Source organism: Bos javanicus, chromosome 16, assembly GCF_032452875.1.
Source record: "Bos javanicus breed banteng chromosome 16, ARS-OSU_banteng_1.0, whole genome shotgun sequence".
Classification (NCBI taxonomy): Eukaryota; Metazoa; Chordata; class Mammalia; order Artiodactyla; family Bovidae; genus Bos; species Bos javanicus.
The window spans coordinates 7,509,020-7,578,322 of record NC_083883.1 but is presented as its reverse complement, the minus strand read 5'-3'; the positions used below and the strand labels follow the sequence as shown (position 1 = coordinate 7,578,322).

At 40.5% G+C, this 69,303-nt stretch overlaps 1 protein-coding gene across 1 annotated transcript; it reads right to left on the bottom strand.

The window, feature by feature from the left end:
* Nucleotides 1-30,155: 30,155 nt before the first annotated feature.
* Nucleotides 30,156-64,088, bottom strand: LOC133227546 (uncharacterized). The gene is made up of 15 exons (XM_061382146.1): nt 63,990-64,088; nt 60,921-61,037; nt 58,984-59,054; nt 58,479-58,503; nt 56,971-57,041; nt 56,494-56,518; nt 54,769-54,842; nt 54,290-54,314; nt 52,651-52,724; nt 52,172-52,196; nt 49,285-49,838; nt 37,654-37,701; nt 32,806-32,891; nt 32,288-32,399; nt 30,156-30,636 (listed from the first exon to the last, which is right to left on the bottom strand). Exons 1-11 carry the CDS (start codon nt 64,015-64,017, stop codon nt 49,699-49,701), a joined length of 675 nt encoding a protein of 224 aa, XP_061238130.1. The 5' UTR covers nt 64,018-64,088; the 3' UTR covers nt 30,156-30,636; nt 32,288-32,399; nt 32,806-32,891; nt 37,654-37,701; nt 49,285-49,698.
* Nucleotides 64,089-69,303: the final 5,215 nt, after the last annotated feature.

The window sequence follows — 69,303 nt, the reverse complement described above, 5'->3', positions numbered from 1 at the left end:
GGACCAGATGCCATGATCTTCGTTTTCTGAATGTTGAGCTTTAAACCAACTTTTTCACTCTTCTTTTTCAATTTCATCAGGAGGCTTTTTAGTTCCTCTTTGCTTTCTGCCATAGGGGTGGTGTCACCTGCATATCTAAGGTTATTGATATTTCTCCTGGCAATTTTGATTCTAGCTTGTGCTTCCAGTGCAGCGTTTCTCATGATGTACTCTGCATATAAGTTAAATAAGCAGGGTGACAATATACAGCCTTGACTCCTTTTCCTATTTGGAACCAGTCTGTTGTTCCATGTCCAGTTCTAACTATTGCTTCCTGGCCTGCACATAGGTTTCTCAAGAGGTAGGTAAGGTGGTCTGGTATTCCCATCTCTTTCAGAATTTCCCACAGTTTATTGTGATCCACACAGTCAAAGGCTTTGGCATAGTCAATAAAGCAGAAATAGATGTTTTTCTGGAACTCTGTTGGTTTTTCCATGATCCAGCAGATGTTGGCAATTTGATCTCTGGTTCCTCTGCCTTTTCTAAAATCAGCTTGAACAACTGGAAGTTCATGGTTCACATATTGCTGAAGCCTGGCTTGGAGAATTTTGAGCATTCCTTTGCTTAAAAAAAAAAATATATATATATATATATACACACACACACACACACACACACACACATATAGTGTTGCTTATAACAATGATTATCATTTTCCTTTTATTTGCATACAGGCTAGGTATTAGAAGGCTTCCGTGAGACTGTCTCAATGATATAAGTAAGCAATATTAGGAAATCTAGACATACTGTATAAAGATGCATGAAATTGGTATGTGCAGTCCCAAGACGGTGGAGGAATAGGATGGTGAGACCACTTTGTCCCCCACAAATTCATCAAAAGTTCATTTGAATGCTGAACAACTTCCACAAAACAACTTCTCGACATTGGCAGAAAACACTAGGCACCCAAAAAGGCAGCCCAATCTCTTCAAAAGGAGGTAGGACAAAATATAAAAGACAAAAACAGTGACAAAAGATTTGGGGACTGAGACCCCTCCTGGGAAGGGAGTCATGAAGGAGAAGTTTCCACACAGTAGGAAACACACAGGTGTGTCTGTGGGGATTTTTGGATTCACAGAGGGCAACATAACCTGGAATGGAAAAACAAACAAAGAAACAACAACAGAATTTCCACATAACCAAATACAAGCAGAGATGGAGAAGTAGCCCAGAGGCTCGCTTTTGCCACCAGCGAGTGGGGTCTGGGCAGGGAGGCCCAGGCTGCATCATTGGTCTTTAGGGTAAGGATCAGGCCTGAATGCCCTGTAGACAATATGAGGGAGCTAACCTGAGACAGTTACCCAAACTATGAGATTGCCAGAGAGACAAAAAATATCCTTTCCCGTGAAAGGCTCTAAGGCTGCATGGTGACTCCTGGTGCGCTCACAGAATGAAAGATTGAGCAAATACCAAAGGAGGGCAAGCTGGCTGCTGTATAGGGCCCTACTTTCTCGGAGGCAGAAAGGCAGGCAAGTGACAACCAGACCCAGAAAGCAAGGGGCTGCTGCAATCTTGGCCCCAGAGAAGCCATCTTCCACCAAACTGAGCAGGCTCCCAGTTGCTAACCATGTCTTCCTGGGTTCCTGAATGGTTGACATCTGCTAGGAGTGTCACAGCCTGAGATCAGCTCCCGAGAGGAGACACATGGCACACCTGAGACAGTGCTCTCATGGCGAACCTGGGAAACCGAGTGCCCAAACCCAGGAGGCGATTAAGATGCATGGCACACCTGGGACAGTGCAGTCGCCAAGCACCTAGTCGCTTGAGCTGATCAGACCTGGCAAGAGCACAAAATGCATGCCCATCCGGGTCTTGCCCTTGTGGAGCACCCAAGAAGCTGGGTGGCTTAGACCCAGGAACTGCGTGAAACGCAGGGCCCACTTGGAACAGTGCCCTTGCAGAGCAGCTTGGACCCTGAGCAGTGTAGACCCAGGAAGCTCACACTGCCTTGGGTTGTGGCAAATCCAGTGAGGTCTATCCACTACAAGAACTCCCCACACACACCAGCGGTATTTGTTTGCAGAGTCCCTCCCTCCTCAAAACACAACTGAACAAGTGAGCCTAAATATGTTGCCACCTTTGCCCCCTTGTGTCAGGGTGGAAATTAGACATTGAAGAGACTTGCAAACAGAGGAATCCACAATAAAGAAAGGGGAACCACTCTGGAAGTTACAGGTGCAACAGATTAAAACCCTGCATTTAATACTGGAGACTGTGTATTTGAGGGGCACCTGTAGACCTTAGTAAAGTAAGTGTAGACCTTGAGGGGCTTCCCTGATAGTTCAGTTGCTAGAGAATCCACCTGTAATGGAGGAGACCCCAGTTCGATTCCTGGGGCAGAAAGGTCTGCTAGAGAAGGGATCCACTACTCACTCCAGAATTCTTGGGCTTCCATTGTGACTCAGCTTGTAAAGAATCTGCCTGCAATGCAAGAGACCTGGGTTTGAGCCCTGGTTTGGGAAGATCCCCTGGAGAAGAGAACAGCTACCCACTCCAGCCTTTTGGCATGGAGAATTTCATGGACTGTATAGTCCATGGAATTGCAAAGAGTCAGACACAACTGAGTGACTTTCAGTTCACACAGAACTTGAGAACAAGCACAAGCTGGAACAAGGGACTATCTGACACTGAACTGACCCCATACTGCCCACAACAGTTCCAGAGAAATCCCTAGATAGGCTTTTGCTATTATCACTTTTAATTTTTTTTAACTTAGTTCTTTATTATTCCTTTAACTTTTACCTTTAAAACCTTTCCAAAAAACTTATTTAAAAAATTACATATATTAAAAAAAAATTTTTGTGATTCATTGTTTTGTATTTTTATATTGTATTTTTGAGAATCTAACCTCTATTCTAGGTTTTTAATTCTTGCTTTTGATATTTATTATCAATTGTGTACCTCTAAGAATCTAATCATCAGTATCCATTTTCACTTAGGGATTTGATTACTGGCTTGATTGCTCTCTCCCCTTTTGACTCTCCCTTTTCTCCTCCAGGTGACCTCTATCTCCTTCCTCCCTCTTTTCTCTACATAACTGTGAATCTCTCTGGGTGTTCCAGTCTATGGAGAGCACTACGGGACTTAATTACTGTCTAGATTGCCCTCTCCCCTTCTGACTCTCCATTTTCTCCTCCAGGCCACCTCTATCTCTCTCCTACCTCTTCCCTCATCTATATAACTCTGTGAATATTTCTGGGTGTTCCTGGACGTGGATAATTATTTCACCTGTAACCTAGGGGTTTTATCTTCTGTGCTGTATGGATGAAGAAGTCTTGAGGCTACTGTAAGAGAACGACCTAAAGCCAGAGGTAAGAGGCTTAACTCCCAAACTTTAGAACATCAGAGAACTCCTGACTCCAGGGAACATTAATAGACAAGAGCTCACCCAAAAGTCTCCATGCTGCTAAGTCGTGTCAGTCATGTCCGACTCTGTGCGACCCCATAGACGGCAGCCCACCAGACCCCCGTCCCTGGGATTCTCCAGGCAAGAATACTGGAGTGGGTTGCCATTTCCTTCTCCAATGCATGAAAGTGCAAAGTGAAAGTGAAGTCGTTCAGTTGTGTCCGACTCTTAGCGACCCCATGGACTGCAGCCTACCAGGCTCCTCTGCCCATGGGATTTTCCAGGCAAGAGTACTGGAGTGGAGTGCCATTGCCTTCTCTGAAAAGTCTCCATACCTACACTGAAACCAAGCTCCACCCAAGAACCAACAAAATCCAGTGCAAGATACCCATGCTAATTATCCAGAGAAACAGGAATACAACCCTAAGCATTAAAAGATGGGCTGCCCAAAGCCATGCCAAACCCAAAGACACCCTCAAACTCATTACAGGACATTTCACTGCACCCCCAGAGAGGAGATCCATCTCCACCCACCAGAAAACAGACACAAGCTCCCCTAACCAGGAAACCTTGGCAAGCCATTCATCCAATCTCACCCCCACAGGAAGCAGACTCCACAATTAAAAGGAAACACGAACTTCCAGCCTGCAGAAAGGGCACCCTAAACACAGCAATCTAAACAAAATGAAAAGGCAGATAATAATCAGCAGGTGAAGGAACATGATAAAAACCCACCAAACCAAACAAAAGAGAAGGAGATAGGGAGTCTACCTGAAAAAAAATTCAGAATAATGATAGTAAATATGATCAAAACCTTGAAAACAAAATGAAGTTACAGATAAATAGACTAGAAACAAGGACTGAGAAGATGCAAGAAATGTTTTACAAGGACCTAGAAGAAATAAGAAAGAGTCAGTCAATAATGCATAATGCAATAACTGAGGTCAAAAGGACTCTGGAGGAAACAAACAGTAGAATAACTGAGGCAGAAGAGAGGATAAGTGAGGTGAATGAGAGATGGTGGAAATGAATGAAGCAGAGAGGGGAAAAAAAGAAGAATTAAAAGAAAGAAGGACAACCTCAGAGATCTCTGGGACGTTGTTAAATGCCCCAGCATTCAAATTTTAGATATCCCAGAAGGAGAAGACACAAATAAAGGGCAAGAGAAAACACTTGAGGAGAGAATAGTCAAAAACTTCCCTAATAATGGGAAGGAAATAATCACTCAAATCCAAGAAATACAGAGAGTCCCAAACAGGATACACCCAAAGCAAACCATCCCAATATACATATCAATCAAACTAACGAAGATCAAACAAATAGAGCAAATATTGAAAGCAGCAAGGGAAAAGCAACAGATAACACACAAGGGGATACTCATAAGGACTACAGCCGATCTTTCAGTAGAAACTCTTCAGGCCAGAAGGGAATGGTAGGACATACTTAAAGTGATGAAAGAGTAAAACCTACAACCAAGATGACTTTACCCAGCAAGGATCCCATTCAGCTACAAAGGAGAAATTGAAAGCTTTAAAGGTTTATAAAAACGACCCCCAAAAAACAAAGTAAATGGTAATAGGATCATACTTATCAATAATTGCCTTAAATGTAAATGGGTTAAATGCTCCAACTAAAAGACAAAGACTGGCCAAATGGATACAAAAAAAGATCTACTATATATGCTGTCTACAAGAGACCCACCTCAAACCTAGGGACACATGCAGACTGAAAGTGAAAGGCTGGGAAAAGATGTTACATGCAAATGGGGACCAAAAGAAAAAAGGAATAGCAATACTCATATCAGATAAAATTAGACTTTGTAATAAAAACCATGATAAGAGCCAAAGGACACTACATAATGATCAAACAAGCAACCCAAGAAGATATAGCAATTATAAATATATATGCACCTAACATAAGAGCACCTCAATATGTAAGGCAAATGCTAACAAGTATGAAAGGGAAAATTAACAGTAACACAATAATAATGGGGGACTTTAATATGCCTATGGATAGATCAACCAGACAAAAAATTAGTGAGGAAACACAAGCTCTAAATGATACACTGGACCAAATATACCTAATTGATATCCATGGGTCATTTCACCTCAGAACAATGGAATTCAACATTTTCTCAAGTGCACATGGAACATTCTGCAAGATAGACCACATCCTGGGCCATAATAGCCTTGGTAAATTTGAAATAATTGAAATCATTTCAAGCATCTTTTCCAAACACAGTGTGGTAAGATTAGATGTCAACTACAGAAAAAAAAAAAATCCATTAAAAATGCAAACATATGGAGGTTAAACAACACAATTCTGAATAACCAATGGATCACAAAAGAAATAAAAAAGGAAATCAAAATCTGCCTAGAAACAAATGAAAATGAAAATACTACAACCCCAAAACTATGGGATTCAGTAAAAGCAGTGCTAAGAGGGAGAGCTATAGCAATACAAGCCTACATGAAGAAACGAGAAACATAAAATAAACAACCTAATTTTGCACATAAAGCAACTAGAAAAAGAACCCCAAAGTTAGTAGAAGGAAAGAAATTAAAAAATCAGAGTAGAAATAAATGAAAAAGAAATGAAAGAGACTATAGCAAAACCCAGCAAAATAAAAACCGGTTCTTTGAGAAGATAAACAAAATAGACCAACTATTCACCAGATTCATCAAAAAAAAGGAGGGGGGAGAAGAATAAAATCAATAAGAAATGAAAATGGAAAAATCACAACAGACAACACAGAAATACAAAGGATCATAAGATACTACTATGAGCAATTATATGTCAATAAAATGAACAACTTAGAAGAAATGGACAAATCCTTAGAAAAGTATAACCATTCAAAACTGAACCAGGAAGAAATAGAAAATTTTAACAGACTCATCACGGGAAGAAAAATCGAAGGTGTAATAAAAAATCTTCCACCAAAAAAAAGCCAGGGATCAGATGGCTTCATAGGTGAATTCTACACAAATTTTAGAGACTTAACACCTATCCTACTAAAACTCTTCCAGAAAATTTCAGAGGAAGGTAAACCCCCAAACTCATTCTATGATGCCACAATTACCCTAATACCAAAACCAAACAAAAGATGCCACAAAAATAGAAAACTACAGGTCAATACCACTGATGGACATAGATACAAAAATCCTCAACAAAACTCAAGCAAACAGATTCCAACAACATATTAAAAGATCATACACAATGACCAAGTGGGCTTTATCCCAGGGATGCAAGGATTCCACATTATTTGCAAATCAATCAATGTGATACACTATATTAACAAATTGAAAGATAAAAACCATATGATTATCTTAATAGATGCAGAGAAAGTCTTTGACAAAATTCAATATCCATTAATGACAAAAACTATGCTGAAAGCAGACATAGGAGGAACATCAGTTCAGTTCAATTGCTCAGTCGTGTCTGACTCTTTGTCAGACCCTATGGACTGCACAGGCCTTCCTGTCCATGATCACCATCTCCTGGATTTTACTCAAACTCATGTCCATTGAGTCGGTGATGCCATCCAACCATCTCATCCTCTGTTGTCCACTTCTCCTGCTCTCAATCTTTCCCAGCATCACGGTCTTTTCAAAAGAGTGAGTTTTTCACATCAGGTGGCCAAAGTATTGGAGCTTCAGCATCAATCTTTCCAATGAATATTCTGTACTGATTTCCTTTAGGATGGACTGGCTAGATGTCCTTGCAGTCCAAAGGACTCTCAAGAGTCTTCTCCAACACCACAATTCAAAAGCATCAATCGTTCTGTGCTCAGCTTTCTTTATAGTCCAACTCTCACATCCATACATGACTACTGGAAAAAACATAGCCTTGATTAGACGGACCTTTGTTGGTAAAGTAACGTCTCTTCTTTTTAATATGCTGTCGGTTGGTTATACATTTTCTTCCAAGAAGCAAGGGCCTTTAATTTCATGGCTGCAGTCACCATCTGCAGAGATTTTGGAGCCCAAGAAATAAAGTCAGTCACTGTTTCCATTGTATCCCCATATATTTGCCATGAAGTGACAGGACTGGATGCCATGGTCTTAGTTTTCTGAATGTTGAATTTTAAGACAACTTTTTCACTCTCCTCTTTCATTTTCATCAAGAGGTTTTTTAGTTCTTTTTCACTTTCGGCCATAAGGGTGGTGTCATCTGCATATCTGAGGTTATTGATATTTCTCCTGGCAATCTTGATTCCAGCCTGTGCTCCCTCGAGCCTAGCATTTCTCATGATGTACTCTGCATATAACTTAAATAAGCAGGGTGACAATATACAGCCTTGATGTACTCTTCTCCCTATTTGGAACCAGTCTGTTGTTCCATGTCCAGTTCTATCTGTTGCTTCCTGACCTACATACAGGTTTCTCAAGAGGCAGGTCAGGTGGTCTGGAATTCCCATCTCTTTAAGAATTTTTCACAGTTTGTTGTGGTCCACCCAGTCAAAGGCTTTGGCATAGTCAATAAAGCAGAAGTAGGTGTTCTTTTTTGAACTCTCTTGCTTTTTCGATAATCCAAAACATGTTGGCAATTTGATCTCTGGTTCCTCTGCCTTTTCTAAAACCAGCTTGAACATCTGGAAGTTCATAGTTCATGTATTGCTGAAGCCTGGCTTGGAGCATTTTGAGCATTATTTTACTAGTGTGTGAGATGAGTGCAATTGTGCGGCAATTTGTGCACTCTTTGGCACTGACTTTTTTGTGGATTGGAATGAAAACTGATCTTTTCCAGTCCTGTGGCCACTGGTGAGTTTTCCAAATTTGCTGGCATATTGAGTGGAGCACTTTCACAGCATCATCTTTCAGGATTTGAAATAGCTCAACTGGAATTCCATCACCTCCACTAGCTTTGTTTGTAGTGATCCTTCCTAAGGCCCACTTGATTTCCCATTCCAGGATGTCTGGCTGTAGGCTGGTGATCATACTATAGTGATTATCTGGTTCATGAAGACCTTTTTTTTGTACAGTTCTTCTGTGTATGCTTGCCACCTCTTCTTAATATCTTCTGCTTCTGTTAGGTCCATACTATTTCTGTCCTTTATTGTGCCCATCTTTGCATGAAATTTTCACTTGATATCTCTAATTTTCTTGAAGAGATCTCTAGTCTTTGGCATTCTACTGTTTTCCTCTATTGCTTTGCATTGATTGCTGAAGCAGGCTTTCTTATCTCTCCTGGCTATTCTTTGAAACTGTGTATTCAAACGGGTGTATCTTTCCTTTTTCCCTTTTCCTTTCACTTCTCTTCTATTCACAGATAATTGTAATGTCTCCTCAGACAACCATTTTGCCTTTTTACATTTCTTTTCCTTGGGGATGGTCTTGATCCCTGCATTCTGTGCAATGTCCTGAACCTCCAACCATAGTTCTCCAGACACTCTGTCTACCAGATCTAATTCCTTGAATCTATTTGTCACTTCCACTGTATAATCATAAGGGGTTTGATTTAGGTGATACCTGAATGGTCTAGTGGTTTTCCCTGCTTTCTTCAATTTAAGTCTGAATTTGGCAATAAGGATTTCATTGTCTCTGCCACAGTCAGCTCCTGGTTTTGTTTTTGCTGACTGTATAGAACTTCTCCATCCTATGCCCACCAGAAACCCTCAGAGAGCTCAAGCAAACCTTGTGTGCAGCAGGACCCAGAGACCCCACAGAAACTGAGCCAGATCTGTGTTGAAGCCTCTCCTGTGAAGGTACAGGCCAGCAGTGGACTGCTGCAGGAGCAAGGGCTCTGGGTTCAGCCAACCTGGGTATGGAATAAACCTTCATGGTGGAGGTCACCATTAATTACACCACAGAGCCACCAGAACTTACACAGGACTAGGAAACAGTCTCTTTATAGGCACAAGCAGAACCGTCTGCACACCAGGATCCAGGAGAAAGGAGCAGTGACTGCACAAGAGACTGACCCAGACTTGCCCATACATGTCCAGAAGTCTCCAATGGAGGTGTGTGTCAGTGGTGGCCAGATGCAGAGATGGGGCATTGAGTGTAGCAGTGCATTCATGGGACTTTTTGAAGGAGGTCACCATTATCTTCGTTACCTCCACTATAGTTGGGTCTCAGACCAAACAACAGGGAGGAAACACAGCCCCACCCATCAACAGAAAATTGGATTAAAGATTTACTGATCATGGCCCTGCCTATAAGAACAAGATCCAGTTTCCCCCACAGTCAGTCTCTCCCATCAGGAAGCTTCCATAAGCCTCTTACCCTTCTCCATAAGAGGGCAGACAGACTGAAAACCAGAATCACAGGAAACTAACCAATCTGATCACATGGACCACAGCCTTGTATAATTCAATGAAACTATGAGCCATGCCTTGTAGGGCCACCCAAAATGGACGAGTCATGGAGGATAGTTCTGACAAAACGTGGTCCGCTGGAGAAGGGAATGGCAAAACAGTTCAGTATTCTTCCCTTGAGAACTCCGTGAACATTATGAAAAAGCAAAAAGATAGCAGACCGAAAGATGAACTCCCCAGGTCAGTAGGTGCCCCATATGCTACTGAAGAGCAGTGGGGAAATAAATCCAGGAAGAATGAAGAGACAGAGACAAAGCACAAACACTACCCAGTTGTGAATGTGACCGGTAGTGGAAGTTAAGTTCGATGTTATAAAGAGCAATATTGCATAGGAACCTGGAATGTTAGGTCCATGAATCAAGGCAAATTGGAACTGGTCAAACAGGACATGGCAAGAGTGAACATCAACATTTTAGGAATCAGCAAACTAAAATGAACTGGCATGGGTGAATTTAACTCAGATGACCATTATGTCTACTACTGTGGGCAAGAATCCCTTATAAGAAATGGAGTAGTCATCGTAGTCAACAAAAGAGTCTGAAATGCAGTACTTGGATGCAATCTCAAAACAACAGAATGATCTCTGTTCATTTCCAAGGCAAACCATTCAATATCATGGTAATCCAAGTCTATGCCCCAAGCAGTAATGCTGCAGAAGCTGATGCTGAATGGTTTTATGATGAGCTACAAGACCTTCTAGAACTAAAACCCCCAAAAGATGTCCATTTTATCATAGAGGACTGGAATGCAAAAGTAGGAAGTCAAGAGACATCTGGAGTAACAGGCAAATTTGGTCTTGTAGTACAGAATGAAGCAGGGCAAAGTCTAATAGAGTTCTGCCAAGAGAACACAGGGGTCATAGCAAACACACTCTTCCAACAACACAAGAGAAGACTCTACACATGGACATCACAGATGGTCAACACCAAAATCAGATTGATTATATTCTTTGCAGCCAAAGATGGTGAAGTTCTATACAGTCAGAAGGAACCTACCTCAACATAATAAAAGCCATATACCACAAACTCACAGCAAATATTATCCTCAGTGGAAAAAAGTTGAAAGCATTTCCTCAAATCAGGAATAAGACAAGGGTGATCACTCTCTCCACTACTATTCAACATAGTTTTTGGAGTCCTAGTCACAGCAATGAGAGAATAAAAAAAAAAAGAAAAGCAATGCAAAAGAAGAAAAACTCTCATTGTTTGCACATAACATAATCCTCTACTTAGAAAACCCCGAAAACACCACCAGAAAATTACTAGAGCTAATCAATGAATATAGTGAAGTTGCAGGATATAAATTTAATACACAGAAATCCCTTTCATTCCTTTACATTAACAATAAGAAAACAGAATGATAAATTAAGGAAACAATCCCATTCACCATTGAAATGAAAAGAATAAAACACTTAGGAACAAGTTTACCTAAAGAAGCAAAAGACCTATATATAGAAAATTATAAAACACTGATGAAAGAAATCAAAGATGAAACAAAAAGATTTAGACATATACATTGTTCATGGATTGAAAGAATCAATATAATGAAAATGATTATGCTACCCAAAGCAATCTATAGATTAAATTCAATCCCTATAAAGCTATCAATGGTATTTTTTATAGAATTAGAACAAATAATTTCACAATTTGTATGGAAACACAAAACAACTCCAATAGCCAAAACAATCTTGAGAGAAAAGAATGGAACTGGAGGAATCAACCAGCATGACTTCAGACTATATTAAAAAGCTACACTCATCAAGACAGTATGGTACTGGCACAAAGCCAGAATATAGATCAGTGGAACAAAATAGAAATCTCAGAGACTAATCCATGCACCTATGGACACCTTGTCTTTGACAAAGAAGGCAAAAATATACAATAGAGAAAAGAAAATCTCTCTAGCAAGAGGTGATGGTAAAACTGGTCAACCACCTATAAAAAAATGAAACTGGAACACTTTCTAACACCATACACAAAAATAAACTCTAAATGGATTAAAATCCAAATGTAAGACCAGAATTGATAAAACTCTTCAGTTCAGTTCAGTTCAGTCATTCAGTCATGTCCAACTCTGCGACTGCATGAACTGCAGCAAACCAGGCCTCCCAGTCCATCACCAACACCCAGAGATCACTCAAACTAACGTCCATCGAGTCGGTGATGCCATCCAGCCATCTCATCCTCTGTCGTCCCCTTTTCCTCCTGCCCCCAATCCCTCCCAGCATCAGAGTCTTTTCCAAAGAGTCAACTCTTCGCATGAGGTGGCCAGGGATTGGAGTTTCAGCCTCAGCATCAGTCCTTCCAATGAACACCCAGGACTGATCTCCTTTAGGATGGACTGGTTAGGCCTCCTTGCAGTCCAAAGGACTCTCAAGAGTCTTCTCCAACACCACAGTTCAAAAGCATCAATTCTTCTGCGCTCAGCTTTCCTCAGAGTCCAACACGCACATCCATACATGACCACTGGAAAAACCATAGCCTTGACTAGACAGACGTTAGTTGGCAAAGTAATATCTCTGCCTTTTAATATGCTACCTAGATTGGTCATAACTTTCCTTCCAAGGAGTAAGCATCTTTTAATTTCATGGCTGCAATCACCATCTGCAGTGATTTTGGAGCCCCCAAAATAAAGTCTGACATTGTTTCCACTGTTTCCCCATCTATTTCCCATGAAGTAATGGGACCAGATGCCATGATCTTAGTTTTCTGATGTGGAGCTTTAAGCCAACTTTTTCACTCTCCACTTTCACTTTCATCAAGAGGCTTTTTAGTTCCTCTTCACTTTCTGCCATAAGGGTGGTGTCATCCACATATCTGAGGTTATTGATATTTCTCCCGGCACTGTTGATTCTAGCTTGTGCTTCTTCCAGTGCAGCGTTTCTCATGATGTACTCTGCATAGAAGTTAAATAAGCAGGGTGACAATATACAGCCTTGACGTACTTCTTTTCCTATTTGGAACCAGTCTGTTGTTCCATGTCCAGTTCTAACTGTTGCTTCCTGACCTACATACAGGTTTCTCAAGAGGCAGGTCAGGTGGTCTTGTATTCCCATCTCTTTCAGAATTTTGCACAGTTTATTGTGATCCACACAGTCAAAGGCTTTGGCATAGTCAATAAAACAGAAATAGATGTTTTTCTGGGACTCTCTTGCTTTTTCAATGATCCAGCAGATGTTGGCCATTTGATCTCTGGTTCCTCTGTCTTTTCTAAAACCAGCTTGAGCATCAGAAGTTCATGGTTCATTTATTGCTGAAGCCTGGCTTGGAGAATTTGAGCATTACTTACTAGCGTGTGAGATGAGTGCAATTGTGTGATAGTTTGAGCATTCCTTGACATTGCCTTTCTTTGGGATTGGAATGAAAACTGACCTTTTCCAGTCCTGTGGCCACTGCTGAGTTTTCCAAATATGCTGGCATATTGAGTGCAGCATGTTCACAACATCATCTTTCAGGATTTGAAAGAGCTCAACTGGAATTCCATCACCTCCACTAGCTTTGTTCGTAGTGATGCTTTCTTAGGCCCACATAACTTCACATTCCAGAATGTCTGGCTCTAGGTGAGTGATCACACCATCGTGATTATCTGGGTCATGAAGCTCTTTTTTGTACATTTCTCCTGTGTATTCTTGCCAGGTCTTCTTAATATCTTCTGCTTCTGTTAGGTCCATACCATTTCTGTCCTTTATCGAGCCCATCTTTGCATGAAATGTTCCCTTCGTATCTGTAATTTTCCTGAAGAGATCTCTAGTCTTTCCCATTCTGTTGTTTTCCTCTGTTTCTTTGCATTGATTGCTGAGGAAGGCTTTCTTATCTCTCCTTGCTAGTCTTTGGAACTCTGCATTCAGATACTTATATCTTTCCTTTTTTCCTTTTCTTTTCGCTGAACTAAAATGTTGGAGCCGACCATCCTCCCCTGTGGCCAACAATGGCTATTTATTTCTGAATAGTTATGGGATCTAATGCAATTGGCAACCATTCCTTTCACTATATTCTTTTACATTTGGTTTTCTAATTTCTAAATATATGAATTTTTAAAAGTAGGATTACAATAATGGCTAAGTTATTGACATTTAATCTGAAAAGAAAATAAACCCTTACAGGAATGTGACTTCTTAAAGACTTTTTGCTCATCATTCCAAAGTTTAATTGTTAATTCATGATTCTGTCATGAAACTAAGTCCAAAAGAAAATAAAATTCCTAAGTCTATGTATTTCAGAACTATATTATGCAAAATACTGAGAATATTTTAATATTGAAAATGTATTCTACCTACTATCAGAAGATGGTATAAAGTTATATAACTATTTTATTGACTACTGCATTTTATTGTATTTTATTGACTACTAGAAATATATAACAATGAAATTGTGATGTAAACAGAAAGTGGAAAATGGCTTTGTGTTTGCCATCTTTTTTTCTTTTTAAAATAATAACCAGTGTATCTAATATTTATTCAATAACTACTTCTATATGTTTCATTAATTTAGTATTATTTTATTTAACTTTAAAATATTTTCATATCATGATGATTAAATAGTATATAAGATTTTTTTTTTCTCATGTATGAAGTCAGCTAAATATATAGATCACATTAAAGCTTTGGACAAAACAAAAAGCATATCTAGTAGGAAATGGTAGCCAAAAGGAAGAAACCAGAGAATAATTTAAAATAAACAATAACAATACCACCTGGTCACAATTTCTTTCTCTTTTTTGAGCAGTAGTTTCGTGGGACATTAAGAATTTGGCACAAATTCTAGTTTATGTATTCTGGGCATCTGTGCTGCCCTGGATATCTTCAAATATATTAGTCAAATATAGTCATTACATTTTTCACTTATATGATTTTCTTGGTATGTAAAAGTCTAGTTAATGCTGTATAAGTGGTAAAATGTAAATACCTTAAATCTGTTTGAAATTTTTGACTGTCTTATAGGATACCTATATATATATGTGTGTGTGTATGTGTAACTTATAATTATGAAATAGCTGTATTTTATATAGTATTATTAAAATGTTTTTCTTATAATATCACAGTTGAAAATGTGTATTGGTGAGAAAAGAGTTCAGGAAACATGTTCTCAAAGTCCTGAAAGCTTCTAATATGAAGCATTAATCATTTTTCTTATTGAAAATAAAAAAGTAGTCTAGTTCATATGGCGTTTATATCTGTAACAACTGCCTCTGGACTCATAAATAATGAAAGACAAAAACAAGAGAACATAAGGTGGCTTTTGCATATTTTTTCCAAAGAGTTCATTCTAAAGTTTTGCATATTTTTTCCTAAATTTGACTTATTACTCATCTAATTTTCATGAAGAAAATTAGAATGAAAAATTTTACTTCTTTTTAGAGATTACAGAGGAAAACTGCAAAGTAAATTTTGGTGTTCTTTATTTGCATACATCAATTCAGTTCCGTCGCTCAGTTTTTGGGATCCCATGGACTGCAGAACACCAGGCCTTCCTGTCCATCGTCAACTCCTGGAGTTTACTCAAACTCATGTGCATTGAGTCAGTGATGGCATCCTACCATCTCATCCTGTATCATCCCCCTTCTCCTCTTGCCTTCAATCTTTCCCAGAATCAGGGTCTTTTCAAATAAGTCAGTTCTTCACATTAGGTGGCCAAAGTTCTGGAGTTTCCACTTCAGCATCAGACCTTCCAGTGAATATTCAGGACTGATTTCCTTTAGGATGGACTGGTTGGATCTCCCTGCTGTCCAAGGGACTCTAAAGAGTCTTCTCCAACACCACAGTTCAAAAGCATCAATTCTTCGACATCCAGCTTTCTTTATAGTCCAACTCTCACATCCATACATGACTACTGAAAAAACCAAAGCTTTGACTAGATGGACCTTTATTGGCAAAGTAATGTCTCTGCTTTTCAGTAAGCTGTCTAGGTTGATCATAATTTTTCTTCCAAGGAGCAAGTATCTTTTAAAATTTCATGGCTGCAGTCACCATATGCAGTGATTTTGGAGCCCCCCAAAATATCTTTTTCTACCCCTTCACTTTCAGTCTGTATGTGTTCCTTGTTTTGAGGTGGGTCTCTTGTAGGCAGCATACATAGGGGTCTTGTTTTTATATCCATTCAGCCAGTCTTTGTCTTTTGGTTGTGGCATTCAACCCATTTACAATTTAGGTAATTATTGATAAGTATGATTCCGTTGCATTTACTTTGTTGTTTTGGGTTCGAGTTTATAAACCTTTTCTGTGTTTCCTTTCTAGAGAAGATCCTTTAGCATTTGTTGAAGAGCTGGTTTGGTGGTGCTGAATTCTCTCAGCTTTTGCTTGTCTGTAAAGCTTTTGATTTCTCCTTCATATTTGAATGAAATCCTTGCTGGTTACAGTAATATGGGTTGTAGTCTTTTCTCTTTCATCACCTTAAGTATGTCCTGCCATTCCCTTCTGGCCTGAAGAGTTCCTACTGAATAATCAGCTTTTATCCTTATGGGAATCCCTTTGTGTGTTATTTGTTGCTTTTCCTGTGTTGCTTTTAATATTTGTTCTTTGTGTTTGATCTTCAATAATTTGATTAGTGTGTGTCTTGGGATGTTTTTCCTTGGGTTTATCCTGCTGGGACTCTCTGGATTTCTTGGATTTGGGTGGCTATTTCCTTCCCCATTTTAGGGAAGTTTTCAACTATTATCTCCTCAAGTATTTTCTCATGGCCTTTCATTTTATCTTCCTCTGGGACTCCGAGGATACAAAAGTTGGGCATTTAACATTGTCCCAGAGGTATCTGAGGTTATCCCCATTTCTTTTAATTCTTTTATATTCTTTTTGCCTCTCTCCTTCCTTTATTTCCACCATTTTGTCTTCCACCTTACTTATCCTCTCTTCTGCCTCAGTTATTCTACTGTTGGTTCCCTCCAGAGTGTTTTAGATCTCAGTTATTGCATTGTGCATTATTGATTGACTCCTTTTTATTTCTTCTAGGTCCTTGTTAAACTTTTCTTGCACCTTCTCAAACCTTATCTCCAGACTATTTATCTGTAACTCCATTTTGTTTTCAAGATTTTGGATCATTTTCACTATCATTAATCTGAATTCTTTTACAGGTAGACTCCCTATCTCCTCCTCATTTGTTTGGTTTGATGGGCATTTATCATGTTCCTTTACCTGTTGAATATTTCTCTGCCTTTTCATCGTGTTGAGATTGCTGTGTTTGGGGTGGCCTTTCTGTATTCTGGAAGTTGGTGGTTCCTCTTTATTGTGGAAGTTCCTCCCTGTGGGTGGGTTGAATGAGTGGCTTGTCAAGGTTTCCTGGTTGAGGAAGCTTGCATCAGTGATCTGGTGGGTGAAGCTGGATCTCTTCTCTCTGCAGTGCAATGAAGTGTGCAGCAGTGAGTTTTGAGGTGTCTATGGGTTTGTTGTGATTTTGGGCAGCCTGTGTTTTGAAGCTCAGGGCTATGTTCCTGTGTTGCTGGAGAATTAGTGTGGTATGTCTTGCTCTGGAACTTGCTGGCTCTTTGGTGGAGCTTGGTTTCAGTGTAGATATGGAGGTTTTTGGATGAGCTCTTGTCAATTAATGTTCCCTGGGGTCAGTATTTTTCTGGTATTCTCAAGTTTTGGATTTAAGCCTCTTGCCTCTGTTTTCAGTCTTATTCTTACAGTAGCCTCAAGACTTCTCCATCCATAGCACACCAATGATGAAACATCTTTGTTAATGGAGAAATTATTCTCCACAGTGAAGGACACCCAGAGAGGTTCACAGAGTTACATGGAGAAGACAAGAGGGAGGAGGGAGATAGAGTTGACCAGGAGGAGAAGAGGCAGAATAAAAAGGGAAGAGAGCAATCTAGCAAGTAATCAATTCCCTATGTTCTCTCCACAGCCTGGAACACTAAAAGAGATTCACAGAATTTCATAGAGAAGAGGGAATAAGGAGATAGATGTGACCTGGAAGAGGAGAGGGGGAGTCAAAAGGATAGAGACAGATGTACCCAGTAATCAGTTCCCTAAGTGTTCTCCACAGCCCAGAGTACCCAAAGAGATTCACAGATTTGGGTAGAGAAGAGAAAGGGGAGGGAGGAAATAGAGGTGACCTGGGGGAGAATAAGGAGAGTCAGAAGCCAGAGAGGACAATAAAGTCCGTAATCACACTCCTAAGTAAAAATGGGTACTGAAGAGTGGATTCTTAAAGGTACAAAATTGACAACAAACACCAAAAAGCAAAGATTAAAAATCAAAAGTAGAGGTTAGACTCTCAAAAATACAATATTAAAAAAAATCATAAAAGTTATAAAAAATATATATGAAATTTGCTTTTAAAATAGGATCTTTTGCATATATTCATTGACTTTTTTTCTGGAAGGAGAGTTTGGATAATTGTACCTGTCTTACATTTCAGCGGGCTGATCATTTTCCATGATGCTTTCATATTTGGGTCTCATCAATAAACACAGATTGGTCGGTGAAAAAAAAAATAAAATAAAATAAAATAGGATCTTTTGGGGGGGGGCAGGTAATAGGTTATAAAAATGAAAATTAAAGGAGTAATAAAGAACTTAAAATAAAACAAAATTTTTAAAAATGATAGTAGTAAAATATATCTAGGAATTTCTCTGGAGCTGTTGTGGGCAGTGTGGGGTCAGTTCATTTCAGATAGTTCCTTCTTCCAGCTTATACTTTTTCTTGAGGTCTATAGGCCCCTTCCAATGTAGTCGGTGCTAACTACAGGGTTTTAATCTGTTGCACCTGTCACTTCCAGAGCAGTTCACTCTTCTTTGTTTATTTTGGCTTCTTCTGTTTGCAAGTCTCTTCAGTGTCTAATGTCTGCCCTGACACAAGGGGATGGAGGGAGTCACTTATTTAAGCTCACTTGTTCAGTTGTGCTGCGGGGAGAGAGGAACACTGCAAACAAATATCACTGGCATGTGTGGAGAGTGCTCTTAGTGTCTGGGCCACACTGGATTTGCCCCCACTCATGGCGTGTGTGCACTGCCAGGATCCAGGTTGCTTTGCAGGGGAACTGTCTAAAGCAGGCCCTGGATTGTGTGCACTTCCCAGGTCTAAGCCACTCAGGTTCAGGTTCTTGGGTACTCCACAAAGGCACAGACTCAGTTGGGCCTACATTTTGTGCCCTTCCCTGGTCCGAGCAGCTCAGGCGACCAGGTGCTTGGTGAGCACACACTCTCCTGGTGGACGGTGCATCTTATTACCTCCCCCACCCCAGTTGCTCAGTTTCCTGGGTGCGCAGTGGGAGCACTGTCTCAGGCGTACTTTGTGTCTCCTCTGGGGAACTGATCTCTGGCTGCGACCCTCCTGGTGGATGTCAGCCATCTAGGATCCCAGGAAGACTTTGTTAGCAACTGGAACCCCGCTGGCAGTTTGGTAGAGATGCCGTCTCTGGGGCTGAGATTTCCCCTTGCCTTCTGGCTCTAGCTGTTGCCTGCCTGCCTCTCTGCCTCCGGCGGGGAATTGGACTGTCCACAGCAGGCTAGCTCTCCTCTGATATTCACTCAGTTCTTTGTTCTGTGAGCAGGCCTGGCAGTGCCTTAGGAGCTTTTCAGGGGAAAGTTCTCTCTTTTTCTTTTTTCTTTCTTTTTTTTCTCTCTCTGTCTATCTCACAGTTTGGGTTGCTATCTCATGTTAGCTCCCTCAGATTGTCCTCAGGGCCTTCAGGTCTGGTCCTTACCCTAAGCAATGCAGCCCGCCCCTCCCTGTTCAGCCCTGGCTTGCTGGTGGCAAACGTGAGAGTCTGGGCTACTTCTCCACTGGGTGTTGCAGTTAAGGGTGTAATCTGTGGGTTTTATTGATTTATTTTTCCTCCTGTTTATGTTGCCCTCTGAGATTCCAAAACTCCCCACAGACCCACTGGTGAGAGGGTTTCCTGGTGTTTGGAAACTTCTCCTCCTTCACGACTCCCTCCCCAGAATGGGTCTCTGTCCCTCACTCTTTTGCCTCTCTTTTTATCTTTTATATTTTGTCCTACCTCCTTTTGAAGACAATGGGCTGCCTTTCTGGGTGCCCGATGTCCTCCACCAGTGTTCTGAAGTTGTTTTGTGGAATTTGCTCAGTGTTCAAGTGTCTTTCGATGAATTATGTGGGGGAGAAAGTGGTCTCCCCATCCTATTCCTCCATCTTAGGACCACCCCTCCCCCAGAGTCCCCAAAAATAAAATCTCTCAATGTTTCTCCATCTATTTGCTGTGAGGTAATGGGACCAGATGCCATGATCCTAGTTTTCTGAATGGTGAGTTTTAAGTCAGCTTTTTACTCTCCTCTTTCACTTTCATCAAGAGGCTCTTTAGTTCTTCACTTTCTGCCATTAGGGTGGTTTCATCTGTATATCTGAAGTTATTGACATTTCTCCCAGCAATCTTGATTCCAGCTTGTGCTTCATCCATGCCAGTGTTTCTCAATATGTACTCTGCATATAAGTTAAATAAGCAGGGTGACAATATACAGCCCTGACATACTCTTTTCCTGATTTGGAGCCAGTCTGCTGTTCCATGTCCAGGTCAAATTGTACTAACAGATCTAACAGGTGGTGGCCTGCTGCAGGGGCACTGAGTGTGGCAGTGCATGCATGGGACCTTTTGGAGGAGGTCAGATTATCTTCATTATAAAGATAAGTAAAGGCAATTTTAGCACTAGACATGGCCATACATTTAGATTACATGTAAACTGACCTGTCCTTAATAAGTTATATAAAAGTCAGAATCTTCATTAATGAACTCATAATACTTCAGAAATGGAAGAAAAATAAACAATCATATTGCCATAAAAATAGACATGGGAGCTTCTTCTGTTCCTAAGCCTATTATACTCGTAATAGGTAATGTAATCATCATGATACATTTATCATCCCCATTAGTAATAATAGAACATAAGGACTAAGCGAAACTCCACAATCTGACAACAGAATCCAAAATTTCATGGAAAGGGACACTCGGTTTATGTTGAAATTATTTTGTGCCATGGAGGTCAAGGTGGAGGATAAATGTGAGAATAAGAAGAGTGAAACACAAGCTGACTCTTGAAGTGTCACCAAGAATTCCATGTTAACGTGTTGAGAAATACATTGTAAGCCAAGAAGCACCTCATACACAGGTCTTTGATAAATATGTGTTTGAAATGTACTTGTTTGCTATATGGCACAAGTAACTTATTTTTACAATATGTACAAACACATGGTGAAAATGAGGATGAGCAGTTAGAGTGAGTTAAGCTGTATGAATGGAAGATGTGTATTTACAAGCAAAACTCATAGAGCTTAGTGACTAATATGAGAAATATGAGACTCTTAGAATTATTGTCATATATTTTTATTGTCAATTTATCTACCTATAAAAGTGATATAGAAACATTCTCCCATTTAACCTTAACATGATTTCTCCTTGACTTATAGTAATGCTGATATTTTAAAATCCAATATAATATGCATGTTACTAACAATGACATATTGAGTAGGTTTTCAGCATACATGTTGACTTATGGCAAAACCAATACAATATTGTAAACTAATTAGCCTCTAATTAAAATAATTTAAATTAAAAAAATTTAAATTAAATTAAAATAAAAAAATTAACCTAGATGTCCATCAGCAGATGAATGGATAAGAAAGCTGTGGTACATGTACACAATGGAGTATTACTCAGCCATTAAAAAGAATACATTTGAATCAGTTCTAATGAGGTGGATGAAACTGGAGCCTATTATACAGAGTGAAGTAAGCCAGAAAGAAAAACACCAATACAGTATACTAACGCATATATATGGAATTTAGAAAAATGGTAACGACAACCCTGTATGTGAGATAGCAAAAGAGACACAGATGTATAGAACAGTCTTTTGGACTCTGTGGGGGCGGGGGGAGGGGGATGATTTGGGAGAATGGCATTAAAACATGTATAATATCATATAAGAAATGAATCACCAGTCCAGGTTCGATGCCGGATGCAGGAAGCTTGGGGCTGGTGCAGTGGGATGATTCAGAGGGATGGTATGGGGGAGGAGGTGGGAGGGGAGTTCAGGATGGGGAACACGTGTACACCCATGGTGGATACATGTTGATGTATGGCAAAACCAATACAATATTGTAAAGTAAAAAAAAAATAAGAAGAAGAAGAAAAAATTTTTTTAATTAAAAAATAAATAAAATTTAGGAAAAAAAAATTAAAAACTCCTGATGGAATCCCAGGCGTCTAGTATCCTTGTCAGGTATAAGTTAAAAAAACAACTAAGAGCCTTCTTTTACCTTTCTCCCCAAGCATAGGAATAATTTCTCAAAGATGGGACTCAAAACAGATAATGATGCCTTTTTTTTTTTTTTTTTTACCAAGCAATACAGCAGTAGCAAGATTTTCTCTTACAGATATTAGATATTGCCAAAATCCACATGGGAAATGTTCTCAAGATAGCATCATAACATGTCCGATGTAAGCAGACAGATCTGGAATATATGGTCATCCCTCCTGAATATGGCCTGGTTTCATATTGTGACCCATGGCACTGTATTTTCAGTAAAATCTTTGCAAATAACTCTCTCACCCTCAAGTTGAGAATTATTACTTATTGCTATTGTTGCCACATTTTGGGAGGGTTGAAGTGGATCCAACATTGTGGGCCTCAGTTCTTGACAAGGACCCAAAGAAGACTCTGAGGTCTTACTTGTGGCAAAAACAAGTGTATTAAAGAAAGAACAGAAAGAACACCTCAAGGGCCAGGCCAAGAGAGGCACTGGTGCTCTCTTGGCACTGAGAGAGGCACTGGAATTATGAGGTATGGGGGTTTTCAAGAGAGGGCTTTTGCATATTCATCTAGGTAGGTGTGGACTGGCACTTTTGATTGACAGTTACAAGTTACATAACAGCATGCTGTATTGCACATATCTTTCCCATAAAAAGAAGAGAAGCAAAAAGCAAAGGAGAAAAGGAAAGATATAAACATCTGAATGCAGAGTTCCAAAGAATAGCAAGAAGAGATAAAAAAGCTTTCCTCAGTGATCAATGCAAAGAAATAGAGGAAAACAACAGAATGGGAAAGACTAGAGATCTCTTCAAGAAAATTAGAGATACCAAGGGGACATTTCATGCAAAGATGGGCTCAATAAAGGACAGAAATGGTATGGACCTAACAGAAGCAGAAGATATTAAGAAGAGATGGCAAGAATACACAGAAGAACTTTACAAAAAAGATCTTCATGACCCAGATAATCACGATGGTGTGATCACTGACCTAGAGCCAGACATCCTGGAATGTGAAGTCAAGTGGGCCTTAGCAAGCATCACTACGAACAAAGCTAGTGGAGGTGATGGAATTCCAGTTGAGCTATTCCAAATCCTGAAAGATGATGCTGTGAAAATGCTGCAGTCAATATGCCAGCAAATTTGGACAACTCAGCAGTGGCCACAGGACTGGAAAAGGTCAGTTTTCATTCCAATCCCAAAGAAAGGCAATGCTAAAGAATGCTCAAACTACCGCACAATTGCACTCATCTCACACGCTAGTAAAGTAATGCTTAAAATTCTCCAAGCCAGGCTTCAGCAATATGTGAACTGTGAATTTCCTGATGTTCAAGCTGGTTTTAGAAAAGGCAAAGGAACCAGAAATCAAATTGCCAACATCCGCTGGATCATGGAAAAAGCAAGAGAGTTCCAGAAAACCATCTATTTCTGCTTTATTGACTATGCCAAAGCCTTTGACTGTGTGGATCACAATAAACTGTGGGAAATTCTGAAAGAGATGGGAATACCAGACCACCTGACCTGCCTCTTGAGAAACCTGTATGCAGATCAGGAAGCAACAGTTAGAACTGGACATGGAACAACAGACTGGTTCCAAATAGGAAAAGGAGTTTGTCAAGGCTGTATATTGTTACCCTGCTTATTTAACTTCTACGCAGAGTACATCATGAGAAACGCTGGACTGGAAGAAGCACAATCTGGAATCAAGATTACCGAAAGACATATCAATAACCTCAGATATGCAGATGAAACCACCCTTATGGCAGAAAGTGAAGAGGAACTAAAAAGCCTCTTGATGAAGGTGAAAGAGGAGAGTGAAAAAGTTGGCTTAAAGCTCAACATTCAGAAAACGAAGATCACGGCATCCGGTCCCATCACTTCGTGGGAAATAGATGGGGAAACAGTGGAAACAGGGTCAGTCTTTATTTTTCCGGGCTCCAAAATCACTGCAGATGGTGACTGCAGCCATGAAATTAAAAGACGCTTACTCCTTGGAAGGAAAGTTATGACCAACCTAGATAGCATATTCAAAAGCAGAAACATTACTTTGCCAACAAAGGTTCATCTAGTCAAGGCTATGGTTTTTCCTGTGGTCATTTATGGATGTGAGAGTTGGACTGTGAAGAAGGCTGAGTGCCAAAGAATTGATGCTTTTGAACTGTGGTGTTGGAGAAGGCTCTCGAGAGTCCCTTGGACTGCAAGGAGGTCCAGCCAGTCCATTCTGAAGGAGATCAGCCCTGGGATTTCTTTGGAAGGAATGATGCTAAAGCTGAAACTCCAGTACTTTGGCCACCTCATGTGAAGAGCTGACTCATTGGAAAAGACTCTGATGCTGGGAGGGATTGGGGGCAAGAGGAGAAGGGGATGACAGAGGATGAGATGGCTGGATAGCATCACTGACTCGATGGATGTGAGTCTGAGTGAACTCCGGGAGTTGGTGATGGACAGGGAGGCCTGGCATGCTGCAATTCATGGGGTCGCAAAGAGTGGGACACGATCTGATCTGATCTGATCTGAGGCTCCAGCTGCATAAGGTCACCTGAGGACACAGCTGTGCATCAAGGGCAAGTGTCTAGGAACTAGAGAAGCCCCTGTGGATAATCTGTATCCATTCCGTGCCTAGAGCACATTCATGGAGTTGGAACAGTCTCTGTGATTATTTTGTAGCATATCTGTTAGCACTCCTGGGCCAAATTGGGGTTTGTCTGGGATAAGGTTTATAGAGATCAGCTTGAATCTTTTTTAGCTAGGCCACCCCTCATTGCCTATGCCTAACTTTCTACCTAACAGTATCAAATTTGGAAACAATCAGTGAAGGTAAAATTAACTTTATAGCAAAAAGCTTACTAGTGAGATAGACAGCTGCTATTTAATGGCAAAATGTTAGCAAGAAGATAACCCCCTAGTGGCTGAAACATTAAACAATCTGCCTGCAATGTAACTTGGAGGCAATGTCTGCCTCCAAGTTGTATCCCTGGGGAGGGAATATCTTCTGGAGAAAAACAAGGCTACCCACTCCAGTATTGTTGCCCGGAGAATTCCATGGACAGATGAAATTGGTGAGCTACAGTCCATGGGGGTTGCAGTCAAACAAAACTGAGCAACTAACTAATATTAAAGTAATTCTTCCACTTAATAACATAAGAAAAAATTGTATAAAGCAAAGACTTTTGTATCACAATTGCTGGTGTCATTATCATTTACCACCAGATATCAAGGCTCTTATAAAGCATTGGTAAATAAGATAGTGAAGCATTAGTATAAAAATAGGGAAAAAAGGGGGGGTGGCTAGTAAATCAGAATAAAACAGAAGCCAGACAAAATTATATTAATACTTTACACAGTTACCTTTTGTGTAGCAAATGTTCCACTGCAGTGAAGTGAAAGAAATTTGTAGTATTTTTAAGGAATTCTACAGCTTTATTTAAATAGGTACACACACAAAAAATAATAATCATGTGACCTCCTATCTCATACAAAGGGTTTCCCAGGTGACTCGGTGGTAAAGATCCACCTGCCAAGCAGGAGACCAGGGGTTGCAGGTTATATTCTTGGGTTGGGAAGATCCCTTGGAAGAGGAAACTGCAACCCATTCTATTATTCTTGCCTGGAAAGTTCCATGAACAGATGAGGCTGGCAGGCTATAGCTCATGGGGTCACAAAGAGCTGGACTTAGCAACTAAACAACAACAGCAACCTCACACTAAACACACAAATACATTCTAGATAGATTATATATACAAGTACAAATAAAAATATAATTGTCTCAGAAGATAAAGCATAGGAAAATATTTTCAAAATCTTGGAGTAGGAATTATTTCTTAACCAGGATTTGAAAAGTGATAATCATTCAGGAAAATATAAGAAATTGGATTATATTATGAAGAAAAACTTCTGCTTACCAAATGCAATTTATGATTAAATCCACAGGCCAAAGTATGAATAAAGTTATTTGAAATACATATTTTTCCAAGAAAAAACTCATATTCCCAATATAAAGAATGTCAATGTACTAATAAGGAAAATAGCTCAACACAAGTTGGCAAAAGAAAGGGATAATCCAAAAACTTACAAAATATAATCAGTAAACATAATATCAGTCATCGAGAAAAATATATATTAAATCAAAATTAGGATCCATTACATATTCAACATAATGGCTAAAATGAAAAAGACAAAAAATACCAAAAAGTGAGGACTGTATTGAACAACTGGAATCAACATTCTTAGTCTTTGTAAATTAGTAGTATATCTTTGGAAAACAAAGCAGCAAGGTAACATTTTCTTCCTGTAAATTAGTAGTATATCTTTGGAAAACAAAGCAGCAAGGTAACATTTTCTTCCTGAAACAAATTCAGATTCTTTTATTCAATCAGCTGATGGTATATATAAGGGTGAGAAGTTGTAATCTGCCTCTCAAAATCTTTAACAGGTGTGTACATGTTTCTGTTTTAAAATAGCCATATTCCTAGCTGAAGAATAGTATCCATTTTCAGAGAAATTCATATAATAAGTTCAGTTTTCTGTTTGGAAAGGATTCTTAATTATAAAAATGCATTTAGTTATTGTAGACAGACATTGGTAACAAACATATATTTATATAATCCTTTGAAAAGATGATAGAAATAATTTTCAAAACAAAAAAGATAATTGCATTTTGAAAATTAATTTGTGGAACCAGATCACCAAAGCATCAATAAGCTCATATGATAAAATACTGAAAATGTGATAAGCTATGAGGAATATTACTTACAAAAATATTTAGTTATAGTCAAGATTTGATAAATGATAGTCATTGCAAAAATAAATGTATTTTAATTTTTAACCTTAAGGATTTTTTCATATATGTAATATCTAACAACTTAATTTTTGAATTACTTGGTAGGTTTCACTATACAAATGGCAATTGTATACTATGATTTATGATCATGTTACAGTATTTTTTAGGAATCAAGAGAAAGCAAGGGAAAACTTTGTGAGCGTAAGGCTCACTGTTTTCCCCCAACATATTCCTTTAGGACAAAAGGAATGAGTCATGAGGACAAAAAGGCCAATAATGAAGATGTTTAGGACTGTGGGTGTCATAGGGCAGAGTGAGTACAAGCAACCATGAGACAGAAAAACATGCAGCATTTCTGAATTGATAAGAGCAATTGCCAGGCCAAGCAGGCTGTTCGTACCTGATGCCCACTGAGAAGTGGAAAAGTGCCCACAAGATGCCAAAAAAGTTGCAAACATCATGTTTGCTAACAAACATCAGTGACAGACATATTCTTAAATCAACAGAGATATGAGATATGACATGGAAACTTTTCAAAGTACAGCTTTAACAAAAAAGGTGTTGGATCCCAGACCAAAAAAGCACAAAACCCTTTGAGAATGTTTTCAATTATTATAACTCACTTCCACATATTGCTTCTTTATACTCACATACATATATCCTGCCCAAAACACAACCCATTGTGACCTTACAGTTACAAGACAGTCATTTTGGTCAGTACCAAAATCATCACATTCCATTAGAACTGTAGTTTCAGTCAATTATTAAGAGTATAATTTGGAGACTTTACTAAATACAATGCAAAAGTTATTCACAATTTTTTTAACTACAAACTTTTGTGTGTATTTTGTATTTCTTCCTTAAAATATAATGTTCATATCAACTAGGGTAACAATATAACAATACAATTAGTTGCAAAAAAGTTTACAAATCACTTTATTATATTTGAACAAATCAAATTTTATTGACATCAACTATCCAAGTTAAATATTAATATTTATTCTTCCAGGAAGAAAAAAACAGTCAGAAACTGGACACATATTTACAAGTTTATTATGTGCTAAGTCCTAAGTTGCTTCAGTCATATCCAACTCTTTGTGACTCTATGGACTGTGGCCTGCCAAGTTCCTCTGTCCATGGGATTGTCCAGGTGAGATTACTGGAGTGGGCTGCCGTTTCCTCCTCCAAGGGATATTTCTAACCCAGGGACTGAATCTGCAACTCTCATGTCTCCTTCACTGGCAGACGGATTCTTTACCATTAGTGCCACCCAGATACTTGGGATTAAATCTCAGATATTTTATTGAGGAAAACACTCTTTCCACTAAACTCTACAGCATTCTGTTCTTCTTCTCTGGACAAATTAATGTTTCTTTTCTGCCTTTGCAGAGATATTGTAACAGAGAAGAACAAACCTAACTTCATATTGAATCTATTCCTTTAACACTTGAGCTCTGTTGCCTGTGCTTAGAAATGCTGGCTCTGCACCTTTTGTAAAAGAATGTCCCCCGTGGCCTGAAATATACATTCTCAAGGCTGTGACCTTTACAGGTATAATACTTCAATTCATTTAGAGATCAAAAGTTGCAGAAAATAATAGCTAAAAACTTCCCTAACATGGGAAAGGAAATATTCAACCAAGCTCAGGAAGCAGAGAGTCGCATGCAGGATAACCCCAACGAGGAACATACCAAGACCCAGAGTAACCAAACTGAAAACAATTAAAGACAAAGATAACATATTAAAAGCAACAAGGGAAAGATGACAACATACAATCAGGCTATCAGCTGACTTCTCAACAGAAATTCAAAAAGACAGAGGGAATGGCATGATATATTTAAAGTGATGAACCATTGTAAGTCAACTATACTTCAATATTATATATATATATATACACACACATACACATACATATATGTATATATATATACACATATTTAAAAGATGCAGAACAATGATTATCTTTTTTTTTTTTTTTTTTGGAGGTTTATATATAAGAACACTGACTACACAGCTGCAAGAACAAAGGATTCTGGTACCAAAATATTTGCAACAATCAGCCATAACCCCTTCCTCTTTAAATATAAAAAATCTTGAATTATAAATTGAGTAAGATGGTTCTTTGGAGTCAAATTAGTCCATCATCTTGGTCAGCTTGATTTCTGAATAAAGTTGCTATTCCGCAATGCAACAGCTTGTCTCTGGATTTATTGTTCTGTTATGTGGTGAGCAGGATGAACTTGGTCTCTGTAGCAAAATCTACACTTTTATGCATTTCCACTCTTTCTGTGTCTCTTTTCTCCATAATTCTGCATTCCAAACTTGATCCTCCCAACTAATCCAGTAACACAGATCTGCTGCTGGTAAGTCGCTTCAGTCATGTCCGACTCTGTGCGACCCCATAGACGGCAGCCCACCAGGCTCCCCCATCCCTGGGATTTTCCAGGCAAGAACACTGGAATGGGTTGCCATTTCCTTCTCCAATGCATGAAAGTGAAAAGTGAAAGTAAAATTGCTCAGTCGTGTCTGACTCTTAGCGACCCCATGGACTGCAGCCTACCAGGCTCCTCCATCCATGGGATTTTCCAGGCAAGAGTACTGGAGTGGGGTGCCATTGCCTTCTCCAACACAGATCAAAAGTTGCTTTCTAATCAAGATGATGTAAAATTGCTTCTACAGTTTTTATAGGTGTGCAAGTGTCAGTCTAAATAATTCAGTTACAGGAAATACCAACTTTAAGTATTAGGTTGCATTTTGGGGAATATCTTAAGTCATATACACTAAGTATGGAGTTTTCCCAAAATTTTAAAAATAGAAATACCTTATGATCAAGCAATTCCATCTATGGGTATTTTTTCAAAGTGTGTATCAAGAGATGAATTCATAAGATGTGGTGTGCATGGATTATTACTCAGCCATATAGAAGAATGAAATCTTGTTATTTGTGACAACATGGATGGAGCTAGAGGGTATTATGCTAAGGATAATAAGGATAATAAGTCCAATAGAGTGACCAATACAGTATGATGTCACTTAAACATGTAAACCAAAAATCAAAACCAATAAGCCAAAATAACCAAACAGTAATGTAGTCATAGATACAGAGAATAAAGAAGTGATTACCAAAAAGAAGAGGGATGTGGTGATGAGAAAGCTAGGTGAGAGAGTTTAAGACTTACAAACTCCCCTTATAAAATAAATGAGTTTCGGGGACAAAATGTTCACCGTGAGAATATAGTCCTTTGCACAGCTGGAATAAAAGAGCAGGAGAAATATAAGGGAATAAAGATAGAATTTTAAGAGCCTTTTTGGAGAGAAATTCTCTGTTAGAAGAAAAGAGAAACACACTTAAGTTACAAAAGGAGAGCAATGATGAATCATGAATTTTTACCACAAAAGCAGCCTGAGTTTCAAAAAATCCTGACATGCAAGTTAGGAAAGTTCTAGGATCATATTGATCTCCTATGACTAGTGGAATGAACAGACATGAGAAAACAGAATCCTTAAAGACAATGACAGTAGGACAGATGTAAGAACTAAATCTGCAGTTCCTTAACAACAAAGACTGAACTGTATACCAAGGGGAGTGATCGTGGTGGTGGACACTAAGGTAATTGGTTTACAACAATTGATTAAGTTCTACCTCTGTTGAGGGGGCTACTCTATGCATGTGTGTTTTACAAAAGAGTATTTTTAAAGTAACATATAAAAATTTTAATGAAAAAACTTACATGTAAATATAGAACATACAGATAGATATGAAACATATAGATAAAACTAATACTAAATCTATACAACATAACAAGTGAAACTATACTAAATGAGGACCCTCGGGAGAGAAGCAATGAGGCCTCCCTTGATCTGGTCCAGATAAGGCTTCTGGTGCTGTGGGGGCTCCATCCCCTCTGGTGTCCAGGATGGCATCCAGGTCCAGGTCTTCAGGGATTCCGAGCAGAGCCTACAACACCAACACAGGTGATGGTGAACCTCCCTGGGCGGTTAAGAGTCAGACAGAAGAGGGCTCCCTGGGGAGGGTGTGCAGGACCCAGAAGACTTCCCAGGATCTAGACTTGGCTTTGGGGCTCAGATCTGCAGGGCACTGGGTCTGTTTGCTGCTCTTTGCTGAGGGTGTTGTCTGTTAGTAAGGAGTGTCTAGAAATGTCCCACAGGAGCAAGTACACCTGGGTGAGGTTTGGCTGGCAAACCTCAACTGATGGGTCCCCTGGACAGTGAGACTCAGGCAGAGGAACAGGGGAGTTGGGAATCAGGATTGAAAGCTTGGGTTCCCCCTTCCCTCTAGGCCCTGGGAGGAGCAGGGATCAGATGACACAGGAGGTATGAGAATCTGCCCACCCATCCTACACTCAGTACAACTGCTCCTGAGACCTGAGCATTGGAAATGGACAGACACCTGGAGTCTGTTTTCCTGAATAATCATTTCTAACCCCCAGCCAAACTCTCCTGAGGTTTATGATTTTAAATTGTTATTATATTGTTATATTATTTAAAAAGTACATTTTACTTATTTAGCATATTGCAACATTAAAATTTGAGAGGAGACACTGCATTTTAAACTGTAATAAAACGGGATATGCTATCAATGACAGAATTGGGGAAAAAAATAAAAGGAACATGAGTAACTTGAATCCTACCACTCATCCCAAGTGTGCTGCTCATTTGCTTCAGTCATATCTGACTCTGTGCAACGCTGTGGATTATAGTCCACCAGGCTACTCAGTCACTGGGATTCTCCAGGCAAGAATATTGAAGTGGGTTGCCATTTACTTCTGCAGGGAATCTTCCTACCCAGAGATTGAACCTGAGTCTCTTGTGTCTCTTGATTGGCAGACGGGTTCTTTAGCACTAGCCCCACCATGCCAAGTGCACACTCCACTGAATTGTATTCTGGTGTTTCTTTAGTTGGAATTGGACACATACAGAACCTCTACAGAACCTCCAACTTCAGCTTGAGGAAAGGTGCCTGAGGTGACCCAAGACTCTAGAGTTCCAGGTCCTGAGGGTCCCCTGACTCAGGCATCCATAGGCTGGCTGGGACCCTCAGGACCAGGGAGAACCCACAGGGATGCAGAGCTGCCAGGTGACTCCTGCCTGCATGAACTCTGGGCGCCTGTGTCTCCTTCACTCTGTTCCCAGGAGCCTAGGACTGGGGAGGGAGGGGCTGCCCCAACTTCTCTCTGCAGCTGGTGATAGACTAGAGATGCCCCCTGCTGCCTTTAGGGGGTTAGGAGGGCAGAGCTGGGTCCTGATGAGGAAGCCCCCAGGGAGGATCTTCAAAGAGAACATGCTGGAACAGCAGCTCCTGGACTCCTGCACACGGTGGCCCCACAGTGCCCCCAGCCTCCCTGAAAATGTAAGAGCTGTCAGAGGAGCCAGCCCAGCAACCTCGGGGGCATCTGTGGACAGGACCTGTACCCTGGGGAGATGTGCTCAGGGCATCCTCCACTCATCTGCATGGATTGTTACAACACTCTCATCTCCACTTTTGTGGTCACACTCGGCAGCAGACCCCAGGGGTTTTGCTCCTATTTCTGAAGCACCAACAAGTGAATTGGGGTCATGATGGAGACACGGGCCCTCGTCTGCCTCACCTTTTCAACTCAGGTCCCATGTTCACACTTGCTCTTCCAGGTCTTCTTCATCATCATTGATGATATTCCCAAAAGCACTCTTCACAAAGATGACCAAAGAGCTTTCTGACATCTGGAAGGAAAAGATTCATCAGGCAGGTCCAAGCCCTCCCAGGGCAGGAAAGCAACCATATGAGGTAGCCCAGGGCAGTGTAAATTTCATGGGGCCCCTTCAGCCATGTGGGTCCTGACCTACTGACTACAGCCTCAACTCCTGCTCAGCAACTCATGGTGACAAAGCCAGGTTCAAGGGTGCAGACCTGAGTTCAGGAGCCAGGGCAATGCTAAGAAAATGGGGGAAGAGGGCTGCAGACAGATTTCATAGATTTTATATAAGTTCCCAGATCCCCAAGTGCCTACAAGAGACCAGGTCCTTGATTATCCAGAAGGATAATATTAAAAGATGGAAAGAGCAAAAAGAGTCTATGGATCAGAAAAAGAGAAAAAATTTAAAAGATATGAAAGAAGAAATAAATGACCTCCGTATTCTTGTTATCTTTCTCCAAATCTTCAATATCTTCCATGAAGTTTTCTGGTGTCTGAGGGCAGCAGTCATGTGGAGTGGCTGTGAGAAAGTAAAAGGGCAATTTAGAGTCAGGATGTGACCAGGGGACCCTGTGCTCCTCACAGCCTGGCATTGGGACCCCTGGTGTCCTTTAGTCCAGGGACTTCCCAGGGCCTCAGTGTTTCAACTGCGTAATGAAAAAGTGGGTCTCTGACCTCCAACATCCTGTTGCCACCCTCAACTTGTCTACATGTTACCAGGAATGAGGCCGTGTCAACCTGTTCCTCATCTAGGTGGTCATTGTCTCCATGCATCTCTGCTCACAACCTTGCTTGCCTCCTTCTCCCACTGTTTCCTCTCTCTTCCTTTCTCATTTCTCTCCTCTAGTCCCTGTTCCTTGAACCTCCAACCAGCCCTAGCGTTCTCCAACGTGGACACTTTGGAAGAAGGAACATGAATGTATGGTCACAGTCTCCAATCAGACCATTATTTAATTAACCAATCCATTCCTCCCAGGGAGTACCTGGCATGGACCCGAGAGTGTGCTGAGCCCTGGGGGAGGGAAGAACAAAAATTCCACATAACAGAGACTCTCCCATTATTGGGGTGACCTTAGATACCTGGGAGATGCTTAATGCTCACAAAGACACCTTCAGTTTCCCAGACCCCTAGAGAGGATAGAGGCAAATACTTCCAATTTCATTTAGCCAGAACGATGTGACAAGGTCCTTCATAAACACCTGGTAGCTGCCAGGTTTGCACTAAGACTTGGAAAAATGGAGGAATGAGACCTGGGAAAGGGGCAAGTCTGTCTGGATGGAGCAGTGGGTTCTGAGAGCAGCAGTGCCCCCAGGACAGGCTGTGCTGGGACTGCTCAATCCCAGACCAGGTCAGCAGGGCTGTGAAAGCAAGTGTGTGAAGAAGCCCAGTGGCCCCTTCACAGACTCTAGCATCTGCAGCCATGGAGGGTCTCTAGGAGCAGCTGAATGTGGACCTCTCACATGGAAGCACCCTCAACACATCAGCCTTGGCTGGTGTCCTGAGGGTGAAATGAGCTCCAGGAGACCAAGCCCAGGCAGGGACCCAGAGCCTGTATGTTGTGACTCATCCACCCATGGGAGCGACCTCTACATGAGGAATTAACAATGAAGGCAAACAAGGGGAAGTCACAAGTCCTGAAAGTGCAGGAGGAGAGAGTTCACATCTCACACACTACTTCACATGCATGCAAGGACGTGGTCTCTAGTGTCAAGTGACAATAAGAGTTTTGTGCCCACTAGGATATGGCTATCATAGTTCAACATGCAATAGAAAATAGAGTCTGCAGTACACAATACCCAAGATGTGCTGACCAGAGACATGGCTTCCATGTTAGTGGAAAAGCAGAAAAAAGCAGCTCTTACGGGAAAAATAATTTTTGAAGAGCAAAGCAAGAAAAAGTGATTATAAAACAGAACTCAATGCAAGTCCAGGACAAAATTTCTCTATATCATTAAAATATTAAAAGAATAAGTCAAAACTCTACACACATTTCCTTATTCCTAATTTCCTGTTCACCCTCCTTAGCCTCCAAGCAGAGTGTTTAACCCTAAAGTTCCAGGAGCCCTCTCCTATCAGGTCCCAACTGAATGCTGTTTCCTGCCTGTGTTACTTCCTTACCACTGCACCAAATGCTCTCCACAATGCCTTCCATTGAAACACAACCATCAGCAACAAGGTGACTAGAATGAGCAACCCACCCACTTCTGCTCTAGTTGAGGCCCTGCTGGCTCTCACAGCATCACCTCGACCTTTTTCCAAAGGTTCTGAAGAGACACCCCACTGTGGATAGCAGATGGCAGTCGTCTGTGCTCTGTGCAGTTAGAGCCCTTCAATAAGACACTGATCTTAGTTGCAAACTTAGAGATGCTGAAAGAGTCAGTTCTCAACCTCTCACTTCTACAGACGCATTAGACCTCTCACCTTCATGCTAACCAACCTGAAATTCCAAGAGTTTTTGACACATGTAAAAGATGCCTTTAAGCAAATTATAACAGTCACAGCTGGAGGTGGCTACCACACTATAATACATAGCAGCCATTATATATGTTTATATGTGTGTGCATGCTTATTCACTCAGTCGTGTTTGTCAGTTTTGTGACCCCTTTTACTCTAGCCCATGGCTCCTCTATCATGGAATTCTCCAGGCAACAATACTGGAGTGGTTAGTCATTTCCTTCTTCAGGGGATCTTCCTGATTCAGGGTTTTAACCCAGGTCTTCTGGATTGCAGGTGAATTCTTTACCATCTGAGCCACCAGGGAAGATTGAACAAATCTTAAGCACCACTTGTTCTAACACTTCTGACAGATTTTGGCAGAACAGTTTTTGGAAAACTAGGGAACTTTGGTACAAGGGAGGGTGTAGGGATTCCTAGGTGGCTCAGTGGTAAAGAATCTGCCTGCCAATATAAAGGACATATGTTCTATCCCTGGGTTGGGAAGATACTTTGGAGGAGGAAATGACAATCCACTTCAATATTCTTGCCTGGAAAATACCATGGACAGAGTAGCCTGGTGGGATATAGTCCATGGGATCACAAACAGTTGGACACACTGAGTGACTAATCACACATAATGTACACGACGTTATCCCCTCTCCCCTTCTTATCCCCTGTTCATTTTCTGGCCATTTCAAGATGGCTGTTTGCTGATAGATTAACAAAGAAAAGAATTCTGCCTCATAAAAGTATTTAGCCTGAGGGGCTAAGAAAGGGATGTTGCCCTATACTGGTTTCCATGGTAAACAATGTAACAAATGAGCCAATCTGCTGTTAATCCCCCCTGTATCTGTTATGCTCTTTATCCCCGCTAAGCGAAGAATGCAGTAGCTGCTGTGTTCTGCCTGTCCCCTGCTATCCACAGTGGGTGTCTTTCCAGCACCCTTTTACTTCAGATATATGACATCCCATCTATTAAACCCTCTGATATCTCTGTAGACTCTGGAATCTTTCTTAGGTCTCAAGTCCAGGCAAGAACAGGGCTTTCAGGCCTGTGCAGTGTAGCCCAACAGCTTCTGCCGAGTATTTGTCTGGTCTGATTTGATGATTCACTTGTATGTGCTTCCTGGGCTCATGCACACATGTACTCATGAGCCTTTGGGACACTGAAACAGAATGTCAACACCCAGATTTTAGAGGAATTCCCAGAAGGTGTTCAGGTATGGACACAGGGCCCAGTGCCTCTGTGCTGATACATCATCAGAGAAGAGATGAGGAGCAAGGCACACTGTATCTCCTCATGAGCCCATCCCTCCACCACTGACTCTGAAATCAGGGAGGGAGGACACAGGGCCTTCAGAGAGACACGACCAGCACACTGAACACTACACACAACACTGAGAAAGTGAAATAAGGCACGAGGAATTGAAATGACAGATCATGCTCATAGACTGGAGACTTAGTACTGTTGGTATTTCTACACTGCCCAAAGCCAAGTAAAGATTCATTGGAACACCAGTCAAAATATTAACATTATTTTCAAAGAAATGGAAAAAGCAAATCTAAAAATATATATGGAATCACTAAGGACTCCAAATAGACAAAATAATCTTGAGAACAAAGATCAAAGTTTCTCACCTCCTGATTTCAAAACACATTACACAGATATAGGAATCAAAGCTGAATGATACTGATATAGAAGTAGATACATACCCCTAAAGACCAGAATAAAGAGCCCCAAGTAAACTCAAAGATACATGGTCAAATTAAATTCACCAAGTTTCTAAGACAGCAAAATAGGGAAAGTGTAGTGTCTTCAACATTCACTAGGATGAAAAGATAACCTCCAGAAAATTACAAACCATGCATCAGATAAGCAGCTTATACTCAAAATATATACGAGAACAGCACAACTCAAATGCAAAACATATAATAAAATAAAAAGTAAATGAGTTGAGGAGTTTGCAAAACCATTTGGAGCTTTTTTTCTGGAGGGAGTAGTGAGTTCTAAGAGGAGCAGTAACCCAGAGTCCTACTCTCTTGAGTCTCTGACCTAGGTCTGGTCAGTCCCAGGACACAAGGTCATCAGGGCTGTGAGAACAAATGTGTAAAAAAGCTAGCAGCCCCTTCACAGTCTCTAGAATCTGAAGCCATGCTGTTCTTTAGGAGGACATGGACTGCTCTCACGTGGAAGCACCTTCAGCACAGCATCCTTGGGGAGGTGTGGTGCTGAGATGAGCTCCAGGAGACTCAGCCCAGTCAGGGATTCCAGAGCACGTGTGCTTTGACTCACCCAACCCTGAGAGCACCATTTACATGAGGAATAAACAGTGAGGACAAGCGTGAGGGGAAGCCACATGTCCTGAAAATGCAGAGGGAGAGAGTTCATGTCTCACCCAGTACCTGACACTCACTGCAAGAACTTGGTCTCCAGTGTCAAGTGACTATGAGACTTTTGTGCCCACTAGGATGTGGCCATCATAGGAGAATTTAAACATGAAGCCAAAGTCCCTCATACATAATACCTGCAGGTACTAACCAGAACCCAGGCTTTCACATTTGGCAGCCAAAGGACAAGGAAAGAGTAGTCTTGTGAGAAAAGATATTTCTTAATTGTAAAGCAAGAAGAGATAAGCACAGCATATAAGCATAGCACAATAAAGCACAGGGACACACAGCTCTATTATATCATTAAAATATGAAAAAGGCAAATCACCTTTCTAAACATATTTCCTTCTTCCTTCTCAGTTTATATTCACCTTCCTTCATCTCCAAAGAAGCTGGTGTAATCTGAGTGGTCCTGGGACCCTCTCCCTCTAAATCCCACCTGAGAGTTGTTTCCTACCTGCATTCTCTTCCTCATCACTGCTGCTAATACTTTGCAGGAAGCACTCTGTAGAAAGACAACCAAGAGCAATAATTTAGTTATACAAGTTGATCCACCCATTTCTCCTCCTCCACTTGGCTCACATAGCATCTCCCTGGTCTTTCCTCCAGGTTCACAGAACTTCCCTGTGCTTTGTGGAGTCAGAGCTTTTCAACAAGGTGTTGATCACAGTTGCAAAATTTACATGAGAGAGAGATGCGGAGAGAATTACCATTCAACCTTACACTTCTAAGGCCCAATATAGCTCTTATATTCAAGTTTACAAAGCTGAAATTCCAACACTTATGGACTCACTTGAAATATGACTAATGTGACCAAGCAGTTGTGTGATTTCTGTGATTTTCTTAATGTAACAAGTTAATTATTGTTTGAACTATGTTCATTATAAGTAGGCAGATCTAATACTACACTGGAAAGTTCAGCTCTAAGAGCTTCAAAGACCAGGAAAAAGGCAACTAATTGCCTGTTATGGTTTGTTTGTTTGTTTACTCCAGATGATTTGATGGCCTGATAAGATCATTCACATGTAGGTATACATGGGGCTCTTGAACCCAGACCAGGCATTGGGAGAATGCTTGTGGACATTCCAATACTAAGGTGAACACTCAGATTAAAAGAAAATTCCCAGTAGGGGGCTCATTTGTAGGCAGAGGTGAAGGGCATGGCCTAGTGCTCCTGTGCTACAAGTAACCAGAGAGTAGGTACAGAGGGGAGGGAGGAACATTCACTCTCTTCATGAGCACATCTTCCCAATCCCTGACTCTAGAGGACCCAAGCAAGGCAATGGAAAAGGCTCATTAGGAAATGAAAGATTTGTACTCTGAAAACCATAGAACACTGTTGAAAGAAAGAAGAGAGAAGTGGAATGGCATACCATACTCATAGACTGGAATATTTAGTGTTGTTGACCTTCCTATACTCCTAAAAGGGATGTACATATGTATTGAAACCACTCACAAAATCCCATGTCCCTTTTATAGAAATGGGAAAAAAAAAAAAAACTCCCCAAATACTAAACCTTATGAAATCCAAAGAAACCTAATGAGCAAAAACAATCTTGAGAGCAAAGAATGACAATGGAGATTTCAGGTTTCCTGAATTCAAAACAGATAAGAATGCCACAACAGTCAAAACAGTATTTTACCAGCAACAAAACAGGCAGAGAGACCAATGAATCATAAGGAGGAAATCTTGAATAAACTGACACATGTGTGGCCAAAATATCTTTGCCAAGGTCCTAAAATTACCAAGTGAAGAAAGGATAGTCTCGGAGGTTGCTAAGATGGCAGAAGAATAGGACGGGAGACCACTTTCTCCCCCACAAATTCATCAAAAGGTCATTTGAATGCTGAGCAAATTTCACAGAACAACTTCTGAAAGCTTGAGGAGGACACCAGGTACCCAGAAAGGCAGCCCGTTCTCTTCAAAAGGAGGTAGGACAAAATATAAAAGACAAAAAGAGAGAAAAAAGAGTTAGGGATGGAAACCTGTCCCAGGGAGGGAGTCATGAAGGGGGAGAAGTTTCCTAACACCAGCAAACCCTCTCACCAGCGAGCCTGTGGGGAGTTTTGGAATCTTGGAGGGCAACATAACCGGGAGGGAAAAAAAAAAGAACCCAAAGTTTACGTGAGGTAGCCCAGTCGCCCGCATTCGCCAGCAGCGAGCAGGAGCTAAACAGGGAGGCACAGGCTGGATGCATAGGGTGGGGACTGGACCTGAATGCCTTGAGGACAATCTGAGGGAGCTAATGTGAGATAGCAACAAAAACTGTGGTATAGCCAAAAAGAAGTAAAAAAAAAAAGAGAGAGAGAGAGAACCTTCCCACAAAAAGCTCTGAGGCACAGCTTGGCCCGCTCACAGAACAAAGGATTGAGTGAATACCAGAGGAGAGCTGGCCAGCTGTGGACCTACCCCTCCCCCACTGGAAGCAGAGAGGCAGCCAGGTGACAGCCAGAGTTGGAAGGCGAGGGGCAATCTCGGCCCCAGAGACGGCATCCTCCACCAAACTGTGAGAAGGCTCCCAGTTACTAACGAAGTTTTCCTGGATCCTGGATGGCTGACATCCACCAGGAGGGTCACAGCCAGCATCAGCTCCCCAGAGGAGACACATGGCCCACCTGAGATGGTACTCTCGCGGTGCACCCAGGAAATGCAGGGGCTGGGACCAGGGAGGTGATAAGATGCACCACCCAGCTGGGAGAGTGCAATCACCAAGCACCTGGTCTCCTGAGCTGCTCGGGCCTGAGAAGGGCACTAAACGCAGGCCCAGCAGTCTGTGCCTTTGTGGAGTACCTGAGAACCTGAACCTGAGCAGCTTAGACCTGGGAAGTGCTCACAACCCAGGGCTGGCTTTGGACAGTTCCCCTGCAGAGCAACCTGGAGCCTGAGCAGTGTAGATTGGGAAAACACACAAGTCATGAGTGGGGGCAAACCCAGTGTGACTCCCTACACTGCAAGCATTCCCCACACATGCCAGTGTTATTTGTTTGCAGTGTTCCTCCCTTCCCACAGCAAAACTGAACAAGTGAGCCTAAATAAGTGACCACCTCCGCCCGCTTGTGTCAGGGCAGAAATTAGACACTGAAGAGGCTTGCAAACAGAGGAAGCCAAAATTAACAAAGAAGAGGGAACTGCTCTGGAAGTGACAGGTGCAACGGATTAAAACCCTGGAGTTAGTACTGACAACATTGGAAGGAGCCTATACACCTAAAGAAGTATAAGTGTGAACAAGGAACTATCTGAAACTGAACTGACCCCACACTGCCCTCAACAGCTCCAGAAATCTCCTAGATATATTTTATTATTATCCATTTTTAATTTTTCAATTTTTTTAATTTTTAAAGTTCTTCATTACTCCTTTAATTTTCATTTTTGTAACCTATTACCTTGCAAAAAAACACACCCTATTTCTAAAGCAAATTTCATAAATATATTTTTTATAATTTTTGTGACTTTTTTAATATTGTATTTTTGAGAGTCTAACATCTACTCCAGATTTTTAATCTTTGCCTTTTGATTTTTGTCATCAATTTTGTACCTTTAAGTATCCAATACTCAGTACCCATTTTTACTTAGCAGTGTGATTACTGGCTTGATTGCCTTCTTCCCCTTTTGATTATCCTCTTTCTCCCCCAGGTCACCTCTATCTCCTTCCTACCCCTTCTCTTCTCTACCCAACTCTGTGAATCTTTTTGGGTGTTCTGGGCTGTGGAGAACACTTAGGGAACTGATTACTGGCTAGACTGGTCTCTCTCCTTTTAACTCCCCCTCTTCTCCTCCTGGCCACCTCTTTCTCCCTCCTCCCTCTTCTCTTCTCTATGTAACTCCGTGAACCACTCTCAGTGTTCCAGACTCTGGAGAGCACATAGGAAATTGATTACTGGCTAGATTGCTCTCTCCTCTTTTGATTCCCCCTTTTCTCTTCCTGGTCACTTCTATCTACCTCCTTCCTCTTCTCTTTTCCATGTAACTCTGTGAACCTCTCTGGGTGTTCCTCACTATGGAGAATCTTTTCAACATCAACCTAGATGTTTTATCATCAGTGCTGTATGGATCAGAAGTATTGAAACTACTGTAAGAATAAGACTAAAACCCAGAGGCAGGACACTTAAATCCAAAACTTGAGAATACCAGAAAAATACTGACTCCAGGGAACATTAATCAACAAGAGCTCATACAAAGCCTCCATACCTACACTGAAAGCAAAATCCACCCAAGAACCAACAAGTTCAAGAGCAAGACATACCAAGCTAATTCTCCAACAACAAAGGAACATAACCCTGAGCATTAAAATACAGGCTGCCAAAAGTAACCAACCCAAGACACCTCAAAACTCACACTGGACACTTCATTGAACTCTAGAGAGAAGAGATCCAGCTCCACCCACCAGAACACCAATGCAAGCTTCCCTAACCAGGAAACCTTGACAAACCACTCAATCAACCCCACCCATGGGGAGGAACTACCACAATAAAGAGGAACCACAAACTTCCAGCATACAGAAAGGCCACCACAAACACAGCAATATAAACAAGATGAAAGGCAGAGAAATATTCAGCAGGTAAAGGAACATGATAAATGTCCAACAAATAGAACAAAAGAGGAGAAGATAGGGAGTCTACCTGAAAAAGAATTCAAAATAATGATAGTATTTTGTATCAAAAAGGATCCAAAATCTTGATAACAAAATGGAGTTACAGATAAATAGTCTGGAGACAAGGTTTGAGAAGATACAAGAAATGTTTAACAAGAACCTAGAAGAAATAAAAAAGAGTCAATCAATAATGAATAATTCAATAACTGAGGTCAAAAACACTTTAGAGGTGACCAACAGTAGAATAAATGAGGCAGAAGATAGGATAAGTGAGGTAGAAGATAGAATGGTGGAAATAAATAAAGCATAGAGGGGAAAAAAAAGAATTAAAAGAGGACAACCTCAGAGACTTCTGGGAAAATGTCAAACTCCCCAACATTCAAATCATAGGAGTCTCAGACAGAATAAGAAGACAAAGAGAAAGGCCATGAGAAAATACTTGAGGAGATAATAATTGAAAACTTTCCTAAAATGGGGAAGGAAATAGCCACCCAAATCCAAGAAATCCAGAGATCCCCAAAAGAATAAGCCCAATGTGAAACACCCCAAGACACATATTAATCAAAATTAACGAAGATCAAACACAAAGAACAAATATTAAAACAGCAAGGGAAAAACAACAAATAACACAAGGGGATTCCCATAAGGATAACAGCTTACCTTTCAATAGAAACTCTTCAGGCCAGAAGGGAATGGCAGGACATACTTAAAGTGATGAAAAAGAAAATCCTACAACCTAGATTACTGTACCCAGCAAGGATATCATTCAAATATGAAGGAGAAATCAAAAGCTTTTCAGACAAGCAAAAGCTGAGAGAATTTAGCACCACCAAACCAGCTCTTCAACAAATGCTAAAGGATCTTCTCTAGAAAGGAAACACAGAAAAGGTTTATAAACTCAAACACAAAACAGCAAAGTAAATTGCAACAGGATCATACTTATCAACAATTACCTAAAATGTAAATGGGTTGAATGCCACAACCAAAAGACAAAGACTGGCTGAATGGATAAAAAAACAAGACCCCTATATATGTTGTCTACAAGAGACCTACTTCAAAACAAGGAACACATACAGACTGAAAGTGAATAGCTGGAAAAAGATATTTCATGGAGAATATGAGAATAAAAGAAAGCAGGAGTAGCAATACTCATATCAGATAAACTAGACTTTGAAATAAAGGCTGTGAAAATAGTCAAAGAAGGACACTACATAATGATCAAAGGATCAATCCAAAAAGAAATATAACACTTATAAATATATATATGCACCCAACATAGGAGCACCACAATACGTAAGGCAAATGCTCACAAGTGTGAAAGGGGAAATTAACAGTAACACAATAATAGTGGGAGGCTTTACTACCCCACTTACTCCTATGGATAGATCAACTAAACAGAAAATTAGTAAGGATACACAAACTTTAAATGATAAAATGGACCAATGAGACCTAATTGATATCTATAGGATATTTCACCCCAAACAATGAATTTCACCTTTTTCTCAAGTGCACACGGAACATTCTCCAGGATAGATCACATGCTTGGCCATAAATCTAGCCTTGGTAAATTAAAAAAAAATTTGAAATCATTCCAAGCATCTTTTCTGATCACAATGTAGTAAGATTAGATGTCAACTACTGGGAAAAAATTAAAAATACAAACATATGGAGGCTAAACAACACGCTTCTGAATAACCAACAAATCACAGAAGAAATCAAAAAAGAAATAAAAATATGCATAGAAATGAATGAAAATGAAAACATAAGAACCCAAAACCTATGGGATTCAGTAAAAGCAGTGCTCAGGGGAAGGTTCATAACAATACAAGCTTACCTCAAGAAAGAAGAGAAAAAAATCAAATAAATAACCTAACTCTACAGCTAAAACAACTAGAAAAAGAAGCAACAAAGAACACCAGGGTTAGTAGAAGGAAAGAAATTATAAAAATTAGGGCAGAAATGAATGAAAAAGAAACAAAAGAGACTGTAGCAAAAATCAACAAAGCTAAAATCTCATTCTTTGAGAAGACAAATAAAATAGACAAACCATTAGCAAAACTCATCAAGAAATAAAGGGAGAAGAATCAAATCAACAAAATTAGAAATGAAAATGGAGAAATCACAACAGACAACACAGAAATACAAAGGATCATAAGAGACTACTATCATCAATTTTATGCCAATAAAATGGAAAACTTGGAAGAAATGGACAAATTCTAAGAAAAGTATAACTTTCCAAACTGAACCAAGAAGAAATATAAAATCTTAACAGACACATCACAAGTACAGAAATCAAAACTGTAATCAGAAATCTTCCAACTAACAAAAGCCTAGGACCAGGTGGCTTCACAGGTGAATTCTACCAAAAATTTAGAGAAGAGCTAACACCTATCCTACTCAAACTCTTCCAGAAAACTACAGAGGAAGGTAAACTTCCAAACTTATTCTGAGGCCACCATCACCCTAATATCAAAACCAGACAAAGATGCCACAAAAAAAGAAAACTACAGGCCAATATCACTAATGAACATAGATGCAAAAATCCTTAAAAAAAATTCTAGCAAAGAGAATCCAACAACATATTAAAAAGATCATACATCATGACCAAGTGGGCTTTAGCCCAGTGATGCAAGGATTCTTCAACATTCACAAATCAATCAATGTGATGCACTACATTAACAAATTGAAAGATAAAAACCATATGATTATCTCCATAGATGCAGAGGAAGCCTTTGACAAAATTCAACATCCATTTATGATAAAACCCTCAAGAAAGCAGGCACAGAAGGAGCATGCTGCTGCTGCTGCTAAGTTGCTTCAGTCATGTCCGACTCTGTGCAACCCCATAGACAGCAGCCCACCAGACTCCCCCATCCCTGGAATTCTCCAGGCAAAGAACACTGGAGTGGGTTGCCATTTCCTTCTCCAATGCATGAAAGTGAAAAGTGAAAGTGAAGTCACACAGTCATGTCCAACTCTTTGTGACCCCATGGACTGCAGCCCACCAGGCTCCTCTGTCCATGGATTTTCCAGGCAAGAGTACTGGAGTGGGGTGCCATTGCCTTCTCTGAGAAGGAGCATACCTCTACATAATAAAAGCCATATATGATAAACCCACAGCAAACATTATCCTCAATGGTGAAATATTGAAATCATTTCCCCTAAAGTCAGGAACAAGACAAGGGTGCCTACTCTCACCACTACTACAATTAAACATAGTTTTGGAAGTTTTAGCCACAACAATCAGAGAAGAAAAAGAAATAAAAAGAACCAGATTGGAAAAGAAGTAAAACTCTCAACTGTTTACAGATAACGTGATCCGCTACATAGAAAACCCTAAAGACTCCACCAGAAAATTATGAGAGCTAATCAATGAACATAGTAAAGTTGCAGGATATAAAATCAACACACAGAAATCCCTTGCATTCCAATACACTAACAATGAGAGAACAGAAAGAAATTAAGGAAACAATTCCATTCACCATTGCAATGAAAAGAATAAAATACATAAGAATAAATCTACCTAAAGAAACAAAAGACTTTAAAATAGAAAACTATAAAACACTAATGAAATAAATCAAAGACGACACAAATAGATGGAGAAATATACCATGTCCATGGATTGGAAGAATCGATATAGTGAAAATGAGTATAATACCCAAAGCAATCTATAGATTCAATGCAATCCCTATCAAGCTAACAACGGTATTTTTCAGCGAACTAGAACAAATAATTTCACAATTTGTATGGAAATACAGAAAACCTCGAATTGCCAAAGAAATCTTGAGAAAGAAGAATGGAACTGGAGGAATCAACCTGCCTGACTGCAGACTATACCATAAAGCTACAGTCATCAAGACAGTATGGTACTGGCACAAAGACATAAATATAGATCAATGGAACAAAATAGAAATCCCAGAGATAAATCCAAACACCTATGGACACCTTATCTTTGAAAAGGCAGCAGGAATATACAATAGAGAAAAGACAATCTCTTTAGCAAGTGAATCTGGGGAAACTGGTCAACCACTTGTGAAAGAATGAAACTAGAACACTTTCTAACACCATGCACAAAAATAAACTCAAAATGTATTAAAGACCTAAACGTAGGACCAGAAACTATAAAACTTCTAGAGGAAACATAGGCAGAACACTCTCTGACATAAATCACAGAAGGATCCTCTATGATCTACCTTCCTGAGTAATGGAAATAAAAGCAAAAATAAACAAATGGAACCTAATTAAACTTAAAAGCTTCTGCACAATGAAGGAATCTCTAAGCAAGGTGAAAAGACTGGCTTCAGAATGGGAGAAAATAATAGCAAATTAAGCAACTTACAAAGAGTTAATCTCAAAAATATACAAGCAACACCTGCAGCTCAATTCCAGAAAAATAAATGACCCAATTCAAAAATGGGCCAAAGAACTAAACAGATATTTCTCCAAAGACATACAGATGGCTAACAAACATATGAAAAGATGCTCAACATCACTCATTATCAGAGAAATGCAAATCAAAACCACAATGAGGTACCATTTCATGTTAGTCAGAATGGCTGCAATCCAAAAGTCTACAAGCAATAAATGCTGGAGAGGGTGCGGAGAAAGGGGAACCCTCTTACACTGTTGGTAGGAATGCAAACCGGTATAGCCATTATGGAGAACAATGTGGATATTACTTTAAAAACTGGAAATAAAACTGCCATATGACCCAGCAATCCTACTGCTGGGCATACACACCAAGGAAACCACAATTGAAAGAGACACCTGAACCTCAATGTTCATCTCAGAACTGTTTACAATAGTTAGGACATGGAAGCAACCTAGATGTCCAATGGCAGGTGAATGGCTCAGAAAGTTGTGATACATATACACAATCAAGTATTACTCATTTATTAAAGAGAATGCATTTGAATCAGTTCTAATGAGGTGGATGAAACTGGAGCCTATTGCACAGAGTGAAGCAAATCAGAAAGAAAAACACCAATACAATATATTAACACATATATGTGGAATTTAGAAAGGTGGTAATGATGACCTTATATACAAGATAGCCAAAGAGACACAGATGTAAAGAATAGAGTTTTGGACTGTGGGAGAAGGTGAGGGTGGAATAATTTGACAGAATAGCATTGAAACATGTATATTATCATATGTGAAATAGATCACCAGTCCAGGTTTGATGCATGAGACAGGGTGCTCAGGGCTGGTGCACTGGGATGATCCTGAGGGATGGGATGGGGAGGGATGTTGAAGGGGGGTTCAAGATATGGTACACATGTACACCCATGGCTGATTCATGTCAATGTATGGCATAAACCACTACAATACTGTAAAGTAATTGGCCTCCAATTAAAACAAATAAAAAAAAAGAATAGTCTCCTCAACATCTATAGAAAGGCAACCTATGGAATGAGAGGAAGTATCTGCAAGCATTGTATCTGAATGAAGGATCAATATCCAGAACATATAAGCAACTACTATAACATAACTTGAAAAAACAGAAAGCAAATAACTGACTAAAAAATGTGCAAAAAATGTCAATAGACATTTCCTCATAGAAGACATAGAAGTGACCAATATATATAGGAAATATTCTCAGCATCACTAAGTATCAGTGAAATGGAAACCAAGTCAAAAAAAAAAAAAAAAAAACCACCTTTCAGGATGTGTATTATAAAAAGAAAATAACAAATGCTAGCAAGGGTGTGGAGAAGTGCAACTTTTGTACCCTCTTGGTAGGAATGGAAAATGGCATGCCCATTATGGAACAGTTTGGAAGTCCCTCCAAAAATTATTAAGATCCAAAAATTATCGTAAGATCCAGCAATCACTTATTTGAGTTTATGTCCAAAGGAGATAAAACTAGAATGTTCAGCAGATATCTAGAATCTCATATCCATTGCCACATTGCACACAATAACCAAGATAGAAAAACTGCCCAGTGTCCACGGGCAGATAAATCAAGAAAGAAAATGTGGTGTATACATACACTGGAATGTGATTCAGCATTTTAAAATGAATGTTATCTTGTCATTTGCAGCAATGAATGAAGCTGGAGGATATTGGTAAGAGTAAAATAAGCTAGTCACAGGAGGACAAATACTGAACCATTTCATTTACCTGTGGCATCTAAAGGAAAATTCAGAGAAGTATAGAGTAGAAGGGTGGTTCCAAGAGCTGGGAAGAGGTTGACACAGGGAACGTCTGTTTAATGGTTATAAAATTTTAGTTGCAGAATGGAAATTTTCTAGGGTTGTGCTGAACAACAAGTTGCATTAAGTTAACAAGACTGACTGGACACTTGCAAGCTTAAGAGGCAAAGCTGAACTGAACTTCCTCCGTCTATGCCTGGAGGCTCCTCCTTTCTCAGACTCCTCTAGAACTGGGTGTGGCATGTGTGTACCGCCAGGGGCTCCCTGCAGAATGAAGGAGCCTGCCTGGTACTGAGGGCGTTTGGTGAGAGGGGAGGACTCATTCTGAGGCACTAATAGGAAAGAGTTTGAATGAGGGAAGTGGCAGAGTGATGCATCATGACCAAAAGAAATGCTATAAGACCTATTAATACATGAGATTTACTATTAAACAAAGGTGTGATTAAGCCAGTAAGTGGGATTCTGAAACATAGTTTTGCACGTTAAGAAGCATGTAGGGCTTCCCTGGTGGCTTAGTGGTTATGAATTTACCTACCAATGCAGGAGATACGAGCTCAATCCCTGGCCTGGAAAGATTGCACATGCCGTGCAGGACCTAATCCTGTTTGCCACAACTACCAAGCCCATGCTCTAGAGCCCAGGAGCCATAACTACTGAGCCCACGTGCCAAATCTATGGAAGCCTGAGAGCCCTAGAACCCATGCTCTGCAACAAAAGAAGCCACCAAAGTGAGAAGTCTGTGAACCAGAATTAGAGAGTTGCCCTGGCTTTTCACAAGTGGAGAAAAGCCTGCACAGCAATGAAGACCCAGCAGAGCCAATAAAAAATTTAATAAAAATTAAAAAGAATCCTGCAAATATTTTCCTGGGTAGTGATGGGATTTCTCTTCCTGGGAAAAGGATGTTCACTTGGTGTAAAATCAATGCATACAGTAAATATGTATACTTTCTTTAATTTTTAATACATACATATTCATGGTGCACTGTGTTGGGAAATTTTAGGGGGAAGTTAACACCAGGAAGAGTGATGTTTAGGGTGACAAATATCGAGGAAAACACAACACAAAAAATTCACACACACAAAAAGAATCACACATGGACACACACCCAGTTCCATGCACACAAACCTACACTATTAACCATAATACAGCTTCTTCCTGGAACTACAGTAATCATCCACATTGATCGCTTGTAAATTACTTTCTACCAGCAGGACCCCTATACTCATTCCCAGCAGGAATTTGGAATCAGTTTGGCCTCTACACTAAAACTAGCGAGAAAGCCCCAACTTTCTCATCTACAAAGTTTTTTCTCCCAAAGGGAATGATTCTAGAATACATACCACTTTCACATCGTTGAAGGGCCACCTGCAAGAACAGAAGAGAAGACGCTATGAGGGTAAGATCACATAGATGTACAGTCTTTGGTTCATTTGGGGACAGTAGGGAACCTGATGAGGAACAATGGTGGAGTCCAGGGAACCCAGCAAGATCAGCGCACACATACTCAGGATGAAAGGCAAGACCTGTGCCTGGAGGATGGAACTCCAAGCCAATTTAGGCTGGAAATTGCACAATTCTTTTCCTAGAAGAAATGTTGCTGCAGGAGAGAGAAATCTGTACTCTTACAGAACGTAATGGATGCTAACAATTTTAATATCCTGGGGACAGAGGCATCATGAGTTGGTAATAAGACTCATTCAACATTATCCCGATCAAAGGAATCGTCTCTATCTGAAACTAACACCCTCAAAGACTCATAGCTTAATTCTACTGAAAGATAAATGAAAATGTATTTCTATCTCAGACCAGAAAACAAAATAGCTTGCCTTGGAGACACACGGGGTCTCTTCGGTCCTGTCACAAGCTGGGTTGATTGGCAGGTCCTCAATGAAATCTAGAGGGACACAGAGTAGCTGTTAGAACAGTGGTGAGGCTGCTCAGGAATCATGCAGGGGGTTTTCACTTTGTGTGGACATGGAGTGGTGTGTATGGATGCAGGAGGTTAATAAGCATGAGCTGAACTTGTGTTGATCCATCCTCTTTGGAGGAGGAAGGAAAATAAAGAGGAGGAGGAAGGAAATGAAAGCAGAGCTTTGGTTTTCTAGCTAGGAAGAACCTAATCAAGAAGAAATATTCATTCTAAAAAAAGGAAAACTCTAAAATGTGTTCAATGAAAGAGACCCGTGACTCCTTCTGCTTACTTTGAGCTCCTGCTAAATTACCATGGTCTCTTGATTTTTCCCAGATCACTCTTCCTCCAGGATCCACAGTTGCTGCTACTCCACTCATCATGTTTCCTATGAGACTTTGTACTCGATTAAAAGTGAACTCTGTAGAGGACTGAATTCAAATCTGGGCAAAGTGTGCTATTCTATTAATTCACTAATCAAGTGTTTTAAATAAAATCAAATGTACAAGATTTGATAATACTGAATTCTTATCATTTAAAAACAGCCACTATGAATAATATCATATTTTTATATCAGTATTTGTTTTATACAGTGTACATGTCCACTGAATCAGTCACTGTCCATACTCATAGGGGCAATATGTGTAGTGGGACAGTTGATTATAGAAAGCACAGTTCCTCCACCAGGTCTTCCTGGGAAGCTAGGAAGTCCCTCCACCAGGTCTTCCTGGGGAGCTAGCTACATGGAGGAGCTGAGATGTCAAGACACTTGGTGAGGATGCTTACCAAATCACTCAATGATTCTCTCTCTCTCTTTTTTTTTTTTAATGGGATGTGGGATGGTGGAGTGTATGCATGAGGGAGGTTAGCAACTATGGACTGAGCTGCTGTTGAATCATCCTCTTTGCTGGTTGAAGGCGAGTAAGGGAGAGGAACAGGAAAGAAATGAAACAGAGCTTCTGCATTAAATTACTGATAACCTAAATGATGGGGAAAAAATAAACACTAAAATGCATGTCAGCTTTCAATGACAGAGACCCATGATCCTCACTGCCTTTTTAAAGCATCTTTTAAATGGCCCTTGTCTTCTGGATTTTTTTCCCATATCACTGCCTCTCTAAGATCCACATTTGTAGCTCTTGAATTTACCAAGTTTTCTATGAGATTTTTTTCTTGATTAAAAGAAAACAATGTTTGCCTGTCCACTGAGTCACTGGCTGTTCACACCCCAGAAGTCATACATTTAGTGGGACAGTTCATTATGGAGAGGACACATAGGGTGAACACTGACTATCTCTGATCCAGCTGTTCAGGAGATTGTAACAGGAGTAATGGTCATTAGACTAACTAACAAATTCCACTGTGAGAGCTATCTGATATCTTCCTTTGAGTGTATGCTACATGGTTTAATCAATGCAAGGCTTGTGGTAGTGTCACCCAGTACAATGAAATATTTCCCCGATTATAATCTGCTTTTCTCCTTGTTTAAGCAATGACACAGGCACCAACAGATATGACCTACATTGTCTACACAAAGCCACGCAACTCTCAGAATCTGAGAGGTGACCAAGAGGATGCAAGTCCTGAGGCTCCTTTCATACTATTGACTGAGCCAAATGTGGCTGTTAATTCACCTTTGGTTTTCCTCGATTTCATTACCACTGAGCCCACCTTATAATGAATGTAAGGGTCTGGACCCCTGGACCTGCTAGTACCTCCAGGAATGGACACAAATGCATGGACACCCTTGCTCTGTGACTAGGATTTCAAGGCTGAGTGATCAGTGCAGGTCAGGGGTCCAGAGAAGTCACATTGGGATCACCCCTAGGTCCTCAGTTTGGCTTTTCCACTTAGAAGGTCAAAAACTTGCACCATTTTTCTCAGCACCATCTCCATCTGAAGAAAATGAATATTCACCAAACTTGAGAAATGGTTGAGTTGAGAAAAGAATCAGGTAATGTATAGCCAGTGTGCTGTGGTGATGAGAAGTGTTTAGAAACTTCACAGTTGACTTATTCTGTGTAAGAGGGAAATATCTTCTGAGGAAAGACACACACACACAGCCTCAAAATCCCACCACGTGGCCCCCCAAGCCTGATTCACACAAACCCACAGCATCTAAATGATGGAGTTGTTTTAGAGACCATAGAACACAGACATTGTTCTTTCCTGGGCATCAGTCTCTTCTCTGTACTCCCAGCCCTCACCCCATGTAGGAATCCAGCATCAGGGGGCCTCTCCAACCAGAGCTGGCAAGATAGCCCCACCTTCATCAGCTAGATTGTTTCTCAGCAGAGGGATGGTCATTGAGTATTTACCATATTCAAAGACTGCTCCGGATTCCTGTGATTAGAGAGAAGCAAACAGAGTGAGGCTGTCAGCATCATGTGTTCTCTGCAGTAAGTCTTCTGTTATCTGATTTTGGTCCTCAGATAACTAAAACTTTTCGAGTCAATGCCCACCCCCACAATTAAACAGAGAGGACCCCTGTTGAAAACTCTGGAGTATTTTATGTAAAATCTGCAGTTTCAATTTTAGCAACAATTACAAAATTATTTTTGAAGTAGGAAAAATTTCTGAGCAAAGTACCTACAGTAGTAACTGATGCTGTCTTTCTTAAAAGTACTTTTGAATCAAGTCTATGTTGATAATATATTTATCCTCAATATTTCACCAGCCAAGAAACTGCATACATCAATGATAATGTATACCTCAGATTACTGTGACTGTATTTGACTGAACGCGAATGAAGAAGTGAAGCAATGCCCTTATCCCAAATGCAGCCGGGTGAGCTTACCTTCGGGGCCCTCAGAGGCTGCCCCTCAACCCAGGCCTCACGCCGCCGTTTCACCACCAGGCCCTCCTGGGGAGCTAGAGGGACACAGAACAGCCGTCAGGACACAGGTGAGACTGCTCCCCAATCTCTCAGTATTTTTGTTTGTTTGTTTGATGGAGACATGGGGTGTAGTGTGTGCATGAAGGAGTTTAGTAACAATGGACTGAAATGCTGTTGAATCCTCTTTGCTGGTTGAAGGCGAGTAAGGGAGAGGAACAGGAAAGAAATGAAACAGAGCTTCTGCATTAAATTACTGATAACCTAAATGATGGGGAAAAAATAAACACTAAAATGCATGTCAGCTTTCAATGACAGAGACCCATGATCCTCACTGCCTTTTTAAAGCATCTTTTAAATGGCCCCTGTCTTCTGGATTTTTTTCCCATATCACTGCCTCTCTAAGATCCACATTTGTAGCTCTTGAATTTACCAAGTTTTCTATGAGATTTTTTTCTTGATTAAAAGAAAACAATGTTTGCCTGTCCACTGAGTCACTGGCTGTTCACACTCACAGAAGTCATACATTTAGTGGGACAGTTCATTATGGAGAGGACACATAGGGTGAACACTGACTATCTCTGATCCAGCTGTTCAGGAGATTGTAACAGGAGTAATGGTCATTAGACTAACTAACAAATTCCACTGTGAGAGCTATCTGATATCTTCCTTTGAGTGTATGCTACATGGTTTAATCAATGCAAGGCTTGTGGTAATGTCACCCAGTACAATGAAATATTTCCCCGATTATAATCTGCTTTTCTCCTTGTTTAAGCAATGACACAGGCACCAACAGATATGACCTACATTGTCTACACAAAGCCACGCAACTCTCAGAATCTGAGAGGTGACCAAGAGGATGCAAGTCCTGAGGCTCCTTTCATACTACTGACTGAGCCAAATGTGGCTGTTAATTCATCTTTGGTTTTCCTCAATTTCATTACCACTGAGCCCACCTTATAATGAATGTAAGGGTCTGGACCCCTGGACCTGCTAGTACCTCCAGGAATGGACACAAATGCATGGACACCCTTGCTCTGTGACTAGGATTTCAAGGCTGAGTGATCAGTGCAGGTCAGGGGTCCAGAGAAGTCACATTGGGATCACCCCTAGGTCCTCAGTTTGGCTTTTCCACTTAGAAGGTCAAAAACTTGCACCATCTTTCTCAGCACCATCTCCATCTGAAGAAAATGAATATTCACCAAACTTGAGAAATGGTTGAGTTGAGAAAAGAATCAGGTAATGTATAGCCAGTGTGCTGTGGTGATGAGAAGTGTTTAGAAACTTCACAGTTGACTTATTCTGTGTAAGAGGGAAATATCTTCTGAGGAAAGACACACACACACAGCTTCAAAATCCCACCACATGGCCCCCCAAGCCTGATTCACACAAACCCACAGCATCTAAATGATGGAGTTGTTTTAGAGACCATAGAACACAGACATTGTTCTTTCCTGGGCATCAGTCTCTTCTCTGTACTCCCAGCCCTCACCCCATGTAGGAATCCAGCATCAGGGGGCCTCTCCAACCAGAGCTGGCAAGATAGCCCCACCTTCATCAGCTAGATTGTTTCTCAGCAGAGGGATGGTCATTGAGTATTTACCATATTCAAAGACTGCTCCGGATTCCTGTGATTAGAGAGAAGCAAACAGAGTGAGGCTGTCAGCATCATGTGTTCTCTGCAGTAAGTCTTCTGTTATCTGATTTTGGTCCTCAGATAACTAAAACTTTTCGAGTCAATGCCCACCCCCACAATTAAACAGAGAGGACCCATGTTGAAAACCCTGGAGTATTTTATGTAAAATCTGCAGTTTCAATTTTAGCAACAATTACAAAATTATTTTTGAAGTAGGAAAAATTTCTGAGCAAGGTACCTACAGTAGTAACTGATGCTGTCTTTCTTAAAAGTACTTTTGAATCAAGTCTATGTTGATAATATATTTATCCTCAATATTTCACCAGCCAAGAAACTGCATATGTCAGTGATAATGTATACCTCAGATTACTGTGACTGTATTTGACTGAATGCGAATGAAGAAGTGAAGCAACGCCCTTATCCCAGATGCAGCCGTGTGAGCTTACCTTCGGGGCCCTCAGAGGCTGCCCCTCAACCCAGGCCTCACGCCGCCGTTTCACCACCAGGCCCTCCTGGGGAGCTAGAGGGACACAGAACAGCCGTCAGGACACAGGTGAGACTGCTCCCCAATCTCCAGTACTTTTGTGTGTTTGTTTGATGGAGACATGGGGTGTAGTGTGTGCATGAGGGAGTTTAGTAACAATGGACTGAAATGCTGTTGAATCATCCTCTTTCTGGATGAAAAGCAAAGGAGAGGAGCAGGAAAGAAATGTAACAGAGCTTCTGCATTTTAACTAGTGATACCCTAAACGATGTGGAAGAAATAAACACCAAAATGCATGCCAGCTTTCAATGAAAGCAACCCATGACGCTCCTGCCTGTTTAGAGTTACTGGTAAATTACCCCTCTCTTGAAGATTTCTTCCTAGATCACTCCCTCCACAGAATTCAGTTACAGCTATTATATTTACCTAGTCTTCTATGAGACTTTGTTCTTGATTAAAAGAAAACTCTGTTAAGAGGACTGAATTCAATCATATCTTTCCAAATAACTTCTTTCAGTCATGCAATATTTTTTCCCAGTCTTCATTTTCCAAACAATGTTTGCATGTCCACTGAGTCAGTGGCTATCCACACTCACAGAAGTCATACATTTACTGGGACATTTCATGTGAGGAAGCATGGGGTGAACACTGACACTCTCTGACCCAGCTCTGCAGGAGATTTTCAACAAGAGTCACGGTGAGTAGGCTAACTATCAAGTTCCACTGTGAGATCTATTTGAAACTTTCCCTTGAGTGTGTTCTACCATGTTTAATCACTGTAAGGCTAATGGTAATGTCACCCTGTGCAATGAAATCTCTCCTGGATGATAATCTTTTTTCCTTGTTTCAGCAATGAAACTAGCACCAACAGAATGATCTACATTGTCTACGCAAAGCCATACAACTCTCAGAATATGTGTGTTCACCAGGAAGATGAAAGTCCCAAGGTGCTTTCAAACTAATGACTGTGCCAAAGTTCGCTATTAATTCACCTATGCTTGCCCTGGGTTCCATGACCACTGATCCCACCTTATAATGATGGGCATAGTCTGGATTTCTAGTTGCTAGTACCTCCGGGCATGGATATAGATGCAGCAGGGACCCCCTTGTTCCATGACTAGGATTTCAAGGCTGAGTGGTCAGTGCAGGTCAGGGGTCCAGAGTAGTCACTCTGGGACCACCCCTAGGTTCTCTGTTTGGCTTGTCCACTTAGGAGGTCAAGAGCTTGGGCCATTTTTCTCAGCACCATTTCCAACTGAGGAAAATGAATATTAACCAAACTTGAGAAATGGCTGAGCTGGGGAAAGAATCAGGTAATGTATAGCGAGGGTGCTGTGGTGATGAGAAGTGTTTAGAAAGTTCACAGTTGACTTGTGCTGTTTGAGGGCAGTATCTACTGAGGAAACACACACATGCAGAGCTTCAAAATCTCACCACATGCGCCAATTTATGGGCCCCCAAACCTGATTCACACAAACCCACAGCATCCAAATGATGGAGTTTTTTTCCAGAAACTGTAATTACAGTCATGTTTTTTCCATGAGATCAGTCTCTTCTCTGAACCCCTCAGCCTCACCCCTTGTAGGAATCCAGCATTAGGGCGACTCTTCAAACATAGTCTGCAAGAGAGCCCCACCTTCAACAACTAGATTGTTCCTCAGCAAAGGGATAATCTCTGAATATTTACCGTGTTCATAGGCTGTTCCGTAAGTCTGTGATTAGAGAGAAGGAAACAATATAAAGGTGTCAGCATCACATGTTCTCTTCAGTAAGTCTTCTGTTATCTAATTTTTGTCCTTAGATGACTAAAACTCTTTAAGTCAATGGCTCCAAAAGAAAACAGACAGGACCTTTGTTGAAAAGGCTGGACTCTTTCACGTAAGAGCTCTCACTTTCAATTTGACTAACAATTACAAAATTATTTTTGAGGCAGGAAAATTTTCTACTGACCAAACTACCTACAGAGTAATGGATACTGTTATTTTATTAATGTCCTTCAGAATCAAGTCTGTGTTGATAATAGACTCATCCTGAATTTTTCTCCAGACAAGGAATTGCATACATCAGTGATAATACACATTGTCAGATTACTGTAACTGTTTTCCACTCAAAAAAAATTAAAGTGAAGCAACAGTCTTATCCCAATAAAGACAGATAAGCTTACCTTCAGGTTCTTCAGAGGCTCTTCCTCAGCAGAGGCCTGGTGCACTTCCACCACCAGGACCTTCTGGCGACCTAGAGGGACACAGAATAGCCATAAGAACACTGATAAGGCTGCTCATCAATCATTCAGCATATTTTTTTTTTTTTGATGGAGACATGTGATGGAGTGTATGTGTAAGGGAGTTTAGTAACTATGGACTAAGCTGCTGTTGAATCATCTTTTTTGCCAGAGGAGGAGGAGAGCAAAAGACAGGAACAGGAAAGAAATGAAACAGAGTTTATGCCTTTTATCTAGTGAAACCCTAACAGCTGGGGAAAAAAGAAAGACTAAAGTGCACACCAGCTTTCAATGACAGAGACTCATGACCCTCCTGCCTGTTTAGAGTTTCTGCTAAATCTTCTCCTGTCTTCTGGATTTCTTCCTAGATCATGGCCTCCCCAGGATCCAGCACTATAGCTACTGCACTTACTGAGTCTTCTGTGAGACTTTGTTCTGGATTAAAAGCAAACTCTGTTAGATGACTGAATTCAGTCCTACCTTTCCAAATAGCTATTATCATTCCTGTGTTGTTGTTGTTTTTGTTTTCAGTCTTCATTTTCCAAGTAATGTGTGCATGTCCACTGAGTCAGAGGCTGTCCACATTCACAGAAGTCTTACATTCTTGGAACAGTTCATTATGGAGAGAAACCATTAAGTGAGTGCTGACTGTCTCTGACCCAACTGTGCAGTAGATTTACAACAAAAGTCATGGTCAGTAGGCTGACCATCAAGTTCCAATGTCAGGTCTGTTTGACACCTTCCCTTGAGTTTGTGCTACATGGTTTAATCAATGTAAGGCTTATGTCACCCAATACAATGAAATCTCTCCCTAATGATAACCTTCTTTTTTCCTTCTTTAATCAAGAACACTAACACCAACAGATATGACCTAAATTGTCTACACAAACCCACACAACTCTCAGAAACTGTGAGTTGACCAGGAAGATGTGAGTCCAGAGGTGACTTTCACGCTAATGACCTTGCCAAAGTTAGCTGTTAATACACCTGGTTTCATGATCACTGAGCTCACCTTAAAATGATGGGCACAGTCTGGACCTCTGGAGCTGCCAGTACCTCCAGGCATAAATATAGATTCAGGGACCCCCTTGCTCCATGACTAGGCTGAGTGACAAAGGCAGGTAAGGTCTTCTTGTGTGTGAGAAGGAAACATCTCCTGAGGAATCATACACACACACAGAGAGCTTCACAATCACACCACATGGGCCCACACATGGGCCCCCAACCCTGATTCACACAAACCCTCATCTTCTAAATGATGGAGTTGTTTTCAGGGATCACTGAACACAGATATTGTTCTTTCTTTGAGATCAGTTTCTTCTCTGCACCCCAGCCTTCACCCCCTGTAGGAATCCAGCATCAGGGTGACTCTCCAACCAGAGCCAGTCAGAGAACCCCACCTTCATCAGCTAGATTGTTCCTCAGTAGAGGAACGATCCATGAATATTTACCATGTTCGTAGGCTGCTCTGCCTGCCTGTGAATAGAGAGAAGAAAACAGTGTCAGGGTCCCAGCATCTTGAGTACTATGCATTCCGGTCTTTCATTCTCGTTTTGCTCTCATAAAACCAAATGGTTTGAGTTTGTTTCTTTGTTCAACTCAAAGTGTTGTTTAGTCCATAGCCCAAAAGAAAACATAGAGGACGCCTGTGGGAAAGGCTGGAGTCTTTCCTGGAAGATCTCTCCAGCCCACTTTAACCAGCAATTAAAAATTTTTATTTCAAGAAGGAACATTTTCTACGGAGGAAATTTCTCCCAACTACAGTTTTTAATTTACACTGTCATTTGTTCAAAATGTCCTTTTGAATAAGTTATCTGCCGGGAAAGACTCAACATTCATCCATCAAATTAAAAACTATATCAGCTGTCTTGAATCTTTTGAAACCTTATCTGAATTCAGCAAAAAAGTCAAGTCATAAAGCAACACTTTTATCTCAGATAAATAAGGGGCACTTACCACAGAGGTGGGCAGAGCTTCTTCCTGCAAATTTGAATTGGATAGCTCCTCCAGCTTGTCCTCAGGGAGCTCTAGGAGGACATAGAGGGATTGTCAGGATATCTGTGATGCTGATTGGGAAGACCTTGTTAAGGTGGACACATGGAAGGACTGTATGGACGTGGGTGGTTAATCAGTGTGGGCTGAAATCTGTTGGACAGCCTTCCTAGTGGGTGGGGGAAGGCTAAGGAGATGGATATTTCAGAAATGAGTCAGAGAGCTTTTAATTTTCTAACTAAGGGGAACCTGATCGACTTGAAATTGTCAGTCTGACAAAGGCAAACAGAAAATCACACTGTTTCAGTAGTCATGTACAGTTGTAAGACCTGAACCATAAAGAAGGCTGAGTGCCAAAGAATTGATGCTTTAGAATGCTGTTGCTGAAGAGACTCTTGAGAGTTCTTGGACAGCAAGATCACACCAGTTAATCCTAAAGGAAATCAACCCTAAATATTCATTGGAAGGACTGACACTGAAACTTCAATACTTTGGCCTCCTGATGTGAAGAGCAGACTCTTTGGAAAAGCCCCTGATACTGGGAAAGGCTGAGGGAAGGAGGAAAAGGAGGGGCCACAGAGGATGAGATGTCTGGATAGCATAATCACTTAATGGACAAGAATTTGAGCAAACTCGGGAAGATGGTGAAAGGCAGGGAAGCCGGGTGTGCTGCTGCCCATGGGCTCATAAACAGTCAGACACAACTTAGCAATTGAGCATTGTGATCAAAGATACATTATATTTATTATTTTCATAACTTTTAAGAATTAAAAAGTTATGTAGCATTTTCTATACTCACAATGCTGTGTACCTATCAACACCATCTACATCTAAATCTTTTTCTTTAGTTCTGATACAACCTCTGTACCCATTAAGTCATAATCCACCTTCCTTCTTGCCTCCTGGCTTTGGTATAATTTCTATTTCCAGTTTCCGTGAGTTAGCCTATCCTATGTACCTTAAACCAGTGGAATCATACAATATTTTTATTTCTGTGCCTGCCTTATTTCACTAACCATAATACATTTTTTGTATTATCTGGTCCATCCATTTTGCAGCATATTTCAATCCTTAATTCATTGTTATGGCTGGATAATATTCCATTCTGAGTATATATCATATTTCTTTTATTCATTCATCACATGATGGTCTTTGGGTTGTTTGTATCATTTGAGTGCTAATAATACACTGTGAACATTAGTGTACAGATTTTTGTATGGTACCATAATGGTAATAAATAATATTGTGCATATTTAAAATATCATTGAATGTAACAATACAAAGTGTGAATCTAAGGTGAACTATGGACTTTTAATTACTAAAAATATATTATCTCACTAATTGTAATAAATGGACCACATATATGTTATCTGTGAGTATCATATTATAGCATAAACTGAAGTGATAGGATACAGCAATTTTCTATATTATCTGTATAACTTTTATGTCAATTTAATCCTGTTCTAAATAAAGTCTAATAATTTAAAGAAATCCTAAAACATGTCTTCAGGGACGAACATATCACAGCTTATGTTAAAACAATTAGCTAGTGTCCAAACCACAGCTAGAGACCATCTCCACTCTTAAGCATGAAGCAAATGTTGAATTTAAAATGCTTTCCTCCCATAGTTAAGGGTTCAGGAAGGGGAACACATGTATACCTGTGGTGGATTCATTTTGATATTTGGCAAAACTAATAGAATTATGTAAAGTTTAAAAATAAAATAAAATTAAAAAAAAAAAAAACCAGTACCAACAGATATAGTAAGTTTCAGTTTAAACACATGAGATAAAAGAAGAACATTGCTTAATATTTCACAGTTTTTTTTCTTAAATATGAGGCATTAAACATAAACTATAACTATTCTTGAGTGAGCTTAATGAGAAAATTTCCACGGTACCTTCAACTGTGTCAGTTGTAGGGTGCACCCTATTTTGTGGCCGACTACGAAACCTCCTGACCCAGCTGGTAGTGGATGTTGACCTCTTGGGGGTGTTGGTCTTCCGGGGATAACATCCTGGGAAATGCATTATAATGGAGAGAGCTGTTGACATCTTGCTGGCAGAAGACCACCCGGAAACTAATAACAATTGACCCACAGTTCAGTCCTCCAGTCCCCTTCCTCAGCAGACGCCTAGCAGGAGGCAGGACCAGGAGTCCTACTAGGCATCTGGCACCCAACAGACTGGTTGTTCAGGCAAATATCTCTATTTAACTGAGACCCAGAAGCTCAGCAGAGCATGGTGACCATGACTGATGAACTGGATTCAAATCCCATTTAGGAGAAGCAGATATTTGGGAAAGACATATGGTTCCCTCTTTGCCTCAGTTCCCTGTCCTGAGTAGGAGAAATGTTAATATGGCCTATTTTTAATATTATGAGGCCAAGAATGATTAAATACAGGTAAAATATTAGAAAAATAAAGGAGGGATTACCTGGCAGTCCAGTGGTTAAGAATCTGCCTCACAATGCAGGAGACAGGGATTTGATTTCTGGTTGGAACACTATGGCCCCACATGCCTCAGAGCAACTAAACCCACAGGCTGCAACTACTGAGCCCAAACACCACAACTAGAGAGTCAGTGCCCTGCAACGAAAGATCTGCATGATGCAACGAAGATCCCATGTGCCACAACTAAACCCAATGCAGCCAAATAAATGAATAGATACAGACAAATGAATACATAGAAAAGTAAAGGACTGGTGCTTCGTAATTGCTCTGTAAGTGTTCAACCTTGAATGATGGCAAGAGTCAGGTGGACCTTTAGTAGTGGTTGAAGGCAAAGAGGGCATTTGGATGGCTCCAATAAGTGGAAATGGAAGCGTATTCTTCAGCTTTTTCACAGAAGCAAGGTTTCTCATGGAGAGTATCTATTATCACCTCCTCTGACACCCAGCATTGTTGGGGAGGAAGGGAGGACAAAGTAGGGGCTGTAACCCATATGTTACTTTGGAGGTTGTTGAAATTTAAAGAGGTCAAGTGACTTTCCAACAGTCACACAATGATAAATAGTAGATCTGGGACAGGACTGTAGTTCGTTCCCTGAGGACACAGATGCCTGCACCCTTGAGACCTGTGCTGAACCCCTGAACCAGGAGCTCACCCCCCACTCAAATTCCTCTCCCCCTAGTTTTCTGTAGATGAGAGCTGATGCCCTGGAGAAGATGCCTGAGCCCAGAAAGAGCTCAAATCCTCCTTCTACCATTTGTCTCTATATTTCAGTTCCTGATCCAAAATACATGTTTCTTCTGAGCAAAGCCCTTCAGAAAGACTACAGGATTCCAACTTTTTCATCCTCCCCAGCCTCTTTACACACTCAACCATCTCATAGGCAGCTGTTACCTTGCTAAGTGGCCAGTGGTCTCTTTGGCCACCAAGTTGCTCAGCGCTCAGAACCTTCTAAACCAAAGGCTACATGATGGCTGTACAAGGAATTAGCTTCCCTTCTACTGACCAAGTCTGGATGAGCAGTTAATGTGAGGTGAGGTGGCCTTCTGTGCTAGGCTCTCATGGCTTAAATAAGTCTGTGATGCTCAAAGTCTCACAGTTGATCTGAGCACTGATTTGAGCAGCCTGGACCAAGGGCTAGCTAAAAATGGGCAGGAGTTCAAGTCTGTCCTCACTAAAATTCTGACCTCATCAACTCCTCATCATGCTCTAGACCTTGGAGTGGAAGACAACAGAGCCCCATATTCTTTTTGAAAATCATCTTGATACTCACAGCATGGAGACCACAACCCAAGATTCTCCTTGAGGATCAACAGAAAGATTCTTCTTCCCTCAGTGACCAAATGTTTATCCTACTAAACCGACTTGGGATCTCCCGGGTGACTAGACAGTAAAGTGTCTGCTTACAATGCAGGGACCCCGGTTCGATCCCTGGGTCAGGAAGACCCTCTGGAGAAGGAAATGGCAACCCACTCCAGTACTCTTGCCTGGAAAATCCCATGGATGGAGGAGCCTGGTAGGCTACAATCCATGGCATCACAAAGAGTCAGACATGACTGAGTGACTTCACTTTCCCTAACCGGAGAGCACTACCCCATCTGACCAAACTCCCTGGCACCAGCCAAACAGTGATCCTGTCCATATCAACCCATGGAAATCCCACCATAAACCCCAGTTTCTTTCCTTTTTAAAAGTCTCTGGATTTACACTGCTAGTACTTGTATATTTGGGCAGCAACATTTAGAAGAGTTGAGCTGTAATTTCCTTTTCCTGTAATGTCCATTGTTGGGGAGACCTCACAGTTCTCCTGCTTCAGGTCTTTCCATCTGTTCTCTGCTAAGATGTGTACAAAACTGGCACTGCGAAATTGTATATTTTTATTTTTTTGGAAAGCAGTTTTGAAGTAAAAATTAATATGTGTAGCAAAGTTCTGTATCAGCAAAAACACACATTAGAAAGTATCCAATAATACAACAGAGGAATCCTGGAGTAAAGATTTAGAAGATGATGTTTCTCCTCTTATTCCTCAATGACAACCTCTGTAGGTTGGAAGAAACTAGAAAAAGCCATGTGGACTAGCTCCAGCTACCACAGTTTTACATACACCTTTTTAGATAACTATTCTGAGACAACCATTTAAGTAGTGGTTTTTTCTATATCATGAGTCAACATCTTCTGAACAATGTTTCAATGTCTGTCATATAAAGATATTCAAGAAATTGTTCTTAAATTATAGCACATCATAAGGATATTCAAGAAATTGTTCTTAAATTATTGTGCACATTTTCAGGTAATTAATATTCAAACATTCTAAATTTAGGAAGATATTTAAGGCAGCCAGCTGACCAAAGAATCAAAATATAATTTAAGGAATGAAGCAAAAGTATAAAACACATTTATAGCTCTGTAGATAAATTAGAGTGAGGGAAAAGGAAAAAAAAAAAAAAGACAAGGAAAATTCATCAAAGTTAACCAGACCATTTGATGGAACAGCCTTCAGAGGATCAGCAGAAACCTACCTCCAGAACAGCAGTTGAGGTTTCCCATTTTCAAACTCTAGTTTGAAGGTGAGCCCTTCTACTTGTACCTTATGTGAACCTCTCAGCTCACTAACTGGCACTTGGTACATAATGCAGAAAGTGCATCACCACATTACCATGGCGACGATACATCACAGAACTTTCAGAGTGAACTAGACTCTGCATAGGATGAGTCCAAGGTGCTGCTGCCCAGAAAGTGTGTTTCTATGGGCAAACTGGGATTTTCAAAGTAAGGATTCAATTTCAAAAATTGAATATCAGGGTCACATATTCTTTTCTGATCAAGAAAATGATTTAGATGAGAGAAAGTGTCCTGCCCCCAAAGATAGTTGATAGTGAACATGTCAGGGTGAGAAGGGACAAAGCTAACACACTGAGAATAAAAAGAGATTCTATTCTTGATTAGAATATCATCTTGGTACTGATCACAAGTTTGTGCTCCTAACACACAGTGAGGCCAAACAATACCAAGAATCAGGAGCCTGGAGCAGAGAAAGCCTTCCTGCAGGGCCACACAAGGAGAAAAGACAAAAAAACCTGAGCTCCCCAAAAGCTCTCAGCAAAACCATTTTCTAGGGAAGCTGAGGGAGTGGTCTGGCTACTTCTTGGGTCAGAGCCTTTGTTCATGAGGTCCCAACCACAGAGGCGAGCCTGAAGTAATGATGTATAAGATCCTTGTACACCGACCCAACCTCCTGCCACTTCCTAGGGGTGGACAATGGGTCAACACTGGACCAAGTGTGGAAATGTGAACGGAGAGACAGAAGCTGGTGAACTCTTACCTTAGTAGCCAGGGTCAGATCCTCCAGCTGCCCAGGGCTCCGGAGACCACGCCTGTATTGACCTCTGCAGCTAATAGGTCATGGAGGTGGGGACTGGGAAGAGGTTCACTGCTTTGTGGCCTGGATCTGGCCTATGGGCATCTGTGGCAAGGGCTCTGGGGCCCTGTGGGACACAGTCCCCAAACTGTCCTGGGCCCCCATCTCACCCGACTGTCCTGAGGCCTGAAGGCCTGGAGAGCACATAGAGAAGGCCTCTGCCCCACACTCACCACACTCTGGTGAGGACATGCTCCGTTGGTGGAGCATGACCTCTAACCCCTAGTCTAAGGGTCCCGCTAAAGGTCTTACAATATTGACTGTGCGCCCACCCCACCCCAGCACAGTCTCCACCCATTTCTACTCTTCCTGAGTGCCCAGACTTCCCTAGAGGAAACAAAGTGTAAGATTTAACCTTATAAACAAAATTAAGTTTTTCACGTCTAATATATCGAGTTGCATTCTTTATTTGGAGCCCTATAAATTCTTCTCACAAAAATGAATGTTTTGTCTTATGTAGCAAGTATGTTTTTTATTTATCACTATCATTTTTTTTAAATTTACATTTTATTTATTTTTGTCTGGGCAGGGTCTTCATTGCTGTGCTCGATTCTCTCTAGCTGTCCTGAGTGGGGACTTCTCTCTTGTTGTGGAGCACAGGCTCTAGGCACACAGGCTTCAGTAGCTGTAACTCGCAGGCTCTGGAGCCTGGGTCAGTAGCTGTGGTGCACAGGCTAGTTTCTCAGCAGCATGTGGAATCTTCCCAGACCAGGCATCAGACCCATGTCCCCTGCACTTGCAGGCAGATTCTTGACCACTGGGCCACAAAGGAATTCCATCAGTGTCTTTTTATTATGGTTACTTTTACTTATATCAAGAAGACATTTATTTTCAAAAACATCAGTAAGTTAAATATTTTTGTTATTTTCTTTGTGAGAAGGAAGAAGGGAAGGATGTTATGACTAGTATTCTTATTAAAGGCTAAGTATTCCTTTAAAAATATTTTAATAAATAAGAAAATAAAAGGTGTTTCAAGACAAACTTTTCTATTAAACAATTCTAAATATTTCTAAAGATGTTCGTCAAAATGGACTAATTAATTTTTTAGGGTAATGATAGAAAATTTCCCCCAGAAATGATATAGAGTAGAAATATCCTGATACCATCATAAATAGAACTGAGTATTTTGTAAAGCACGTGTGGTAATTTATGTCTCAAAAACCTTAGAACATTTTGGAAGTGATAATGATGGTACATCAATGATTCAGTCATTTTAACAGATATCATTTACAATGTGTCTATTCATCAGGTAATGAACTTGTAGTTGTTTTCTGAGAAAAGAGGGGCGTGTTCAATTAATGTTAAAGAACTTTAAAAGAATTTGTGATTAAATTTGTTATGTCCTATTAATGATGTCAATGGTGGAGAATTCACTGAGTTTTAATATAGCTCCAATTTGCCAAGTAGATTTGTGTTTCTTTGACCAAGCAACATATTGGACTTTTTGAAAATTTTCCTATAGTTGATTCAAGAACGATTTATAAAAATTGGTGAATATTTATAATAATTAAACAGGATAAATTATGTAACACAAGGAAATAGGACCAACTTAGAGAATATCACTCTGTTAAGGACATAGTACTTCAAACATCCTAACTAAACACTGCTGACTATAAGTTGTGTGAGCTTATATTGATATGGACTGAATCTTTGTGCCCCCACATAAAGTCATACATTGAAAGGCTAACCTCCAGTGGGATGGCCCTAGGAGGTGGGACATTCGGGAGGTAATTAGGCCATGAGGGTGGAGTCCCCATGACATTACCATCTTTATAAATGAGGAGTAGAGCTAGTCATTTCTCTCTTTCTGCCACGTGAAGATAAATGAGAAGGTGGCAAAATCTAAGTAAGAACACATTTACCAGAACCTGACCTTGCTGAATCCTGACCTTGACTCTCAACTATGAGAAACAAATAGTTACTGTATAAGCACCCTCATCCAAGGTATTCTGTTACTGCACCCCTAACTGACTGAAGCATCTATCATTATGGATTTTGAGAGTAAAAGTTTTCTTTAGCTATTTAGCTAATAGAAAGGAGCCACAGATCCTCCCAAAAACATTGCACTGGACAGAGTTAAATAGGCAAGGAAAACTTTATTCAAGACATTGTGATAAAGGTCAAGACTACTGGAAGGAGAAAGACTGAACTCAACTCCCCTGAAACAAGTGACTGGGGATAGGGGGATTTGTAAACACTGAGTGAGCTAATGAGAACATAACACAGGCCCTCAGCCTCAAGGTTCCCATCTGTGCTTAGTCATCGGTACTTGTGGAAATGAGGCTTCCACCTTTCCACACAGACTGGGATAAAGGGACCCATATAACTTGATTATTACTTTTAGGAGGGCAAGCTTGCAGGTTCTCGAGAAAGACATTCCTGGGTTGTAAAATGTTCACATGTCATCATGGTAGAGAAGGAATTGACACACCTTATAAAGTAGATGGTCAAAGAATAAGGAGATCAAGAAAAAGTGTCTGGAATAAATTGGGAGATTGGCATTGATATTTACACACTGTTACATACAAGGTAAAAAAAACTAATAAGGATCTACTATATAACAGAAAACTCTATTCAAAACTCTATATGCTCTGCTTAGTCACTCAGTCATGTCCAACTCTTTGTGACCGTCTGTAGTCCATCAGGCTCCTCTGTCAGTACTCTATAATGACCTGTGCCGGAAAAGAGACTAAAAATGAGTGCATATGTGCAACTGAGTCACTTTGCTGTGCAGCAGAAACTAAAACAACATTGTAAAGCAACTATACTCCAAGACAAATGTCTGAAGTTTAGACAAGCTGTGCAGACTGTTTAGGCCTTTTTGGTAAAGTTCTAGTTCTTGTTTATTAATACTTGATAGCAGGGCAAAAATAAACAAAAGAAAATCGGATAGAAATGCACTGCTAATCATTTTAAATTGTGGTTTATTCTTGAAGAACTTCTGAATTAATAAAGCAATATAAATAATCCCTCAGCATTCTCTTTAATGTCTTTTAATTAATACATACTTTACAATTCTACATTTTAATGAGGAACAAATACGATAATGACGACAAATCAAAGCTTCTGTATGTTTTGCTCTATGATAATTAGATTATATACTGTAATGACTATTCTTGTAGTGATAACAGTGTGAGGGGCTAGATATAACATTGAGCCATGCCAGACTTGTATCAACTTGGGATCCCGCTGAGACACCCAGACCCCTGAACACCTATAGATACATGCTTATTCCTGTTTGCAAGCATATTAGCCAGGGTATAGAAGGAAACTGATTAAAATACAGCTTATTTTTGTTGTTCAGTCACTAAGTCATGTCTGACTCTTTGCAACTCCACGGACTGCAGCACACCAGGTTTCCTAGTCCTTCCTAGTCCTTCAGTTTATGGTATTTGTATCATAATTAAATCCATTTGTGAGTACCTGGCATCACTTATTTCTCATAGAAAATATTTCTTATATAATATAATTTTCTGGAAGTGAGAGTGTAATTTAAAAAGTCTTGATCTTACTTTTAAATCTAAAACAGAGTAGTCACTGTGTGACACTGTTATTATTCAGTCGCTAAGTCATGGCCAGCTCTTTGCAACCCCATGAACTGCAATATGCCCGACTTCCCTGTCCCTCACAATTTCCTGGAGTTTGCTCAAATTCATGTCCATTGAGTCAGTGATGCTAACTAACTACCTCAAACTACCTCATCCTTTGCTGCCCTCTTCTCCTTTGGCCTTTAGTCTTTTCCAGAATCAGGGACTTTTCCAATGAGTCTGATCTTCACAACAGGGGGCTAAAATATTGGAACTTCAGCTTCAGCTTGAGCTTCAATCATTCCAATGAGTATTTGACATTGATTTCCTCTAAAGTGACTGGTTTGATCCCCTTATAGTCAAACAGACTCTCAAGAGTCTTCTCCAGCACCACAATTCAAAAGCATCAGTTCTTTTGCACTCAGCCTTCTTTATAGTCCAACTCTTACATTTGTACAACTACTGGAACAACCATACGACCTAGGACCTTTTTCAGCAAAGGGATGTCTCTGCTTTTTAATATGCTTTCTGAGTTTGTCATAGCTTTCCTTTGAAGCAGCAAGGGTCTTTTAATTTCATCACTGCAGTCACTGTCATCAGTCATTTTGGAGCCCAAGAAAATAAATCTGCCACATTTTCCATTTTTTCCCCATCTAAATGTGATGAAGTGATGGAGCTGGATGTCATGATGTTAGTTTTTTGAATGTTTAGTTTTAAGCCAGATTTTTTACTTTCTTCTTTCACCCTCATCAAGAGGCTCTTTAGTTCCCCTTCACTTTCTGCCATTCAGTTCAGTTCAGTTGCTTAATTGTGTCCGACTCTTTGTGACCCCATGATCACAGCACGCCAGGCCTCCCTGTCCATTACCAACTCCTGGAGTCTGCCCAA

Excerpts from the sequence above, each read along its gene's own strand:
- LOC133227546 (XM_061382146.1), bottom strand. The coding sequence starts at position 64,017 with ATGGGAAACCTCAACTGCTGTTCTGGAG. Across the intron at positions 59,055-60,920 it reads TACAACTGACACAGTTGAAG|AGCTCCCTGAGGACAAGCTG; the intron begins GTACCGTGGAAA and ends ATGTCCTCCTAG. Across the intron at positions 58,504-58,983 it reads AAGCTCTGCCCACCTCTGTG|GCAGGCAGAGCAGCCTACGA; the intron begins GTAAGTGCCCCT and ends CTCTATTCACAG.